This window comes from Peromyscus leucopus, chromosome 20, assembly GCF_004664715.2.
Source record: "Peromyscus leucopus breed LL Stock chromosome 20, UCI_PerLeu_2.1, whole genome shotgun sequence".
Lineage (NCBI taxonomy): Eukaryota > Metazoa > Chordata > Mammalia > Rodentia > Cricetidae > Peromyscus > Peromyscus leucopus.
Window position 1 is genome coordinate 50,769,909 of NC_051080.1, and position 72,089 is coordinate 50,841,997.

At 35.7% G+C, this 72,089-nt stretch overlaps 1 protein-coding gene across 1 annotated transcript; it reads left to right on the top strand.

Moving 5' to 3' along the window:
* The first annotated feature begins 21,060 nt into the window (after positions 1–21,060).
* On the top strand, positions 21,061–54,575 carry Emc2 (ER membrane protein complex subunit 2). The gene is made up of 11 exons (XM_028867955.2): positions 21,061–21,149; positions 27,791–27,904; positions 29,006–29,070; positions 29,458–29,543; positions 31,191–31,248; positions 41,146–41,231; positions 41,372–41,431; positions 44,456–44,537; positions 45,358–45,468; positions 47,633–47,737; positions 54,199–54,575. The coding sequence occupies exons 1-11, from the start codon at positions 21,110–21,112 to the stop codon at positions 54,283–54,285; spliced, it is 894 nt and encodes a 297-aa protein (XP_028723788.1). The 5' UTR covers positions 21,061–21,109; the 3' UTR covers positions 54,286–54,575.
* Positions 54,576–72,089: the final 17,514 nt, after the last annotated feature.

Below are 72,089 nucleotides of genomic sequence, written 5' to 3' on the forward strand. Positions count from 1 at the left end.
AGGCAAGGGAATGGGCTTCAACCTCTCCCTTAGCTAAACTCAGCCTGCCAAGAGTGATCAAATGCACCTCCCTACTCTATACAGCCTTGCCCATGTGTACCAGGGAAAGAGGGTGTCAGATCCCCTGGAAATGGAGTAATAGCTGTTTGTGAGCTGTCATGTTGGTGCTAGGAATAAAACCCAAGCCCTCTGGAAGAAAAATCAATGCTCTTAACTGGTATGCCATCACTCCAGTCCCACTAGCACCATATTAATAAATAAAAAGTATGTTAGTGGATTCAGGGATGGGATAGATATTGTGAGGGTAGGAGAATGTTTGAAGATGAGGTAGAATCATTCTAGTATATATCATGAGCAACAGGCCAGAATGAAGCGGTCACTGGGCCTGGAACACGTAGAAAGAGAGATTAATAGGCAGTGAGAACAGTAAGGCACTAGATAATTAGGTTGTTGTATTGCCACATATTCAGAGTATGATGGAAGCTGTGGGATGAAATTTAATTGAGAAATGTTAAAAGAGTTTGGTAGCACAAACCTTCAGCCTCAGCGTTGAAAGGTAGAGGCAGGAGGATTGCTAAAAATTTGGGGCTAGCCTGGGCCACAAGATGAGTTTGCGGCCAGCTAGGCTACACAGGAGATCCTCTTGCCTTAAAAACAGCAAAACATGGATCACAACTCATTTTTAAAAACATACTGGATTTTATATTAGTCATAAGAGAACAAGGAGTTTTGCACAAACCAGCAAGAAAGTTGTAGTAATCCAGGTGTGAGAGATATGTGATAAGAAGTGGTAAAATTCTGTATATATTTTGAAGATAGAGTCAACAGAATATGCTGACAGATGGCATTTAGGGAGTGAGAGAAAGATGATAAGGTTCTGGCTTGAAACTCTGAAAGGATGGAGTTGTAGTTACTAAGGAAGTGAGACTATTGGGGAAGCTGGCTTAGAATGGATGAAAGATTAGAACATCAGGAACTTAGTTTTAGTCATGATAAGTCTGAAAGGCATATTAGATATTCAGTTGGGGTTATTAAGTAGGCTGAAAGATATGTGACTGAGGTCAGAAAAGAGTACTTCATGCTGAGAAGCCATCAGAAGACGGGTGCCATTTAAAGTTCTGGAAGTGCATGAGATTATAAAGAGTGAGTACAGAGAAGTTAGATGATGTTTGCTTTAATTTTTCCTGGGAAGATGTGAACTAATGCCTATTCATCTGAAATACAGTGCCAACAGCAGATCAAAGACATATTTCTAACCAAGCTTAACTTGCTGAACCAATGAGTTTCACCAGGTTTACTTACATTAGCCTAGATGAGGAGTTACCTACAAAAGCATGGGCAACTTATGGACTGCTACACCACTGAAGAAAATCCCCCCCGCAGCAAGTGTTAATAGAGGGATATGACCTCCTGATCCTTACCTGTGTTGCATCTCAAGTCCTCCCTTGGACCTGCCTAATCTTGTAGGGATCTCATGTGGGTATTCACAGTAGCTCTGTGTTCAAGACCACACCCATCATATCATCCCTGGTGGAATTTCATCGTACTCACTAGGTTTAGAGTCTCTTAATATTTACAGGTCAAAGAGATGTTGGAAGAACAGATAAAGTGCTTTGAGAAGTGGCCTGCAGTACAGGAAGAAAACTAGGAAATAGGGTGCCCTAGAAACCACTGTTTGAATGATTATAAGTGACGTAACAGGAGGACTAAAAATGAACCACTATGTTCAAAAGGGACCAGTTGTTTGTAGCTGTGTTAATGATCTATTTGGAAAATAGGGGAAGATTTATAAAGTTCAAGAGGGAGTAGCAACTGTGTTTTTGCTTTTTGAAGCCAGTGTCGAGTGTTTTTTTTTTTTTTTTTTTTTTTTTTTTTTTTTTTTTTTTTTTTTTTTTTTTTTTTTTTTAAGAAAAGATGAATAGGCTGAGGAGATAGGTCAGTGAGTAAATGGGCCTGCAGGCAGTCCTGATGATCTGACTTCAGTTCCTGGGATCAACACAGCAAAAGGACAGTAGTGACTTCTGCACATGCCCAGCTGCATGCATTCATACAAACGCATACATACACTCATGTAAAATAATAAAAATTAAAAATAAGGAACTGTTCCAACAGAATTTAAGTATGACTGTTATGGGAGAGCGAGACTCTAAGGAACAGACAGGACATACCCAAGACAGAGTTAAGGAGTTTCAAGAGAGTTCTGCTTAAGTGTTGTTTTAGTAATTGCTATATTTGTGATTTTGGTGGCTTCTGAAGTTACATTAGTCAAAGGGTCGTTTTAAAAATTCATTGCTCATACTCATTATACATGGTACTGTGTTACACAAGGGCATTCTCATATATATGTATGTATGTATGTATGTAGTGTACTGAGTATAGTTCCTTTCCCATATCTCTCCTCCTCCCCTGTGCATTTTCCTCCAAGACTTTTGTTCCCATAGATAATTTCACTTATACTTCCATGTCCTCAACATAGGGTAGATCTATGTTCCTTCCCACACAAATAGTAGCAGATGAGGGTTTCCTTTTGTATGTGTTTTTATGCTTATCATTCAGAAGGAAAAAAAAAAACAAAGTAAAGCAGGACAGTGAAGAATTCTGGAACAGTCTCAGTTGATTCTAGGAAAGGAATTGCTTAGCTCGGGAATTTGGTCAAAAACAAATCTTGGGAACGTACTCTTTTTCAGCCATTCTTTGTTTTCACTACTGTGCTTTACAACAGCGCCCCCAAGTACTTGGGCCGTATAAGTCTAAAGCCATTTGAGGTCTCTTAATAGAAATTAAATAAAAACAAGTTATGTATAAGAAAGCAAGGGGGCACACTTCTCATGAATGTCCTCCTATGTAAGCACAATTGATACTGGTTACAGTATCAATTGCTAAGCACCAAGCTTATCTTCTTTCTCTCTTTCAAAGAATTTCATTACATATTTTCAGTGTCTTTATTTCCTTTCACTTTTATTGTACTTTGATATTTTTCCATTCATTTATTCATTTGGCTTATGGGGGCTTTTGGAGGAGGATGAAACAGAAGCATTTTTAACAAGAAGTTTTCTCCCCATCTCGTGAAATGGAAACTCAGACTCCAGCCTACTTTGTTCCTAATATATTCCTGCACACAGTGATGGGTTTCATAAAGATACTTTCACCCAAGTATATAATATATGCTTTCATTGTGATTGCCATCCTACTTTCTCTCTATTCTTTTCACTAATTTCTTTTTCCCAAATAGTTATGCATGAAGGATTCTTTCATTCATGTTATAATATATCAATTATAAATATGATCACATATGAGAAAATACATGAATGTGGCTTATTCCATTTAATAAGATCTATAGATCCATCCATTTCCTTGAAAATTAATTTCATTTTTCTTTAGAATTTAATAAAACCCTGTTATATATATGTACCACATTTTCTTTAGTTATTCATTTGTTGATGGGCACCAAGTTTAACTCTATTACTTAGCTATTATGAATAGTTTTGCAATAAACATGGATGTGTATTTCTTTCTGTAACATGTTAACTTAGATTACTATAGGTAGTATCCTTCCAGGAGTGGTATAGTTAGCTCATATGGTAGTTCTATTGTTAGTTGTTTGGGAACCCTCCATATTGATTTATATAATGACTAGACTAATTTACAGTCCCACCACCTGTGCATAACTATTCTGTTTTTATCTACATTCACACTAACATTTTGTATTGTCTTTTGATGATAGGTATCTTGACTGGGTCGGGATGGAATTCCCAATGTACTTTTGATTTGCATTTCACTGATGGCTAAAGATGTTGAACTTCTTTTCATATACTTACAAGATATCTGAACTTCATAAAGTTGTTCATTTCTTTTGTCCAATTACTTATATTGGATTGTTTGGATATTTGGAATTTACTTTTAAAGTTATTAATATAGTCTATATATTATTCCTCTGTCAAAGGTAGAGCTGGAAAAGCTTTTATCCCATGCTCTAGGCTATCTTTTCACCTGATGAATTGTCTTTGATCCATTTTTTTATCCACTTATTGCATGTGGTGAGAGATAGGGACCAAGTTAGATGGATCCTAATCTTGGTTGTCAACTTGACTATATCCGGAATTCACAAACCCAAGCAGCTAGGTAAAGTTCTGGAGGATTTTCTTGACTGTATCATTTGAGGTGAGAAGACCCGCACTACATCTGGGCTGCACCTTCTGTTGGCAGCCATACAAAATGACACGGAACATGGAAACTTTTGCTTTTTGCCGGCGTATACTTATTCTTGCCAGCAAGTTCATTTTTCCTTTTCCCAAGGCATTGCTTTACTGGTGTTAGATTAACCTCATCTGGAATTCAATATAGACTGAATACTAGCAGCTCTCTAGGCCTTCTTAGAATGTCAGCACCAGATTGGGACTAGTGAGATATTCAGCCTCATGAATTGAAAACTAACTGATCCAATGCTTTTCCACAAGGACACATCCATTGCTGGACTACTCAGACCACAGCGTGTCAGATACTTTAATATAAAAGGAAATGTAAGGTGGTGGTTTGAATGAGAATGTCCCCATAGGCTCATATGTTTGCATTTTTGGTTCCCAGTTGGTAGAACTGTTTGGGAAGGATTAGGAAATATGGCCTTGTTTGTTGGGAGGCTGCTGTTCCAGTGCCACACATTCCTGCCTGTTTTCCATACTTCCTGCCATGATGGTTTCTAGCTCTCAGAAACTGTAAGCCTTATGTAAATGTTCTTTTATAAGCTGCCTTGTTCATGATGTCTTAACAAAGCAAAGACAAGTAACTAAGACACTCGTCATGTGATCACTATGTAAACAATTAGTATTCTACATAAATGTGAAATATTACCTGAGAGTTTTAAAATGGAAAATAGGACCCAATTTATAACAGTTTATTTTTAGTGTGGTGATAAGAATTTTCTTGTTTTCATATCATGTTAATGTTCTGAATCATTTAAGTTCATTCTTCATTTGGCATTTTTAAATTTACACTGCCAATGGCAGTATTATTTAAAAATAGCCATATACTATATTTTACTACGTTAGTGGTAGTAACTATATCTGCAAGTTTTACTTTCAAAATGAGACTAAGGGGCTGCGAAATGGCTTAGCCCATAAAAACTCTTGCTGTCCACACCTGAGGACCTTATTCAATTCCCAGAAATCCCATGCAAGACTGTATTCAGTGAAGTAATACAAATGTAACCCAAGCACTGCTACAAAGGGAAGGACAAGAAGACAGACCTTGGTTCAACAAGGTGGAAGGAGGGAGCCAACTCCTAAAGTTGTTCCCTGACTTCTGTGTGTGTGTGTGTGTGTGTGTGTGTGTGTGTGTGTGTGTGTGTGTGTATGTGTGTGTGTGTGCGCACGCGCGCTGTGGTAAGCTGGTGACAACCCACATGCTTTTACACAAATATAAACAAACAAATTAACAAATACGGGGAAAAAACAAGAAAAAAATAACACAGTTTTCTCTCAGGATCATCAGAAGCTACACCCATATAGTTTCAGCAATGTGACTGCCTCACCATGAGCTGAACAAGGACACCAACAACAGACATGCCGAAGTTGATGGGGGGAGGAACACATGGTCTCAACCTTACACAAAGAACTACAGGGAACCAAGGTCTACTAAGAGAGGGAGAACTATTCTTCTTCAGGAAAGAATACATAATTGGTTATCCAATATCAAATGCTTATTCCTGAAAACATACATACAAGTAACATTATACAGATGGAGCAGATTACATTTAGAAATATGTATGTGTGTAACAACATATATGCGTGCAGTATACATACATACATATATATATATACACATATATATATATATATAACAACAATTAATAAAAAGGTTGTAAACTTGAAAAAGAGCAAGGAGGGACAGATGACAGGTTTGGGAGGGAAGAAAGGGAAAGGAAAATGAGGTAATTATATTATAATCTCAAAAACAAAATAAAACTATTTTTAAATGATAGATGAATCATCTCATATTGTACCTTAGCCAATGGTTGTAAGAAACAGAAACAGACTCCAACCGGTCACACACAAGAGAAAATCTTAAGGAAAGGTTGCATGAGGCTGGACCAAGAAAATAGAGTACTATCAAGATTCAAGATAGTTACTTCCCTTTGCAGTCTCTCTGCAGGAAGAGTTGTTCAACTCTGTACCTGAATCATTACTGTTTCTCTAAGGAGCAGGTTTTACTGTGTGTCATTTACAAAAGTCCAACACAGCCACTCCAAGCTCATTTTTAGGTGATCTCCTAAGATACCCCCAGGTTGTAGAATTTCTGAGTCTTAAATTCATGGTTGGAAAAGAGGATCTAAGTGGCCCATTTTTGAGAGAAGTATCTAGACCTGATCTAATCAACTGTGTGTGTGCATATGTATGTGGATATGTATGTATGTTTGTATGTCCATGTATGTGAGTACACATGTGTGTGACTGTCTGCATGCATATTTGTGTGCATGCATGCGCCTGTGTTCATCTTTGTGTGTGTGTGTGTGTGTGTGTGTGTGTGTGTGTGTGTGTGTGTGTGTGCTGGTGGGGGTAAGGAGAATGCCTGATATGATCTGATATTCTAGTAGTAGAGACTGTGAGGAGAAAAGATTTCATGGGAAAAATAGGACACATTGACTAATGAGTTTGCTGATTAAGCTCCTTTGACACAGACAAAAGTAGTTTCTTTTCATCTCTAGCTCAATTCCTCAACAAAGTGAAGAATAAATAAATACGGAATGATTGACAGAATTCTAAATGAGGTGGCAAAGTATAAAACATATACAACAGAATGCACATCTCTCGTCTCATTCTTGAATTACTTTCTTTATGTGTATGCATTGGGATTTTAAATCAAGGGTGTTACAAGAAACTGCCTAGTCTTGTGTTTTCTTCTACGGACATTACCATAACTGACCAATATTTTATGGCAAAATGAGTCCCTGATGAAGTGAGTTGTTCCTTGTGGATTTTATCTTGGTTGCCATTGGTATGATAAAAGACCCAGTATCCTAGTTCATCTTCTAGAAGCTCACATTCATACCACTACTGCTTTGTTTATTATTACAGGATTAAAATCACATTTGTATTTCCATGTGTGTGAAGCCATTTCTTACATTCCCACTTGTAAGCAACAAGAAGCAAGACTAGGGAGATGCATGATGGAAGAGCAGATCCTAAAATGCAAAATACCTGAACTAGCATGTCTGCTGTCCTGAAGAAATCTTCTGTGCCCACTTATTAATAATTGCCTTTATTTCCTTCTGAAGCTGTAAATAATTAAAAGAATTAAAGTTGTATTATTTGACACTCGTATCATGACTTTTATCACTAAGAACATTAAGAGGAAAATCTAAACATGAAAGACAGAAGAAAAAACTCTTGTATGTTAGTAAGATTTATCACTGGTATTTTTATGGGTTAAAAAGTTAATAGTTTTGGTTACATACAGGAAGAAATGGGAGAGGTAGGTGTGACTAGAGCCTCACTACACTCGATTTTTTCATGGGTTTCCTTGAGGTCTTATAAGTTTATGGAAACATTTGGGCTTCTTTGGTCTCTGGTTAAATATTCAAGACAATTGTCTATATATTTGACAAATTCAAGTATATCAATTGGTAAAGTATAGATGAAAAGGTAGCAAATGAAAATTATCTTTGCTCCTTCTGAGATAATATTTTTAAATCTACACCAGTCATCTTTTTTACTGTCACTAAGCAAATATTACAGAGTTTGGTAGATCACCCTGTACCAGAACAGAATGATGAATGGAAAAGAAAATAGAAATAGTTGGAGAAGTGATGACTTCATTACAGTGATTACTTTAACCACTGAAGACTTATTCATGTGTTAAGTATTGTGCTACATTTTCAGACATTCTCTTATTTAATTTTCTCAAGGATCTTCTAAAGTTAGGAAGATTACCTTCTATTCAATAAGATAGACTCTTATGAGCTTATGTGTTTAAATAGCAGTGATGCCAGGAGTTGAGTCAAAGTTTCAAGATTCTGAGGAAGAGCAGGGCTGGGACATAACAGCTGCAACTGAAAAACCAAACCAACTGAAGAGTTTCTGGCAGACAGTGACTGTGGTAAATACTGTGTACCCACATATCTGCCATGTTCAGTTTCTTATTTTCATGAATATAATTTCATGTGGGGATCTATTTTTAATGGCATTTCTTCAAAACAGCTCTCTTTATATATTTGTCCACTGGTAAGTCAAGAATATACTTCAGAAGATGAGCTATCCAAGTTTTTTAGCCAATATTTTTATTTTGTTTAAATAAATATCTTTTCTCTCAAATGAAAAAAAAGTCTTTTTCTAGTTTCAATAAATTCTCTACTTAAGTTAGTTTCATATAGCTTGATTTTAAATGACTATAATCTGAAAAGGTGAACTACTCTTAAAATAAAATCAGACCAGTGCACTCTAGTTGAACTGCTGTTTTTCATTTAAATATGCTTAGCATGCATCTTATTGTTGATAGTCTTGTCTGTGTTGACACTTCAGTATTTATTCATTGATAATATGCTGCCAATAATAACTATTTTCATAAGTGATAAACCAAATTTAGTTCTCGATAGTTCAAAAATATTTAGCTATTATCATTAACACTTCTCAGAAATGATATCTATATCCTTTCATTTCCTAATATTTTTAGACTGTGAAGACTTATGAGGAATTATTAGTCTATTTATGAACTAAATTAAAACTTGCAAGACTAATTTACATTGTAAAACTACACAGTACAAACTTGATTTCTTATGCCTTTTACTCATATTGAGTTGAGCTATATTTATAAATACCATTTCAGACTATTAAATTATTCCTTAAATATGAATTATGGAGTTTCTTAATTACTACAGTCAATACGTTAAAAAACTTTTCAAAAGTTTGATTGTATATGTTTTCATTTCAATGGAGTCCAATTTATTTTCAAAGAATTCTGATAAAGTAAAACTAACGCCACTATGTAATAAAAACATAATTAATTTTGAGAAATTATAGTATTAATTTTTATAATTTACAGTATTTCCAATTTTTATTCCTATACAAACACATTCCTTGATTTACTATTTTATTTGCATGTAGGAATTTAACTGGCAAATTTACCTACAAAATTGGTTTATAATGGAAAATAACATTTCTTTTTAACACTAGTATTGTAAAATTTGATTAAAAAGAGAATAGTAAGGCATTTTTCCCCCCACAAGGGTAGTATGGAAATTAAAACATTAGCATAAAAATAAGGAGAGAGTATAGAATTGTAATGATAGAACCAGTCAGAAATTTGAATTATTACAACAGGCATCACATGCAGGCAGGATTTACAAGGGAGTTTCCTGTATCATCAAGTGTCTAGCTTAGCTCACATCATTGATTTAATCTTTTCCATCTCCTAATTTTATGGCTCTGCTTTCCCAAAGGCTGCTGTAATTTATCACACAGCTTCTTAAAATTAGTGAAATTTAAAATAGAAACACTGTTGCTGACTTTTATTGTCTTTTCCATTTGCTAATAACACCCCCATTTCTAGAGATAACAGTATTGACTGCTCTTATTCCAATAAAAATGCTTTTTATAGATTCACTATTTTGTTACTGAAGCAGTTTTCATGTTTTGAATAATGTGTAAGACACTTCCTCGGCTTCAGTGTAACATTTAAGAAACTGAATTTTGTTGAATTTATGAGACAAGAGCTATATTCAAATCAAATTTGCTACAAATTTGTGTCATGAGATACTTGACTTTTAATTTTATTTTTCTTCTTAGATCAGCCTGGAGCAATCCTTCTCCAAACATGTTTCTAAAATAAATAAAGTTACAGTAGCTCTTGCTTTCTAATATGTTCACTCTTTCAGAGATTTACTTAGAAAAGAGAGGAAAAAAAATCTTAAATAAGTCCCAGCTGGGAACCATCATGTGCCAAGACACTTAGTGACTTTTTTCTTTAAAGATACAGAAAATAAGAATAAGAATCAAGTCCATTTATTTGGAAGTGTTTTCCAGGAAAAGTTATTCTAGTAATTTCCACCTTGGAAAATAGGTGAATTGCCATTTCATATTGTCCCAATTTCCCTATCAAATATCATTTAGAAATTTTGTCAGCATTACCGAGAGTGTGCTGCAATGCCATTCCAGATGGAAGTTGGCACTGTTTTCTGGTAAAGTTAAATTTACTCCTTTTCAGGAATTGTCTAGTGAATCCTTGGAATCCCCTGGGGTTAAAAATAGCAATTTTCAGATACAATGATGTGAAGGTAAATAGTGACTATTACTTAAAAAAACAAAAAGATGCCATTTTTTTTCATTTTTTTCCTTCTACACCCTATTACTTATAACTCCCGTGTTCAAAAAGCCCCAAATTGGTAAACAATGTTTGAATGGAGCTTCTGATTTTCCACAAATACTCACCGAGTCTCTGAGTGTAAGTATTGAACACAACATACCAATGTCAAGAAGAATTTAAAATTTAGTTAAAAATATAAGTAAGTAATATTTACAAGAGAACAGAATAAGTATGTGTAGGGAGAGGGAATTTATTTAGCCTCTTCTACCTTGTCCTTTAACTACACTGTAGGGTTGGTGAATGCAGCAATCCAGAAAGATGACGTCACAGAAAGTCCTCAACAACTAGTATCCAACATTTAAAATCCTGTCATTGAGCTCAGTGTGGTTGTGCATAATTGTGACCCCAGCATTTGAGAAGCCAGGATGGGAGGACAGAGACTTTGAGGCTAGCCTGGACTATATAATTACACTGTGTCTCAGAAACATCTAAAAATGTAAAACAAAACAGAATATTGCCATATAGAATGAGGAATTTTATGCTTGTTATTTATAATTCTTGTCATAATTACAAAGTATCACCATGACTATTCTACATTTCAAGAAACTAGGGCTCAGCAAACACATTGTTCTATTCACTAAATTTATATAGCTAGAATGTGTGAACTGGGATTAAAATGCACAAGCTCTGCAGAAGACTAGTATATTGATAAACCATTGCTACTACTCAAAATCTAGATAAGCTGTACACATTTGGCATGATATGCAGAGTTGGTAATGAGTTAATATAAACTAAGTCATAAATGCAAGCCTACAATCTTGAGTTCACCAAATATACAACATTAGAATCTATCAACATACTTAAGGCCAACTCCACCTAAAATCTTTGAGGAACAAATGCAACTCCATTGATACCCATGATAACTACTAGCTACTAATTTTTTTTAAGGATGATTCCCTATTTGAGTTTGTTCGGTGCTTTTTCATGATGATATTTAACTTACAGTTCAAATCTTAAAATATTGCCATTACTATAAATTTATATAAATTGAAGTCCTTCCCATATTATGTCCTTTTTGTAGGACAATTGTTCTAGTATATTACATTAAGATTTAAAACAGTAACATATTCCAGAAATACAAAGAACAAAAGAAAACTGCTATCATATAATGTCAAACTAATTTATAGTGAGGTGGTATCAATATGAATTAAGTGGTAACATTTAAAACACATTTATGTTGTCCCTTCATAATTTTATGATAAAGAATATTAAGTAAAAATATGTTGCATTAAAATATCTAAAAATTGAGAATATGTTGTTTTCTCAGGAGAGTAGGTGATGAAGTATCATGGGGTTGATGAATTGAACTTAGAAGGTGGGCACACTTTCTGGAAATATCTGCCAAGACATTGGCCTCTTACCTAAATAAATTTATGGAGTTAGCTAAGTACTGTTCTCTTATGTACAGAATGGCATATGATTTATGAACTGAAACACGAGACTTTCTGCTCAATGTGGCTATTTTGTCTTTAAGCTAATTCTTGGGAAAAGTATGATCAGTGAAAGAAAATGATGACCAGAAAAGTAAGTGGTTTGTGGCTAGTGGCCAGGGTGGACAGCTCACAATTCTAGTTCTTAGTGAACGATTTAGTCACTTGCAGGTATAATGCTCCTATCAACCCACTAATGAAAGGCACTACCCCCAAATGAAAATTACATCTGTAACAGAAGAACACATAATTATTAGCATATGTGTAAACTAATATTTGGTGCTTACTGAAATAAGTACTTTTATGGGCCTTTATCAAGTTATGAAGCTAGGGTTTTATTGTGCTAAAGTAGAGTCTAGTACTGAGGGACTCTTGGATATTTAGTATTCAAAATAGATACTTATGAATATATATTTTTACACAAGGACTGTTACATTTACACAGATGTGTGAATGTCTCTGAACAAAATATGCACTATGGGGAAATTAAACAAAAACTGTTAGAAAAAGAAAACTCAAGTATGGTTATAAATCTCACAGTGAAGAAGCGGCTCTAATTTATGACCCATGTGGGAGAGGTTTCTGGGTGTATTCTTTCTGAATGTACTTTCCTCCTCACTTACAACTGTGGCACAGAGGGCTAATCACCAGTATGAACTCTACTGTGAAAAGACTGAAATGACCTCACTGGAAACAATTCCCAGAGACTCTTCTTTGCTTTCTGAAAGAATTGGATATGAAATCTATGGCTTGTACATTTAAATCTATACACATTGTAAATGACAGAACATGAAAAAGCTAAAAGTGCCCCAAATGTTACAGTTCAGCCAGAAAAGGGAATTGGGCTCTTGTGTTTTAAAGCATCATATTAAATTACAATAATCTTTTAAATGTAATAAAAAATAATGTTCAATATATTTCTCCAACAATTCCATGTTCATTTGACTTTTGGTAAATAAAGCTCTAAGGGAAGTTTCCTTCCAAATGTTATGTGTCAAAGCTATTGACACGAAATGAAGATCAATTAGTAATTGTTCTCTTAAATACAAAATGAATCATGATTTAAAATAAATATGGAGTATGGTTATGATCCACTAATCAAAACTTATATCATGACTATAAAATCTATGGTAAATCTGTATATGGCCATTTTAGTGAGACCAATTTACTTTGACAGATAATTGTCCTGGCAAATATATTGTACTACACAACATGAGGCACTTTAACTCACTATGACTAATAAAGAACATATCAATGAATAGATTCTAAATAAATAATTTGAGGAGGATGCTGAGTATTACAAAATCAATGAACACAGTATTGTGCTCTGTACTATTAAATAATGAACACTAAGTAAATGCCATAAAGACTATTAAGTTTAAGAAGTTGTTTTAATCTTCCACAATGTTTGGAGATAGCAAATTGATAAAATAAACCATAAAACAAGGGCACTCTAAAACTCTTTGGATTCAGTTTGATAAACAATAAAAAAAAGTTTGTCCCATTTCAAAGAATATGAACAGTGATGCCTTAGATTAAAGTCAAGGCATTTAAAAAGCAAATCTGGGGGAATATTTGGGATGAGAAATGCAGAATTTGCCCACAAAATAGATATGGAGGAAATATCCAAGAAAGGAATTAAGCATACTTCCTCTTACTGCCTATTATTTAGCTTTTGCAAGTAAGTGATTAGTTTAATTAATTAAGATGAGGAATACCAAGGTGGGTAAGAGAGGAAGCATTAGGTACCCTAAGTTCTAGTTTGGATATATACCAGTGAGGTACATATTAGCTAATATTTTAAATGAATAAATCAAGTGAGCACAACTGGGTACTGGAAAATTTATGAATTTAAGAGGCATAAGAATGCAATAGTACTTGTAGCAGTAGTCTTAGTACTAAAGACCTGGAGGAGTTCTGGAGAGGTGCTGGTCTTCAGTCCACATGGGAAAGCTGATGGTAGCGAAGGACAGCAGCAACAGTGACAGGCTAGAAGCATTCATAAGTAAGAAGAGAAGGTAGTCAGACCAATTTGTGTCTGTGCTGCTCTGGGAAGGTGCTACTCGTTCTGGGGGAGGGGCTTTTCCCCTGAATTAGTATTTCCAATAAACACACTCACATATAGTTGCAGAACATCGGCTCTTAGCTGATTGCAGACACAACCAATGCTGTGATCCTTAAGCCTAAAAGTATTTTCTTTTAGTTTAGGTAATATTACCTTTTCACATATGAGCATCTTTGATGCTCAACAGAGATATAAATGCTTAAAGTCAACCAGCTATCAAATGGTGGGGCTCAGAATAAGATCTAAATGTTCTTTTTAAAAATAGTTGTCTTCATTAAGAATTTCATACATGTCTACAATGAAACAAGAAAAATAGAAGACACAAAGTTTCCTGGGTAGAGGAGAGGTGGATCTGGGAGGAATTGGGGGAGGGATGAATATGATCAAAATACATTGTATAAACTTTTCAAAGAATAAATAAAGAAACATCATATCTACCTTCCTATCTTGCCCACTTCCCTCTCCAAATCTCCTCTTACTCTCTAATATGTGCCTTCTAACTTCATGTCTTCTTTTCCTGAGTTTTCTTTTTTGTGTGTTTTGTTTTTTCTTTTATAATTCATTTTTATTGTATGTGTATGAGTTTTATGCATTCACGTATGTCTGTGTATTACACATGTGCAATGCCAAAGAGGACACTGGATCCTCTGGGAATTGGAGTCACAGATAGTTGTGAGATGCCATGAGTACTAAGAACTGTACCCAGGTATCCTGGACAAGTGATCAGTGCTCTTAACCCCTGAATCATCTCTCCAGCCCCTTCCTAAGTGTTCTTATTCTTCCCATTATATCTAAACACAAACAAACAAACACGTAATAGCAATATTGGTTTGTCACAGACAATGTTTATTACATTGAGATATGTTCCCTCTATCCCTAGTCTAGTCTATAAAGGGTATATCATGTTGGTGTTGTCATAGGATCATTTTGGAATCAATTGAAATGATCATGATTTTGGTTCTTGAGTCCATTTATGTGGCGAATTATGTTTATTGATTTATGTATGTTGAACCTTCCATCCTCGCTGGAATGAATCCAACTTCATCACCAACTTGAATGATGTTTGGATATGTACTTGAATATAGTGTGCAAGAACTTTGTTGAGAGGTTTTTTTTTTTTTTTTTTTTAATGTTTACCAGTGCAATTAGCCTATCATTCTATTTTCTTTTGGGTCTTTATCTGGTTTTGCTATTAGGGTAATAATGGTTTCATATAAAGAGACTGGAAGTGTTCCTTTCTTTTCTATTTTATAGAATGATTCTAGGAGTGTTAGTGTTATTTCTTTGAAGGTCTAGTATAATTGTATCCTGAATCCATCTGGCTCCAGGCTTTTTAAGTTGGAAGACTTTTGATTATTGTTTTATTTCATTTGTTGCTTAGATTTACTTAAGATATCTACTTCCTATTGGTTTAATTTTGGTAGGTTATATGCATCTCAGAATTAATCCATATTATTTAGAGTTTCCAATTTAGTGAAAAATATATTTTTAAAGTATGTCCACACGATTCTCAGAATTTTCTCAGTATCTGCTGTAATTTTTCTTAATTCTTTTAGTTTTTATTTTTTTACCTGTACTTTTATTAATTTGGATCCTCTCTCTTTTATCTTTTAGATAAAGATTTGTGAATTTCATTTATCCTTTCAGATAGCCAACTGCTGTGGATTGTTCTGTATGTCAAATTGCTCCGATTGGTCAATAAATAAAATACTGATTGGCCAGTGGTTAGGCAGGAAGTATAGGTGCGACTAACAGGAGAAAAGAAGGAACAGGAAGGCAGGAGTCACTGTCAGCCACCACGATGACAAGCAGCATGTAAAGACTCCGGTAAGCCACGAGCCATGTGGCAAGGTAAAGATTTATGGAAATGGATTAATTTAAGCTATAAGAACAGTTAGCAAGAAGCCTGCCACGGACATACAGTTTGTAAAGCAATATAAGTCTCTGGGTTTACTTGGTTGGGTCTGTGCATTTGTGGGACTGCCGGGTGACAAAGATTTGTCCTGACTGTGGGCAAGGCAGGAAAACTCTAGCTACAGCCAACTGTTTCATTGATTCATTTTATTTCTTTTATTATTTATTTTTCATCAAATTGAACCTTGATCTTCGTTATTTCTTTTAGTCTACAACTTTGATGATTGGATTGCTCTTGATTTTCTAGTGCTTTAAGGCTCATCATTGGGTTGTTTATTTCCAACTTTTCTGACTTTTTATTGTATAGATACCTAGAACTATAAATTTTCCTCTCAGAACTTCCTTCACTTTATCATATAGATTTGGGTATACTTTTTTGTTTTCACTTAAAACTAGGATATTTTAATTTCCTTCTTGATTTTTGCATTGCTCCATTCATCATTTGGTAGTTTCTTGTTCTAATTCCATGAATTTGTATATTTTCTGTAGTTTCTCTTTCTGTTGATGTCTAACTTTATTCCATCATGGTCAGATAGAATACAGAATTTTGTTCCAATTTTCCTGCACTTGTTGAGACTTATTTTGTGTCATAATATGTGATCTATTTCAGAGAAGGTTCCCTGGGCTGTTGATAATAATGTGTATTCTTTGGTGTTTGAGTGGAATGTTCTGTAAGTATCTATTAGTTCCATTTGATCCATGACGCTATTTAATTCCATGTTTCTTACTCATTTTTATACAGTTATCTGTCTAATGGTAAGAGTAGGTTGATGAAATAATCCACTATTACTGTGCTGTAGAAATTCTATGATATTAAATCTAATACTATTTTCTTTACAAAATTAGTTAAGTTTATATTTGGTACTTATATATCAGAATTGTAATTTCCTCTTGATGGTTTGGAGCTTTTATCTATATGAAGTAAGCCTGTGTATTGGTTTGAATAAGAATGGTACCCATTGGCTCATGCATTTGAATTCTTAGTCATCTTGGAGTAGCACTACTTGCGAAGGATTTAGAGGTGTGGCCTTGTTGGCTAGTTATGGTCTGTGTGTCACTGGGGTTGGGCTTTGAGATTTCAACAGTCCAAGCCATGCCCAGTGCCTCTCTCTTCCTGCTGCCTGTGGATCTGGATGTAGAACTCCTAGCTCTTTCCAGGGTCATATCTGCCTGTGTGCCACCAGGCTCTCTACCACGATGATAATGGACTAAACCTCTGAAACAGTAAGTGTGCCTCAGTTAAATGCTTTCTTTTATAAGAGTTAACATGGTCATGGTGTCCTTTCACAGGAATAGACATCTTCTTTATCTCTTTTAACAGGGATTGGTTTAAAGTCTATTTTGAAGACATTGGAATAGGAACACCTGTCTGTTTCCTGGTTCTAATTGCTTTCAGTTCTTTGATCGCATCCTTTCAGACTAGGATAGTGTTATATTTAGTGATGTTTTGTTTCTATTTTCTTCTTCTTCTTCTTTTTTTTTTTTTTTTTTGTTTTTCAAGACAGGGTTTCTCTGTGTAACAGCCCTGGCTGTCCTGGAACTCACTTTGTAGACCAGGCTGGCCTCAAACTCACGGAGATCCACCTGCCTCTGCTTCCCAAATGCTGGGATTAAAAGCATGCGACACCACTGCCTGGCCAATGTTTTCTTTCTTTCTTTCTTTCTTTCTTTCTTTCTTTCTTTCTTTCTTTCTTTCTTTCTTTCTTTCTTTCTTTCTTTCTTTCTTTCTTTCTTTCTTTCTTTCTTTCCTTCCTTCCTTCCTTCCTTCCTTCCTTCCTTCCTTCCTTCCTTCCTTCCTTCTTTCTTTCTTTCTTTCTTTTTTTTTTTTTTTTCCGAGACAGGGTTTCTCTGTGTAGCTTTGAGCCTTTCCTGGAACTCACTTTGTAGACCAGGTTGGCCTCAAACTAACAGAGATCCACCTTCCTCTGCCTCCCGAGTGCTGGGATTAAAGGTGTGCGCCACCACCACCTGGCTGTTTTGTTTCTTGAAGGCAGCAAAAAGAAAGATTCTGTCTTCTAAATAGTCTGCTAGTCTGTATTTTTGATGTTTGAATTGAAACACTGAATTTTAGAGTTTCTATTGAAAGGTGTGTATTGTTCCCTGTCATTTTGTTAATCTTTTCATGTTTGAGAATTCTTCATGCTTCTGTTTAATGAATGTTGTAGCATTCATTTTTCTTCTTATAATCTCTTTATTGTGTTTATCTTTCTTTTCAGATTGAAGTATTCCTTCCAATATTCTATGTTTGGCTACTTTAGTAGTCAATAATTCCTTCAGCTTGCTTTTACCATACAAAGTTTTCATTTCACCATAACTTATGGCAGAAATTTGCTGGGTAAATTAGAGTGGGTTTGCAATGATATCTTTCAAAGTTTCAGAGATATCAGTCCTTCTTGAGTTTGAAGTTGAAAGTCAGCAGTTATTCTGACTGGCCTACCTTTGTATGTGACTAGGTTCTTCTCTTTTGCATTTTTCAATATACCTCTTTTGTTCTGTATATTTAGGTTTTTTTTTAATGATATGTAATAAGTTTTTTTTGGTCCTGCTTATTTATTATGTGTGCCTCTTATATCTGGATAGGCTTCCTTTCCCTATATTTGAGAAAATACCCTCTACAATTTCATTAAAATATTTTTATACCATTTGAATGAAATACTTATTCTTGTATATTTAGAGTATGTAGATTCTTGCCATATTCTGTTTATACATTTAAAAAATTATCATCAATTTTGACTGAATCATCCAATATTTCTCTTCTGTCTTCATGTCTTCATGCATGATATAGTCAATAACATTCATTCAATTGGTGAGGATTTCCACTGAACTTTTTATCTGACCTATTTTATTTTTCACTTCCATCATTTTGGTTTTGTTTGTTTCTAGTATTTTTTAATTCTTTATTAAATTCTATTTTGAGAATATTGATTGATTTCCTCATTTCATTTTGCTGTCTGTGTTTTCTTGGATAATATTTGAGTCCTTTGTTAGCTCCCCCCCCCCCATATTTAAAAGTCTTTTCCATTCTGCATCTGAACTTTTATGTAAGTCATTTTAACTGGGGGTCATTTGAATGAGGTTGGTAATTTTTGGAGACATCAAGTTGTCTTAAGTTTTCATGTTGCTTAGGTTTATGTTCTGGGATATGACTATTTGGGGTTTGATTTTTGGTTATGACCTGTTATTTTAATTTAGGTTTCCTCTCTTCTTTCAGTGGACATGTTTACAAAAATAGAAAGATATTAAAGTTTAGCTGTGGTGTTGATTTTGTCTGTGAGATTGGTGTTCCCTGTTTCAAGCTTTATCTCTAGACTGCACCTGAGGGTTGAGTATTTCCTAGTGATAATAGAATAGAAAATGGCTATAAAACAAATGCTTATTAAATAGCAATTAATTCAGGGAGTAGGGGAACCAATGATACTGTGTGTACTGATGTTAGTGTGGGTGGAAAAGAGAGGAAGGTGAGCAATCCCGATGAGACTAGTGATAAGTCAGATGTTTAATGGGAAGTAGAGGGGATGGGCTTACATGAGTGGGAATAACTGAGTCAGTGGAAAAGTGGAAGGGTGTGGGAACCTTGGTTAATGGCAGACTAAAATGTGGAGGTAAATACCTATATATTGTAGAATAGGTCTGCCTTTGAGCTTTGGGAGATGTAAGAGTAACAGGAATGGGTATGAGAAAAGAGAACAGGAGGAAAAAAGGGGGAGAGAGAGAGGAGTAAAAGCATTGGAAGGAGAGCAAAAGGGAGAGGAAGAAGCAGGGGACAGTGTTCTATACTACACTGTCTTTTCAGAACATCAGTATGAATTTGACTGATGGATTTAAATTGAATGAAATCTTTTTTTTTAAGTCTACTTAGTCTGGGGGAGAAGCTCATTCAGAATGTAATTCAAGCTTATAAGTTTCCAAGCCTTTTCTGTCCTTTCATAGCTTGTTGGTGGCAGATAGCAATGAGTTGCTCCCTCCACCAAGGTCTGATAGTGGGGAGATGTTGATCACAGATGTCAATTATTGTTTATAGGAGGAATACCTGTGGGAATGGTAGCATGGAGATTTTAGTCAGCAATAGTATCAGATCATATACTTGGTATTTTTGTAATAGATGTAAAGTGTTCTCCACCTCCCAACATGGTAACTATTAGAGTTGATGAATGATTTAATTAACTTGTAATCATCTCGTCATTAATCTGTACACTGTAAATAAATAGTTTTGTCAAACATATCTCAATAAGGCTGGGGGAACAAAAACACAACCCTCAACAAGCTGGGCTGTGAGCTACAACTTTTTCAGCCTCAACTCTATTGCTAGTTCCTCACTAACCCCTAATTATGGGTGATTTGCAACATATTTCCACCCCCACGCCCCACACACATCTTATATATCCTTTCTACAGTGTAATATCTTCATTGCTTGAAATACTAAATACATGGCTGGGGACCCTCATATTTCTTGCTTGCAGTACACACCATTTCACCTTTGCTATAGGAGACGGAGTCTGTTTCCTGCAAGCAAATTTTTGGTGGTAAATTCTCCCTGGAGGAGTGAACAGAAGCGATGTTTAGGCGCCCAAGGATACTTATTCTTATATTTATTCATTCTTTATAAGTACGTACACATTGGGTGCGCTTACGGAAATTCCAATCTAGAATTGTGGCTGAAAGGATAAAGAAATTAAATACTATGGATGCAGGTCTGCAGCAGGGCCTTCTTATGAACACAGAATTCCTTGGCCCCGAGGACAGAAAATACAAATGAAGAATGCCACATTAGCCGCCTTCAAATCGTTCATAAAACTTTGTTGTTGTTCTGTTTAGTTGAATATTAAAAGCCCATAGGAAGCCAGTCGCATTATGTATGGAGGAAAGTTGGGAGTGGGGCAAATATTTGACTAGAGCGTTGTTTTAGGGGTCTCTGAAGAATAGAATGAATACATCTATGTAAAGGAAAATGATAAAACAGGGAATAGCGAGCACTAAAGAGGTCACATTTGTTTAAATCTCGGCAAAAAAAAAGAAAAAAGAAAAAGAAAAAAAGAAGTTACCTCAGGCCAAACCAGCTCCTCACAGAGTAGGACCTCCTTGGTTCTCCGCAGCTCACGCACCTCCCTGCCGGTACCGCCCTCTGGCCCCTCCTCCCACTTCTCTCCGGCTCCGCCCCTCTAGTCCTGCCACTCTTGCTGTTTTGGCTCCGCCCTCTCCCCCTGAGTGACGTACAAATGCGCGGCAGATCCCGCCCACTCTCATCTGTCGACCAATAAAACATGGCTTCGTCATTTGCTACCGCCCGTTCGCTGGTGACGTCTGTCTCTCCCCGCCCTCTCTCCGGGCCGCCGCTGGGTTCTAGGAAGATGGCGAAGGTTACAGAGCGTTATGATGTGACTTGGGAAGGTAATTTCGGGTGGGGAGGATGCAAGAAGACCCAGTGCTCTGGGAAATGGTTCAGAAGTCCCCAGTTTCCCGGGAGAGATTCGTGCTCCGCTGTGTCCTCCGCAGGGCAGCGCTCCCTGAACGGGCCAAACCGAGTGGAGCCTGAGGCAGGTTCCTTCGTGGGCCCCGGTTCTGCCTGTCATCTTCTGTCCAGGAGGCAAGCGGGACACGAGGCTGAGACTGTCACATTTCATGTGGTTTCTGGGAGGCGTGGAGGAGGCGGAATCGATGTGTTCAAGCTTGAAAGCCAAGAAATAAATAGGTCCAGGGAGGCGAGTGCTAATTATTTGGAAGGGTTGTAGTGTGTGAAAAAGGTGTGTGGAAGAGCCATAAACAGTTACAATCCTTCCACATGCACTTTCTGTTTTTTTTTTTTTTTTTTTTTTCCAGAACTGGATCTCGAACCTACTCAAACCACACACAGCATACCTTCCTACTTTTTTTCTGCCAATAATGCCTTTTTTTTTTTTTCCCCTGAAGTGAAATGTAACTGGTTAATTTGGGGGCATGTGTTCATATGTCATGGTCTTTTCCTATCTGGTTTATCAAGAGTGGAGAATCTTTAAATAAAACATCCAAATCTTGGATCAGTTCAGTATGGGCTGTTACCTCTCTCAAAAACGATGATGGGAGTCATGCTTAAGAGAATGAATGAGTTTTTTTAAAGCATGGAATTTGTGTTCATGGACAGTAAATGTTCCCAGCAGTTAGCACAGTGCAGTGTACTTCAGTAGCTAATTTGCCCATTGAATGCCTTCATGTAATCATTAGCATGTAGAGTGAAATTTACATTTATTGTTTGATCATGAATAAATATCAAAAACTATAAGGGGCAAAAGTTTATTATAGTGAATAAAAATCTTAAGTTTTTGTATTTGTCAAGTAAGACACAGCCCCAATCCTCAAAAAGTTTACAGTTTAATGGAGCAACAAACCTCAGCATGTACGCTTAGCGGTACTGTAGTTTTTTGAGTGGGTGTTTTTTTCCCAATGCTTTTAAAAAGTTTTAAATATTTCATGATTTTTCTAAAGTAGTATTATGAAGGTTTGTGAAGTATAGCTTTTAAAAGCTGTTAGTATGTGTACAACCAAAGGACCAGTAGGTTTGTCACTACCAGCAAACAGAATGATTGTAAGTACCTCAGTACTGTCCTATGGGCATTCTAAAGTTTAGTGCTGTAACTAGATTTGGAATAGTTATTGCTGTACACATTTGTTGAGCAACAAACGAAGAAATTGTGTTAAAGTGATGGGTAAACTCAACATGAGGAAAAGGTTGTGCTGTTGGTTAATAGTATTAAGTCACACTGCTGAAGGATCTGACTTTTGGTGGCGTCTAGCCTGTTCCAGCTCTGTGAGTTGACTCTGTTTGTCTTTACTAAGTTGCCTGATTTGCCATGCTCTTGTGTTAGGGGCAGGACATGCAATTCCTCCCCCAGAGTGTTTTCCCCTCACAGTCTCACGCCTCCTTTCTTTAAACCTTAATTTCTCAGAATTGTGCTCAGATGTTACATCCTGCAAGACCCTTACACACACAGCCTCTCACCACTGCCACCATATTTACACAAGAAAGAAAGAAAAAAACTAGAAAATAAAAAACCCAAGCAACAGAATTGAACACAACCTGCTCTTGAATCATGTGCTTTCTTATTATTAAAGGACTTGTGTTACTTTAAAGCTTGTGTTACTTTAGGATTTTTTTTTTCTCTAATTAGAATATGAGGAACTAGGCCTACTCTGTTCACTGTTAGGTAACTAGTGCTTGACACATGGGAGGAACTTGATTTATTGATTGAACTGTTGAGAGTGTTCATCATCAACACTAGTAAGTTGTCTGCGATTTTTCTAGCTTTCTGGCCATTTATTATCTTAGGTGAACTTAGTCATCCCAGTGGCTAGAATGCAGTTTCCTTATTTTTTAAAGTGAAGGCTTAAATTTCCTGAGAACCTCTATTTTATGAGGGTTTTAAGTAGAAAACTATTTTAGAATCTTATTTCAGAGACTTGTGAGAAAGATTTTTGAGATGTAGGTGGTTGATAGGAACTCTCAGAGATGGTGTTTTGTTTAGATATGGTGCACAGTGTTGACTATATTCTTAGGAACTCCATTAGCATCATAAACTGGTCCAAAGAGCACTATAGAGTTTGTGTGCATGTGCATGTGTGTGTGTGTTATGTTATACATGAGAGTGCGGGTGTGCATAGACATAGAGACGCCAGAAGAGGAAATTATGTGTCTTGATGTATCACTCTCTACCTTATTCATTTGAAGCAGGGTCTCTCACTGAACCTAAAGCTCTGCTAGTGACAGCAAGTCCTGGTGATCTTTCTCTTTGCTCTTCCCAGTGGTGGGATTACAGCCAACCAGGGCTTTTTATGTGGTGTGAGCAAATCAACTCAGGTTCCTGTGCTTGCAAAGGGAAGGCTCTTACCTAGCAAGAACTCCTAGTCACTGAACATCTTCCCGCTCCTGTAATTTGTGTAACAGGAAAATTTATCACCTGTGTATAAAAGATCATAGTAAGTCTAACAGTCTGCTAAGTCTCAAATAGATGCTATAAAAGAATAGAATGGACATTCATTTTGTGAGCCAGTTGAAAGTGTTTGATAGGTAGAATATTATTTAAAATTTGGAAGTAAGAAAGAGAATATAGAGTTGTAAGGAGAGGACTCTAGGTGTGTTGAAGATGTATTTTTATGCAGGGCTAGATAGGATGCCTTGTGCATGCCTAGCATATAGTAGATATGAAATGAGTTTTTAAAAATAAAATGAAAATTTTGTTACTATTCTTCTTTCCCACTTCCTGTTTTTTTCTTCATTTCATTAAGAAACCACAGTTCTGAGATTTTATAGATGTGACTTCCCTGCCATGCTATATCTAGAAGACCTCTGACTCTCAGTCTTTTTGCTCCTTTTTCTGGGATGTAGGTGAGCCTTAGTTGTAGGGACTGCTTTGTAGATGTGTTAACTGGTGTTACAGTTTGATTTCTGTGCCTTATTTTCCTTTAAGGTGCTAGGAAGATCTTGTGCCAGTTCAAGTGTTTGTATGTTATACATCTGTGTTATGCTTGCTATTATAGATTAGTCCCTCTATGGAAGATTTTGATTTCTTTTAATCTTTTTGTATGTATGTATATATGTGATATTGGTGTGCATGTAGATGCCATAAGTTTCTGCCAGGTGTTTTGTCTATTGATTTCTACCCAATTTTTCAAGACAGTTTCTCTCACTACATCTTAAAGTCCCAGATTGGCTAGACTGATTGGCCATTGGACCTCCAGTATCCACCTGTCTCTATATTCCATTACTGAGACTAAGGGAGGGTGTTGCAGTGTCTAGCTTTTCCAAGGGTTCTAGGAGTCGGGACTGAGGTCTTTATTCTTCTGTAACAAGCACTTTACTAGCTGAGTCATCTCTGTCCCAGCCCCTTGCCCTTGTTTCTTAGTAGCTTTCTTCTAGGTTCACCTCACACTTTTCATACTGCTCTTTTGATGGGTCCTCTATGACCATTTGCTTTCAAATGGTGGAACACACCTGATTGATTTCACATCTCACTGTTGCATTGCAGTACATAATGGAAGAACACTTCTACTGAAGTTTAAATACACTGAAATAAATTCTTTTTTTTTTTTTTCTTTAAATTTAGTACCCACACAGTCCCTCAAGTCCCCTGGCAATGGCAATTTTTGTTATCCTGTAACTGACTTTATGATGCAAATTTGTGGGACAGAATAATTTATAAAAGGTATATTCACATAAGTGAACCTGTAAGTGGTATTTCATAATTCACACTGAAGTGGGGGGAATGCAGGGTTGGAAGAAGTTTTATACAAAAGAAGCAAGAGGAGGAAGCGGGCTGTTTCCTCAATTTTCAAGGTCCAGGTGTCTTAGCACACTAAGACCTTAGGGAGAGATGAACAGGCTAGCCCCTTTATAACCTCTCATATTGATATTACCCCCAGTGTATAGACAGTAGTTAATAGCATATGCAGGAAAGGGGTGAGTAGTTTACATATATAGTGTAGAATAAAATGACGTTGGCTTTGAGGAACATGCCATCTTTGGAGGAACTACCTAAAGTGAAAAGTATAATCAAGGAAGGATTACTCCCAAAATTTTATTTCTAGACAGAAGTTTTCCCTATTTTACTTACAGTAAATGTAACTAAACATTTTGTAGAATTTTACATTTAGTAGAATGTTTTATGTAAATTACTTAATATTAGGAGCCCTAAACTTGGACCACATAAATGGGGGCAATGTATATATGAAGTTGGATAAAAGACTATAGTGATGCCTCTGAGGAATTCATGAGTGCATGACCTCTTAACAGTAATCAAATTCAGCTTAAAAGCAAAGCAAGAGCCCCAAACCATAGCACTGTCCAAACATGTGGTCTCTCAGTTTTGCTTTATTTAAGTTGGATGAGAGACCTACAAAGCTTGTAATCCTGTGTATTTAATAACCAAAGTAGTAGAAGTGTTAAATGGTAAGTCCCAAATCACTGTTTTTAGGTTGATGAGGCAGAGTTGACAAGTCCTCTGACTAGACCACTTGTTCTGCTTCTTAGTGCCCAGGTGTTAGTGTGTTTTCTCCAATGAAGAACTAGATAGTAAATATCAGCAACGTTGTGTATTATTTGGCTCATATTGGCTATTCCTATAACATTGCAGCTCAGAAAAAAGCTATAGGTTCTTGGCTTACAAAATACTTGGATGCACATTTTGGCCATGAGGTGGTAGTATCTTGACTCAGGTTTAAATTCTCTGATAAAATGCAAAGTGAAGAGCAAGCCAGAGATGCTGTAATTAGAATGAGATAATAGTGTTTGCAGTTATAAATGAATATGGAATGACTTAGGGGAGAAGCTTTAAAATCTGCTGATTCAGGAACCATAAGAAAATTAGCAGTGTGCATAAAAAAACCGAACAAAACATTAGCTGCTGAAATAGTAATAGCCATTTTTTAAGTTCATATTATGCCAGGTCCTGTTTTCACTACATACAATTAATTAATAATGTTCATTACAATAGTCAAATTATACAAGTATTATTTTTTTTTCACTTGGTAGACAAGAACATTGAAGCGCAAAGTGTACTTAGCTAGTATCACACAAATAGAAAGTGTCAGTGTTGAGACTTGAAGCCTAGCAGTTTGAGTATTGCATTTCCACTCTCGATCTTTGTGTGCAGATTAAAAATAAGACAGTATGAATGTACTTAGCTGGATAGTTAGTCATACCTCAACTATGTGTCTTACTTCAGGCCAATATAACAAATACACCACTGTGGATGTCTTAAACTAGAAATTGTTTCTGTACATTGCTGGAGGTTAGGAAATGGAGAGATAGGTCCTGGCAGATCCAGTGTCTAGTGAGGATTAGACAACTAATGGCAAAAAGCAGAGGAAAGACAAACCTATCATCTTGTGAGGGTACTGATTATCTCCCAAAGACCTGTCACCACTTTGAGTCTTAGGATTTTTAAAAAATTTGAAAAGAGTCATAAACATTTAGCCATAATATTATATAAAAGGAACCAGATTAGATATGCTTCTAAAATATTTTGGTTTTATTTTTATTATAGTCTGTTCTTAGCACTCCAGACTGAGCTTTTACTTTTATTTATTTGTTTTTAATGGGATTTTTGTTTTGTTTTGTTTTAAAGAGAACAGATTTTTTTTTTTTTTTTTTTTTTTATGGGCTCGTGGTTCTGGTGAAGGCTTTCTGGCTCTCCATTACTAGGGGAAGGCCAAAAGTTTGTGAATAGACAAGACTTAAGGGGTGAAATTCCTTTTTCTTTAATAAGTCAGGAACCTCTTCTGTCATAGATAGCCCCCTGTGATAACTAACACTCCTGCCAAATCTCTCCTGTGATAATGATCTTGATCTGTTCATTAGGACAGAGCCCTGAGATCTAATACCCACGTAAAAATGTTCTGCCCCAGTCTGGTTTATTGGGAAGCAGATTTCCAACCCAGAGAGACATTTAAACCACAGCAGAGTTCTGTATTCTAGAATTTCCTGTTGTATTGTAATTTGCGAAGTTGTTCTCCATTTTTTGTTAGTTACTTGATCTTACTGACGTTATAGTATTTCCTAAGTTCAATCAAAGGTTTCTTTTGTTGTAATTGATTTCTTGTTTACTTCCTTGCATGGCAGGATACTATTAAGGAAATTAGATGCAAATATCCCTTTGTTGATAGCCCAATATGATAGTCTTGAAAAAATTTTATATCCATGAGTAAATTGCAAAAATATGTTGAATCTTTTGAGATGTCTATATATAATTTAATGCCCACTGCCTTTCTTTCTTTTTTTAGAAAATAATTGCTGGCTTTTACAAACCCTGCAAGTAGTCTGTATTTCTACTCACCTCTCCAATTAAGACCTACAGTTGCCTAAAGTGATACAGGGCCTTTGTAGCAGGCCCAGGGCACAATGTTCATTATATTTAAAGATAGTTGAGATATCACAGATTTGTCTGTAAGTTAGAGTTCATTTCCTTATGTAAATAGTTGATTTCATTTAGTCAATATTTTGAAATCTATCATATGTTCATATATGTGTATTTATTAAGAACTTCAAGATTCTGTTTTTTCAGAAATGCGAGATAAAATGAGAAAATGGAGAGAAGAAAACTCAAGAAATAGTGAACAAATTATGGAAGTTGGAGAAGAACTAATTAGTGATTATGCTTCTAAGCTTGGGGATGACAGTAAGTTTTCAATTATTATGTGTAGGCCTAGCATGTCTTATTTGTGATTCTTCATATTTAATGTGTTTTTATTAACATTGTACCTATTAGTTATATCACTCTTTTGTCTCAGGAAATGTAATGAATGGTGCTTTAGTTTAAAGAGGATTTGTAATTGTTGATCAGTTACTTTCCTATTTCTGTGACGTAGCAACAAGACTGTGACAACTAATAGAGGAAAGAGTCTATGCTGGGTAGTTTTATGTCATAGGACCTCAGTTGAGAAAATGCCTCCACCACATTGACCTCTTGGTCAGTCCTTGGTGCATTTTCTACAATGTGAATGGGAGGGCCCAGTTCACTAGGGGCAGGTTGTAGAAGAAGGCAGTCTGAGCAGGCCACAGGGAGCAAGCCAATAAGCAGCACTCCTCCATTGCCTCTTCATTGATTCCTGCTCCATGTTCTTATGTTGAGTTCTTGCACCGACTCTCTTGGATGATAGATTTCAAGCTATGAGAAGAAATAAACCCTTTCTTTTGGTGATGGTGTTTCATTACAGCAGCAGAATACTTAAGACAATTTATTTGGAGTTATGGTTCCAGGAGGTTAGAGTCCATAATGATGGCAGGAGTAGGAAGATGAAGACTCATTTCTTGAACTACAGTCATGAAGGAGAGGCTTTGAAAGTTCAAATCCTGCCCCCAGAGATGTACTTCTCTAGCAAGGAGGTCTCTTAGACCTCCCCAAACAACTGGGACCAAATCTTTAAGTTCCAAAGACTGTGGAGGACAGTCTTATTCAAACCACCACAGTATTGAAGCCATTGAATAGGCACTTAGGTTTTAAAGGCTCACAAAACTGGTAAATGTTTAGCTACTGTATATTTCATAATAACATTCTGATCTGGTAAAAATGTACTTCATAGAAAATTTTAGAATTTATTATGTGTTAAATATCAATTTTTTTTGCTTCAGAAGATTTTATATTCAGTCTTAAGTTTAGAAATAATTTTCAGTAAAAAGTCACATTCTTTAAAATTCTTGCAAATAGAAGAATTTAATTAATTTATGTTTAGGAAATTTCTATATTAATTCAGGGTTTTTTTCCATCTCATATTTCTAGTTTGGATCATATATGAGCAGGTGATGATTGCAGCCCTAGACTATGGTCGGGATGACTTGGCATTGGTAAGTATTTAATTATATTTTACTCTATTTAATTTGGTTTATGAGTTATATTAGTGTGTGGCTAAGGCTTATTGTAGGAGATGTATTGAATGCTTTCTATAACAAGTTTTGAATGCTTCTCTAACAGGAAGTACAGGGTTAGGGTTGTAACTGTGTAATCCAGTAGGATTTTTGGCTAGCTTGTAGAAGGTTCTGGATTTGCTCTCTAGCATCATGCACATAAAAGAAAACAATAAAATATTCTACCAATGAAACAGTAAATGAAACTAGATACTTTGGGACATAGTAGAAACTATTTAGACCATTTTTTTTTAAAAAAATAGGACATTTATGTGATGTCATTACACTTGTCTAAGTCTTTCTTTATTTAACCCATTATGTTTTCAGTTTTGTCTTCAGGAATTAAGAAGACAGTTCCCTGGTAGTCACAGAGTTAAGCGGTTAACAGGCATGAGATTTGAAGCTATGGAAAGGTAAATATCCCGTGAACAATGTAATTTCACTTAAACATGGCAGACGTGGAAGCTGTATCTATAGTACATCATTGATACAGAAGGGCTTTGTATTCCTGAGTTCTGTGTAATGTCAGGGTGTTTCCCAATACATATCCCACCTGTACTTCTAGGATGTAGCACTTAACATGAAGTGGAACCCATTTGCCACTTCTGGCTATTGAAATTAGGTCATGCTCTAACAGAAGAACTGACTTTAGACACCAGTTCTAGCATTTTCTAGTTTGGGACTTGACAAATGAATATTAAATCTTTTCAGCTTTATTCCTCTAAAATAAGGGTATTGCCCGCTTCCTAGGGTTTGAGGGAAGCATACACATACTCATGCATACACTATCAAAGTACATGGAAGACATGGTCATCATTTGGATCACGAGTTTCAGTCTTTTAGAAAAACAACTCCTTTTCGAAAAATGCATGTAGCCCAGAAATTGAAGAAAGAGATGATCTGTATCAACTGAAGCATGGGTGGAGACACATTTGGACCTATGTTGACATGTCTAAAGCACATTGTAGGGAAATCCAGAATTCAGAGTTCATTGTGGCTAGAGTGTAAAGTGAGGTGGAGATTTTGGCTAGGACTGAAGCTGGAGATAACAGGCAGTTGTGGTTATGTATCACTAATATGCCCTGCTCAGAGGTGTCAGTGAAGAGAGGAAGAAACCATTTTAGGTTATTTAAGGAAAATGAGAACCTTTGGATTTATCTGTAAAAACATTCTATGCGACTATATAGTCTAATAAAGAACAGTTTTGAGCTTCTTATACTATTATTGTAAGTTATAGCAAAACATATTGGATGGATGAAAGGAATTAAGAGATAGAAAAAAGACCATCAATAATGTTTTAGAAGTAAAGGGAAAAAGTCAAAATGACTTAGTTTTCTGTCTTTTATGCTGAGTTGTTATCAACCTAAGAAAACAAAACAACAAAAATGGGAAATTGTAGGTTTGGGTTGGAATTGAGTTTGGTGTAGCATCATGGATATCAAACTGAGTAAGCAGCAATTTGAATATGCGTTCTTGTGGGCACTTTAAATAATCTGGCCTGGGGTTTCCTAATCTTCAGAAACACAGAAATTAATGTTTGTATCTCTCATTTGTTTTATGCTTTGTCTGCTTTCCACATGGAGCCTTGAATATGTTTGTGTGTGTGGTGCTCACACACATTCAGTCTGCTAATACCGGTGTGTCTGCAGTATCTGCATCTGCTGTTGCTTTTAAATCTTTTCCCTTTACCTCCAAGATGTAACTGATGGCCTATTTGCTACCTTCAGTTTCTCATCCATCCCATTTCCATGTACTCTGCTGCAGTTTATAACTAGTGCCTCAGTAGCAAAACTAAAAGAAAAAAAAAGCTATTTTTTTAACCTTGGTTGCTAGTTCTTACCTTTGTATTTAGATGAAATTAATGTTTTTGTAGAAGGGTTTTCTGTAAAGACTTGATGATTTTTGTTTTCTTAAAAATAGACTAAATGTTCACTGTCAAATGAAAATAGGAAAACTTGCATAGCAGTTATGAATGAAGATGAAGCCCTATTTAATAGTTTTCTGGATTTATGACATTTTAAGGTCATAATGATTCTTGATATATCTTTCTTTTTAAATAGATATGATGATGCTATACAGCTGTATGATCGAATTTTGCAAGAAGATCCAACTAACACTGTAAGTTTGTACATTATCCTGAAAGTGACTTAAAAATTAATGTAAGAATAAAATGAATTAGTTGAGGAAATACTGAAAGAGCTTGTTCCTTTTTCTTTTATACATAGTTTAGGTGAGCAATGTTTTATTTTAAAGATATTTGATACTCTTCAATAAGATTTCACTTTTGTCTTATTTAGAAAATTACTTAAAACTTGGTGAGAGGATAAAAACCCAGCAGGGCTTTTTCCATGTTATGAAGTTTTATAAAGTACCAGTTCATTTAGTGTGTGTGGATATGTTTTAGTTATCCTAATTAAGAATGAAAGGTGTCATCTCAGTGATTGTTATATGGAGTTACTGCAGCTATTTATTTAATTTCATTTTTGCCTTTTTCCTGTTTAATGCTTGAATTAAAATTACATTAAGATGTCAATAATTATTTGTTTTAAAATTCCCTAGTTGTCTTTTTTAATGTGATAATGTTTAATTTAATATGCTGGCATCATAGCTTGCCTCAGTCTTTCACTATATGGAAAGTCTAGGGGGTTATAGACAATAGTCATCTTTATGTCTTTCTATATTGCAGTATACTTATAACTGCAAAAAGAAAACATTTTTAGAATTAAAAAATGTTTTAAAAATTGCTTTACTTTTATGGTATGGGTGTTTTGCCCACATGTAAATCTGTGCACAATTTGTGTTCAGTGCCTGTGGAGGCCAGAAGAGAATGCTATATCCTTGGAACTGGAATTAGAGTTTGTGAGCCTCCATATGGTGCTGGGAATCAAAGCTGGGTCCTCTGGAAGAGAAACCAGTACTGATAAAGGACGACACATTTCTCTAGCCCCATTTTTGAAATTATTAAACAAACACCAGATTTTCTTTTTATAAAAAGAAAGATTGTTATGTTCACACAAGGTAACTTAAGAAAAGTTTTCTCCTTGGCAAGTATATCTTTAAAAGTTGCCATTAAAAAAGATTATGTGATATATTTTTATAGATTTTATGATGCCAAAATATTTAATTGAACAACAGTGGCACTGGGCAGTGGTAGCACAGGCCTTTAATCCCAGCACTTTGGAGGTAAAGGAAGGCAGACCTTTGTGGGTTAGAGGCCAGCTTGGTCTACAGAGTGAGTTCAAGAACAGGCACCAAAACTACACAGAGAAACCCTGCCTTGAAAACCCAAAAAAGGAAAAGAAAAGAACAGTGGCAATTCATCTTAAAGAAATTATTGATGTTAACATTGGAAATTATTTAACAATAAATAATTTAATAATAAATAACAGAAAGTATCTAATGGATTCCTAAAGCACTTTTGTATAAGATTGATCATAAACCCCCATTTCTGCTCACTGCTTTTGTCGTCTGGTGATACAGAGTGTTACAGTAGCTGAAATGCCTAATGGATGCTAGATTCCTACTGTTAGTGTTATCGTAGGGAAATTTCCCATAGAGACTTTTAAGGAGTTTTGCTTTGCTTTTTATTTGTTGTTTGTTTTTTTTTATTATTGTCAATATTTGAGTGGAAACATTTCCTTTCTTGGTAATGGTTTTCAGAATGTAGAAAGCTTTGGGAAAAGTTCAGATCATGATAAGCCTTTCTCTTACAGAAAGCAAATTAAGAAATAATGTCTATCAGTCTGTCTAGATACTAGTAATATAAATGTAACTAGAGTTTTCCTTCCTTGCCCACAGTCAGGACAAATCTCTGTCACCCGCCAGTTCCACAGCTGCTCAGACCCAACCAAGTAAACCCAGAGACTTATATTGCTTACAAACTGTATGGCCGTGGCAGGCTTCTTGCTAACTGTTCTTATAGCTTAAATTGATCAATTTCTATAAATCTATACCTTGCCACGTGGCTCATGGCTTACTGGCAGTTTCACATGCTGTTTGTCATGGTGGCGGCTGGCAGTGACTCCTTCCGCCTTCCTGTTCTTTCTTTTCTCCTCTCTGTTAGTTCTGCCTATACTTCCTGCCTAGCCACTGGCCAATCAGTGTTTTATTTATTGACCAATCAGAGTAATTTGACATACAGACCATCCCACAGCACTTTACTAATTAATTTCAAAATCACTTTCTAATTTTAGCTATCTCAATAGCTTGTCATGTGCCTTAGAAAAAGTTACTTTTAAAAAGTACCTCTTAGGAGGTTGGGGATTTAGCTCAGTGTTAGAGCGCTTGCCTTGCAAGTGTAAGGCCCTGGGTTCGGTCCTCAGCTCTGAAAAAAAAAAAAAAAAAAAAGACAAAAAGTACCACTTAGGATTAGAGAGATGGCTCAGCAGTTAAGTGTACTGGATGCTCTTCCAGAGGACCCAGGTTCAATTCCTAGTACCACATAGTGGCTCACAACCATTTGTAACACCAGTGCCAGGGGATCTGATGCCCTGTTCTGACTTGTGCAGGCACCAAACATATACATGATACGCAGACATGCATGGCACACAGACAAAACACCTATACACATAAAATAAAATAAATTATAAAGTACCACTTTTCTATTTCTATGTATTTTCTCATGTATTTACTCATAAGGATTTACTAGTCTCCTTTGCCATTTAGCCATATATTGAAAAAAGTAAAACCAAGTTTCTGAGTTTCCTATGCTTTTCACATGTAGGTTAATATGAGTAGCTAATAATTTGTTTTCTTGGAGTCAAACATGTTACTTCTGTTTTGGTTTAAGTGGAGATATTTTTAATAAATTACTTCACTTAGTGGTAGAGTACTTGTGACGGCCTTGTTTTCATCAAGACAGCATATGAGAAAGAGTTAGGTAGTTTATACTTTAATGTGACTTTGTCTTGCTTTTCATATGTTATGGATCTTTGTGGTTTTTTAAGACTGGCTAAAAGAGAAATCCACCTTATTTCTTTTAGAGTATGAGTGAGCAGGTAGCAAGTAGATCCCAGTGTTAGACATGTTGAACAAGGTGACTGGATTCAGGTTTCTCAAATGTATTATTGGTTATGAAATATAATCAGATCTTCTCAATCTCCTCCTTTGTTTCCTAAATACTTACTACTGAGTATTTCTCATGAGCCACCAAAATGTTTGTGATATAGCAATAAAGGCCAGCTCTGTTCTTTTACCCTTAGGAAGGAAGCAGTATATTAGGCATTGAGGGGAAAGACACAAAGCCATTCAGAATTTAAAACTGACATATCTAATAGAAGACTTGAGTTTAGTATTAAACAGTTGAGTTACTGTGTTGAAGGCATCTCTGTTTCTTCTTCTAAAGCAAATTCGAGGCATAACCTCAAAGATTAAAGTCCTGCATTGTCTAACAGTGATCATCTGACCCTTTTGTCTTGTGCTTCTGTGTTTAATGAAGAAATGGATCTGTACATCCAGTTTTAAAGACCCTCCTCATTCACACACATTCATTCAGAAACACTGAGTGTTTATACTCGAGACCAGACAGAAGGGTGCCTTAGATAGAGGCTTGCCTTGTCTATGTTTTTTAGGAGGTTCATTATATGACAAGCATCTTTTGGACCTTGAAATTGATTTTTTCAGTTTTGATTCTTTTGTGACTTTCTCTTTGAGTTTTGACCCTCAGAGGCTGTAAGGAATGAGTGAGGTTTACATAAGACAAAGGCAGTGAGATGGAGAAATAAATCCCAAGGAATGGCACAACGTTTCACATTAATGCAAGCCTTCCTTAGGAAGGGAAGAATATGATGCTTAGAATTAAGTTTTCAGAGTTTTGAGGTCGTGAAAAGGAGTAATTTCTCCTTTTCTAATTTTTAAAATTTGTGCAATATTTTTTTAAAAAGTTTTAGATACTCACGTTAAAAATTATAGATAGTAAAAAATGATACATGGGAAAAAAAATAAGTCAAGTCCTCCTTCCCTTGGGCATACTGTTGATTTACTATGGTTTGCTTTCAAAGAATTTTTTTTAATGAACAAACAAGCTGTATACATGTATCTCTCTCCCTCCCCTCTCTGTCTCTGTGTGTGTGTGTGTGTGTGTGTGTGTGTGTGTGTGTGTGTGTTGTTGTTGTTGTTGTTGTTGTTGTTGATGATGATCAAGTACTTTAGGTTTTATTTTGGAAATAGATAGATTGCCTCTGGCCTTGTGGGGATACTTTGAAGTCACACTTTCTTTATGCCTGGCGAACTGGGTACTCCTTTCTCTTTGCTAAGCAACTTTTCTTTCCTTTCTGGGCTCTGAAATCTTGAGTTCAGGGCATCTGAGATTGTGTTTTACTGGGTGGAACACAGTAATCTTTTAATCCATTTCTAGTGGTTATTTCTCTGCAAGCTTGCCAATTGTGTATAAGTTTTTTTAGAGGACTCAGAACTAATTTGATGATTTATTCATAATCTTTTAAAATTTAAAGCAATTTATATGAGCGTGTATGTTGTTTGTTTTTAAATATTTTTTAGATAGAGTCTCTATGTTAAATTGTGCTAGTTAGGGTTACCGTTGCTGTGATGAAGCACCATGACCAAAAACAACTTGGGGAGGAAAGAGTTTATTTGGCTTGTACTTCTACCTCACTGTTCATCACTGAAGGAAGTCAGGACAGGAACTCAAATAAGGCAGCAACCTGGAGGTAGGAGTTGATGCAGAGGCCATGAAGGACTGCTACTTACTGTCTTGCTCCTCATGGCTCCTTCAGCCTTTCTTATAGAACCCAGGACACCAGCCCTGGAGTGGCTCTACCACAGTGGACTGAGACCTCCCATCAATCACTAATTCAGAACTGCCCTTGCAGGCTTGCCGACAGCCAGACTATATGGAGGCATTTTCTCAGTTGAGGCCCCTCCTCTCTGATGACTCTTGTTTGTGTCGAGTTGACACAAAACTAGCCAGGACAGTGATATGGATTGACCTGGTGCTCACTTTGTGGCGCAGGGTGCCTTGAACTTTTCATCTTCCTGTTCCTGTACATAGCTTCTCTGTAGTTTTTATTGGAAAAACTTATAGGAACATTTCTGTTCAAATTGTACTCATCCCAAATTCGACTCTCCTTTGTCCACTTTCCCTTTTATTATGTCAGTAAGAATGAGAATATCTTATATGTCCTATTGAGGATGCAGAACTATGTATATTATATTTGCTAAATAGATTTAGCCCAGAAGAGTCAGTTCTCTGAAACCAGGTGTTAAACCTTTTTTATTTGGTTTCTATTGAAGAAAACAGAATTGGATATAGGATGTGTTGTTGGCCTGTTCATTTTTGAGCAGTAGAGTACATTGTTTGGGATCTGTTGTATTTTTCAGTAGTTTCCACTGTTGCAAATAGTTTCTTCAGAACTATTATTGTACTTTATAATGTGTCCAGATTGTTAATTCAGAATATTGATTGAGGTTAAGGGATAAATTATTGGAGTTAGTACAGGCTAAAATTCTATCTTTTTTAAAGGTTCATTTTTAATTTTTAAGAATTAAAATTACAATTACTGTAGCTGGAGGTACAAGTGGTTGTGAGCCAACTGATGTGGGTGCTGGGAACTGAACTCAAGTCCTCTAGAAGAGCAGCAAGTACACTTAATTACTGAGTCTTCTTTCTAGGCCCTAAAATTCTAATCTTTATGAGGACAAAAAGTTATTATTTATTTAATGTGTTCTGGTTTTGTTATTCTGACGTAAGTGAGGTATGTATGCTTAGAATAGCTTATGTTATATTTTTCTACTCTACCACCAACTTCAAATAAAGCTATAACTTTCTGCCAAGTAAGGTGTGATAGTGAATACAAGTGACAGGAGACTAATATCTGATAATTATCACTGTAATTTTATAATGTGCCAGATCTTCCCATCTTTATTTACAAGGGGACCAGCTCATAGAGAAGTTAAGAGACCTAGCCAGCATCATGCACTAGTAAATCACAAAACTCTGAAATGGCACTTGGAGTCTAGAGACAGCCCTTGATCATGATCAAATAAGCCACGGCGATGAATAGAGTTGGGATTCCACTTTGTCTTTCCTACAGAAATTTCATTCTGCAAATGTCATTCAACTAGACCTCCATTGCTACTGTGGAGTGTATATGAAGGCAGGCCTTTTATCCTTTCCTATTTCTGAGCATGAATTTTATACTAGGAAGTCACGATAGGAAAAGTAAAGATCTTTTCTTTACATACATTTTTATATGCTCTGAATAGCATTCAAAAGCCAAGAGAAGCCTTTCCTTGACCCTTATTCTGGTTGCTTGGTAATCATTCAAAACCCACAGTCTCTGTAGCTCTCTGGAGATGTATTGTTTGACTCTGGGATAGAATTTGTGAATTGCAATTGGACAGCTGAGTGCTAAGTGTCCAGAGAACAAGACACTGCAGAAAAGCAGAGTGAAAGTGTGCAGGAGCCTTAAGCTTTGCTGTGTAAGTTGAGACTGGCTCTTGTTTATATAAAATGAAGAGATTTAATTATCACTGCCTATTTCTCAGGTTCTTTCCAGTTGTAAAATATGTGAGGCAGCTGCTTTCTGTCTTCCTTGTGTATCTTCATGCTCTGTCAGTGTCCAGTACTGTTCAGTGTGAATGAGGACACTGACATGTACTTCAGTTCCCCTCTTAGCTGTGAAACACTCTTGTTAGTACAGCTCATGGAATATTTTATATATGATAGAATGTATATTCGATTTTAAGACTTGAATAGCTTTCTCTTTATGATTCTACAGCAAAAAAGAGTATGTTTTGAAGTTTCCTTTTTTATATTAGAAATTTTAATCTGGATATTGAAATCACTTAGAAGATATAGAACACATTCTAAGACTTAAATTGACTTCTGCCAAGATTTATCCAAATAAACAGTTTAGGAAAATTCAGAAAATTGTTACGTATTACTAGATGAGAAAAGGTACGTGCAAGAAATACAAACTGACAGTGGATGAACATTTTATACCAGGATTTAGTCTGATAGTGTGCTAATCTACTCTTTACCCTGTGCCTTCCTCCTGGTTGTCTGCCTGGCTGTGCTTTTTGTGACCACTGGTGTGAACTAACGTGCTAAGCTAAGTGCTTACAGGGTGCCTCTGCAGCCGCTCATGCCTGTCCTTGTTTTCCCTCTGCAGTTCTCTCTCATGGACTCCACCATGTTTGCTCTTTGTGGAGTCTTAGCTCCTTCCTTTGAACCTGTGCATTCCTCTGGTCCCTCTGATTTTTCATCTATATTCAGCAGCCTTTAAAAACTCTCTCAGAATAGTTAGGGAGGATAATAAATGTAACACCTATCTTGTTTCCCACTTCAGTGGGAAATCAGTCTTTAGTACCTGATGTCCTTCTGTATATTAAAAATACTTATTCCATGTATTTAGTCCAGTTCTTTGGCTGTTTTCAGGCAGGAAATTAAATCTTGTACCTTCTACTCCATTTTGACCAGAAATGAATCACCTACTTCATACTTATCCATGAGATGGTTTGGAGGGATGAAAAGGTGTGTGTGTGTTGTGGTGTGTGTGTGTGTGTGTGTGTGTGTGTGTGTGTGTGTGTGTGTGTGATTATATTATAATCCCAACAAATAAATAATTTTATATATTGAAATTAATTCTCTTTGGATCATTCTAGAGTAGAACTTTACAAATTATTCTGTACATGATGAAAGGTGTTAAGTGTTCTCAACAGTAGAGTAATGGTTCTGTAGTCAAATAACTGAGAACAAGTTACAACATCATTAGGTGTTTTCAGAACACCTTTCCTGAGACTCATGCCACATCACTGTGTTTATGCCTGTATATACAACACCTGTTCCTATAAGCCTAAGTGTATTATTTGCCATTCTTATTTGTTCTTGGACTATCTAATTTGTAGCTTTTGACTCCAGTATTTTCAGTAAGTTTTCACTCTATTTGTGTAGTAGTGTTGTACCTTCTTTGATACCTGTCCTGTATGGATTGGGTCAAGGTTTAAATGAGCAAAGCAAATCTGTGCCAGTCCTTAAAGATCTTAATAGAGGTTGTGGTCAGGCTTGAAACATAGATACTACTCATTGACAAGGGTTTGGGGAAAGTAGCAGTTATCCCTTGATATTCTCATACTCTGTTAGTCACTTTATATTGGCGTTTGGAGGGAAGTGGAGGTAGCAAAAAAGTGTTGTGAAAAAATGAAAAAAGGGCTAAATTTTATTTCAAATTTAATTGTGTTTCAGATAATGCTAGGTTTTTTATTTAAAGGTATTTTGTCTCCTTGAAGAAATCAGTTTCTTATCCAGGCGTGGTAGTGTAGTCCTATAATGTCAAGATTTGGGAGACTGAAGAAGGAGGATGAATTCAGGGCTAACCTGGGCTAGATAATGAGACTCTTGTCTCAAAAAAACAGGCAGAGAGAGATAGGGAGCAGAGATGAGAGAAAGACAACACGTTAGGTTATGTTCCCTTTCAGTACCTGAGTTAAGATTCCCACGTTAAGTGTGATATTTTTCTAATGACTTTAGAATTTGATTTACTTTCAAAGCTTTAACTTTAACTTGTGAATTCTTGAGATTTTCTAAATTTTAAACTTATTTTGATGCCTTTGTTTTACGTAATAAAGCAAATCTCTTCAAACCCCAAGAAAAACTAAGCAATTGAATGTGTGTACTGTGTGGCTTTGTGTGCTGGTCCTTTAGCATAAGCTGAATAACCAAGGATCTGTTTTCTTATTTTTATTTTAGTCATTACTAAAATATTGTTATCATCATTATATTTTTCTTAGGTTTGATATTGAGTTTCCTCTAATTAAACCCTATCTTTTTCAGAGCCAAACCAATGAGTGCCCATCCCACTATTAGTAACTCCTAGTAAAGAGGCTTCATCCATTTTCCCTTTCTGTCTGTATCTTGTGGGAAATGTATTCTATAAAGCAATAAATCATGTTCATAGTAAATAAGGTCTACTTGTCCCTAGTCATATTTTATTTTGTTTATCCTGTATTTGAATTTAGCAGAGTTAGAGGTGATACACATGTAATCCTTTAAACAGTGCTGTCTGTTCCTGGCAGCTTACTGTGGTCTTGAACTTACAGTGGTACTCTTTCTCCTGCCTTTGCTTATGTGTTCCTGCCAGGGTGCAGTGTCCCACGCAAAGCTCCCTGGCTTGCTTTCTTTTGGCTGCCTATCCTCTGTATTTCAGTGTGGGTGTCTACACTAGATTCTTTTTGCTTCCTTCCTTGTCACCTCTCCCACTGTACCATAGTTCATTGGGATCTCCTCTCTTTTGCCATGACATCCTAGAGATCTCTGTCATCACTCTTAACTGCATTAAAATGATACTAAATGCATATTTCTCATGAGATAACTTCAAAAGAAATGATTTATTTCCTCGTTATTTTTATCACTTCATTGTCTGGCACAATACCTAGCAAACAATAGTTATTTAATAGTTGTTTGAAGAATGCATATATTAGTAACATTTATTTCTATACTTACCATTTTTTAAATGTAAGTTTTAAATAATTTTTATTATAAAGTATTTTTATCAAGGCATATTTTATTCTTTTTAAAGATTCATAAGTAATTTGCTTTTCTCTTAGAATAGTGAAAAAGTTGTCATAAGCCAGTTTTGTATAATGACATTCAAGTGTCAATTGTGTGATTTCCCCCCCCCAACCCCCACCACTTCCAATCTCCACTGCCTCTTAAGATAGCGATCCTACGAATGAGACAGAGTAAAGAACATTAAGTTGGGTAGAGATTAAGATTCCCTGCTGGCTTGTAATTACAGGACTCTGGATGGTTATTTATTTGGATGAAATGATGCATATGTTTTTGCATGCATCAAAAGTAAAGCATGTGGGATTGTTGGAGGAATGTCTGAATTCCCCAGTGGGATGTCATGGGGATGTTTATAAACTCTCACCAAGCAGTTCTTCCACAATGGAATTTCACTGGCATTGAGATAATAATTTGCACAGTCAAATTACTTTCTTTACAAAGCCCAGAGACTCATGAGGACTTAATCCTTTATTAATGTCAACCCATAGGCTGCAAGAAAGCGTAAGATTGCCATTCGAAAAGCCCAGGGGAAAAATGTGGAGGCCATTCGAGAGCTGAATGAGTATCTGGAACAGTGAGTGTTTTACAAGAGGATTGTGTTTTGTTATTCTGATAAATCTTTTTTAATTAAAATGGAATTTGCATTTGATTTTCTAGTTTGTTCATTTACAGAACATTTACACATTTACTTTTGTCCTTATTTCTTCCTATCAGATTTGTTGGAGACCAAGAAGCCTGGCATGAACTTGCAGAACTTTATATCAATGAACATGAGTAAGTTGTTAAAAACACATAAAATTTTAAGAATGAAATTGTAAAGTTCATTAGACTCATTTCCAGAAGATTGGAATGAAGTCAATCACCTGTTGTTGTAGATGAGGAGAAACTAATTAAATGAGCAAATAAGTGAAAAATAATAAATGAAATTGCTAGTTATAATATGTGAGTAGCTTGTAGCTGGGTCATTTGGTTTTACTGAATTATTTTTGTTCAGAAAACAAACTTTTATTTCAAATACAAATGGGCTCCTTTGGAATCTGAAAGGCGTTTTACTAAGCTATTACTTTTAGGGAATCAAAATTGTGAATTTTAGAGTTCAAATTGTTCTCATATACAAAGAGTATTATGCTCCCTGCTGTTTAAAAATTCAGTCAATTGTATGCATTTATTAGTCTCAGGCCCAAGAAAATCAACTCTCCAGAGCAGAAGTGTTCTGTTGCCTGGGTTAAAAACTAAGTTTAATCAAGAATGTTGAATGCTGTAGGAACTTGGTTATTGGATATTTAATGTTTTTGTTAGCTTTTTTATTGCTGTCGTGACAAGAGGAAATCCCAGTGCGAAAGGATTACTGCCGAGTCCTGCTGGAGGTTTACAAATATCACAGCATTACATCCTCCATATAGGGTGTGAGGGTCTACTTCTTTTTTTCTTTTTAGCTCTGAGTCTGAAGACTATCACATTGTATCTGTCCTTCCTTTTGAAAGAATAGAATTAGATTCCTATGCACATTTTCTTAATTTTGTGAATAGTTAACTTTGTTCTCAATACTACATGCAGATGACACCAGAAATGAAACAGAATGAGTGAGGCATTTGTATGTTGCCTTTGCCCATGTCTGTACAAAGGACTGTGGGAATCATGTTCATGATGTTAGTGAATGTGACATCTAGAATCTAAGTCATAGCTGTCATGTAGCATGCATATTACATCCAAGAGCCATTCTTCCATCCTGTGTTGTGCTAGAATCTCTTTCCAGGGTAAAGGAATTGTGTTCAGAGTAAATGTATATAGGCCTACATATGCTCAGAATAAGACCACATGCAATATTTCTTTTCTTTCTTTCTTATTTTACTCATTAAGAAATTTTTCATTCATTTTACATACCAACCACAGATCCCCCATCTCCCCTCCCCTCCCCCCAGCCTTTGCCCCACATCCCACCCCCCATTTCCTCTTCCAGAAAGATAAGGCCTCTCATGGGGAGTCAGCAGAGCCTGGTACATTCAGTTGAGGGAGGACCAAGCCCCTTCCCCTGCATCAAGGCTGAGCAAGTCTTCCCACCATAGGTGGTGGTCTCCAGAAAGCCATCTCATGCACCAGGGATAGATCCTGATCCTATATACAATATTTCAAAAGAAAACTTGATGTCTAGTGTTTATTATAAATACTAACATTAGATTTTATTTTAAAAGGGGGAGGGGAGTCATTTACAATTTCTTTGTACCTTTTGAAAATTCCTAACTAAAAGTGCTTTTTAAATTTCAAATTATCAAGGAAATCTTATTTTTTCAAGGTAAAGATATACCTAATGCCGAAAACTTAGAAACTCCATAAAACATAAGTCACCATTAAATTTGCTGAAAATTCCACCCACTTAACTTCAGTTGTTCCCTGTTTTACCTTGTTATAGGCTGCATCAAAACCCACTTAAATCTTGTAAAGACAGTTTATCTTAACCTTAGTTTGAATTTTTGGTGACATCTTAGATAAAGGAACATTTTTAGATATTGAATGTCTGAGATAGAGACTTCATTCTCCTTAATTTTTTAGTTAAGTAGATATTAGATGAGTCATCTGTGGTTTTGTTTTAGATTCATATTTAGTCATTTATTCAACTACTTATTTAATGGATACCTTTTCAAAAATGAATGCTAAGTTTTAGTTATAAAGATAAGAAGAGCTGAAAAGCTGCAGACGTTGGGTAGGAACCTGTATGTAAGACCCTCCAGAAATCTAAACTGTGATTGTTGGGAGTTTCCAGGATTAATTTAGTTCCCTGGTCCCTTTGTGTTTGACTGCTGTGCCCACTGACAATTTCATTGCTGTTATCAACACAGTTCTTCACAGTGGTGTGTGGAGCTGTACAGGCAAGACGGGCACTGGTGTGTCGTGGCTCTCTGCAGTGGTGCAGCCTGGGGTAGAGTTGACCTTCTCACTCTCTTCTCTGCTAGAGAATCATAACATTAATTCTCGACTTTTTTGGGTTTTGGTAAGATAAAATGGGTTAATAAATACACTTACATATTTTGAGTAGTGCAGGGCACAATGACACTTAATGACATTACTTATTCCTATCTGTGTAGGTGTGGATTTCGACTATGTATATTTCAGAAAAGATCCCACGTGTTAATATTCAATATTGATAACAAACACTAAGAATAACTTTGTTCTGTTGAATAGGGTAACCTTCTCACTGGGAATAAATCTAGCAACAGCTAAGTGGTCTTTAGGATTTTCCATAAATAGAGAGGATGGTTACATAGCTTTAAACACATGAAATTATTAAGGTGGATTATAATCACATGGTCTAAAAGCTTTAGAAACACTAATTTTATTTTGATTTGATATTTGAATATACACTTATGAAAAGTCTTTGTTATGGGATATATTGAAGGCTGTGTAGCAGTTAGACAGTATTTTGTAAAATGCTATATTTTCTTCTGCTGCTTTAGCTGTTTAAACATCAATAGTGAATGGTCACTGGATTTACAGAAGTTGTGCTGTGTAGAACTCTAAGGGTGGGAGCCTGTGTTACTGGTGTGTAGGTACCACAGTAATGATTCAACTTTTAGAAAAGTAGTAGCCATTGATGATTCATATATTACTTTCAGATTTAAACATAGCTTTGTTTATTCATTTCAATAAAAGTCTAGATATTTTGAATTAATAAATGCTTTAAATCTGTTTAAATAGTTTTAAAAATAAATATCTACTGTCACTAAGGTTTTAAAATTATTTTAAGGTATGTGTAAGGAAATTTTTGACTTAAAATTGCTGTATGCCATTACTATTTTTCAGCTATGCCAAGGCAGCCTTCTGCTTAGAGGAGCTAATGATGACTAACCCGCACAACCACTTATACTGTCAGCAGTACGCGGAAGTAAGTGTTGGGGGACAGCACTGAGCTGACCTTTGCTGCCTTTGCCTGTCATTAGGTTCTGGTACTAAGTCTTTTTCCTCATGATAGACGAGCTAATCAACATTTTATAACATCTAATGAGTGGTGAGGGAATACAGGTTAAAAAATTTAAATAATGAATTGAAATACTAACTTTTCAATTAAAAATTCCAGATAAACTGAAATTCTTCATAGTTTAATACAGTATTTATGTTGTTCTTTCCTAACTATGAATCAGTTACATCACAGTTGTCAATATTTAATTGCTTCTAAGACATTTATAAAGAGGATGGCTTTTAAATATGTATTCTAGAAAATTCATGAGATATAGGAACTATGTATTTAATTTGCACAGTATTAGGAATCACAGTATAACTGAATGCTGTAGGGTTATAAAGAACTCAATATAAAAGAATGTAAAAGACTTGCTTTTATTATTAAAGTACAGATGTGAAATAGAGAATTCATATTTGGAGTCTAGATTTATAATACAGGTAATAGAAAATACAGTTGTGCAGTAGCAAGGCCATTGAAACGAAAATTGTGCTATGCATTTTAGTGTGGCAACCTTTTGGTTTTAAGAGCTACTCTGTGATCTTAATGTTCATAGCAGAGAATAGTTTGGCAAGGGCAAGGGTGTGTTTTAAATTTTAGATTAACTATCTTAAGGTGAATTCTTTGAGCATGTTGCATTTGTTTACAGAATATCTGTTCTCATTACTTAATGCCTAGGTATGATGGAACATGCTACATTTCAAAGTAGTAAAATAAACAGGTTTCAGCAATCTGCAACTTTTAACAGGTCAAATACACCCAAGGTGGACTTGAAAACCTCGAGCTTTCAAGAAAGTATTTTGCACAGGCACTGAAACTCAACAATCGGAACATGAGAGCTCTGTTTGGGCTGTACATGGTGAGTTGATGTGCGTGTTCAACGTAACTCTGCCGAGCCTGGCATTGAGACATCTGAATCTCTCCCTGCTTGCTTTCTGTACTCTGTTGATGAGCATAGTTAATTATGAACAAGAAGTGCAAAGCAGCTCTAACTGTGATTGTCCGTACATCTTTGCTCTTTGATATTTCATTTGAGATGGATTTGGCATATCAGAATTGAGCAGTATTGTTAAAGTGTAATATGTATTGTGCATTTGTTTCTTATTCTTGGGCATGTACCCAGTGTTATTATACTTCTTTCCTAATTATAAATATAAAAGGTATTCTAAGCTATGCTAATAAAAAGTATTAGGAATTAAAATCTATAGTATATCAAATTTTAAATATTTTAAAAGTGTGAGAAAACAGTTTGAGAATTATTTGTTGGATTATATAGTTATCATTTATGCATGCCCAATGAAGAGCTTAAAAACTATGGGAAGCAGGAAGATTTGCCAAGCTTTAGAATATTTTTAAAACAATCACCTTACTGCAATCAGAAAGGCTAGGGAAATTAACTGGTCTCTTAATTCTTTAAATTGTGATTTACCTCTTGTTTTCCTTCTTTTGGAAAATTTCTCATTTGAGAATTTCAAACATGAATATAATGTTTTGATAAAATTCTCCTTCTACTCCCTCCCAATTCCTTGTATATCCTTCCCCTCATTTTCCCCTCTCAAATTCATGTACTCTTTTAAAATATCCGCTGAGCCCAATTAGTGTTTCAACGTTGTTATACTAGTCTTTTTTATTGACTCTTTGATGAACATCTTGTTGAAGCCAGTGAAAGAGAATTGATTGAAAATAGAGTGCTAAGAAGAAGCAAATGAAATAATTTTTAGGAAAGAAATATGATTAAAATATGCCTCAAAATTATTTGAAGAAAATTCTTCGAGTCTTCCATAAACAATTAGAGTGGCTTGGAGATGCACAATTGTTAGCAGTATCTAATAAATCAAATGGCCATCTTTAAAGCTCCATGATGGCTTTTCCTAAGAATTATTTGGTCATATAGAGCATCTTGTGTGCTGGACATTGCTCTGAGTTCTAGTTTTTATTTTAAATCAATAGACAGTCACATCAGCTATTTAAATACCTACTCTAATTGCTACCTGAAATTCACAAATAGTGCAACTGAAATACAAACATAATTAATTTACTCAAAGCTGACCGTAAAGTTCCTGTGTTAAGCTGGCATTCCAGGCCCCGCATTTGATTAGTTAGTCTTTCAACCACTGCATTACCTGGTTTCATACCAAAAATGTGGTAATAATTGATACAAGAATATAGATAATCCACTGACTGCAGAGGAGTGAGTAGAAAAACTGTGAAGGAGACCAGCTATAGAAGAAATCTTCACCTTTCCTGAGTCTCAAAGACAGATCCTTATAAAGAACAAGGTATATTTAAGAATAGGACCAAAGTTCAGCCTTCCTCTTCTCAGAAATACAGAGATATATTTAAATCCAGTCTGTTATTTTAGAGGTTTATTGGTTGTTTTGTAGATATTACACTAAGAATCCCTAATTAAACTACATTGTTTTTAAAGGTAGATCAAGCTGTAGTGACTTTTCAGTTCTGTAGAATATAATTTGAAAGGTCTCTAGTGTAATGACAAAGCGATTAGTGATAAGTATCCTCTTACGTCAGAGACCTCCATTAACTTGTTTTGGTCAAGTTGGATTATTTCTATTGGCCTGAATACATTTTCTCCTATTAATATAGGAAGTTGTGCTAAATTGTTTTTGAGGTTCTTTCTGTTAATATTTGATAATGTGATATTGGAGATTTCATATTTTTCAGTAGCAAGAAATAACAACATCCTAAGTAAAATGCTGTCGTTTATAAAGTACGTTTCTATGGTGACAGAAATTTTACCTTTAAGAGCAGATGTAGCTATATAATTAAATAATTTTAGATATACTTTAAAATGTGCTTTGTCTCATTATTTTGGATTCTGCTGTATTTTAAATTATATTTTAATTTTGAGCATTAATTTCATTCAACATTATTTTTATTTTAAAATTGTTTTGCTTCAGTATTTTAAAACTTGTTATCAGCTCTCTGCAGCTATGACTCTTACATGTTTTTTATTATCTTAACTAGAAAGGAACTTTGTTTCTGAGTTTCTTTTTTGTTTTCAGTCTGCCAGTCATATTGCTTCGAATCCAAAAGCCAGTGCGAAAATGAAAAAGGACAACATCAAATATGCCAGTTGGGCCGCCAGTCAAATAAACAGGGCTTACCAGGTTAGTGGCGACAGTTTGTTATGTAGATTACTTGATAGAGTTCTTTGTCACTTTGCTCTCTGGAAACTACAAAGCCAAATATCTATTATTGGAAGTTTTTATTAATGTCTTGGGCCTTTATCAGATGCTTCCTTTATAACCTTTTCCCCACAAAGTAATCTATTAGTTCTGTGATATAATTAACCTTTAATTTGTAAATCTCATTTGTGAAATATGAAGGAATTATAAAACCCAGAAGTGAAACTAGAGGATGCAGCTTAGAGCCATACTGGATGTGAGAATGCATTTTGATTGGTAGTGCCTCAGGAAGTAAAGAGAGGCAAAAGAAAGGCCTGCTGGTGAACGAGCCAGCCCTCCCAGCTTGCACTGCCTGTGCCACCTTCAGAGCTTGTGTCACACAGCTCTGGTTGTTGGTGTTCTAGGGGACTTTGTTCATCAGAGAACTGCCTGCCTTTTTTTTTTTAAACAGGACAGTTTGGCAGTTTATACACTTTTAAGCTTATATTTACTTATGTGTTTTAACCATATCTTTCCAGTGGCTTATGATAGAATGTTGTCCAGAAATCTAATGTCATCCCAACTTTCTCTCATAAATGAATTAGACTTTTGCTTGGTTGCACAAAGGAAACTTTTCTTTATCTTTAACTTCAGTGGTCTGTGATATATTTTGTTGATTGTTTTTGGATCAGTATTTTTAAATGCACAGAACACTTGTTTACAGGATTCAGTCCTGTTTTTGAGAAAAGATACTTTTTGAATTTTCAGGACTCCAGTAATAAATACATCACTTTTTCTTTCCCTGCCTCTTATTTATTTTTTTCTTCTTTTTCTGTCATTCTGTAGTTTTTAACAGAGTTTGTTCACATTCTTGTTTTCCACATTGGAAGGAGGTCCTAGGCTGTTAGGAAATGTATGTGGGATGGAGTTGGGGTTGTGATGGGGGTGGCTGTCCTGACTTGTCTCTTCTGTCTTCCCTCCTTGTTGCAGAGAACTCCTCTGTAACACTCTGTGTCTGGTCTTTGTCACGGTTGGACCTGGCTTGGATCTGCTGCCTGCAGTCCTGTTAGTCTCCACAGAACTCCGTGGGGCTGCAATGCTCAGGTCTCTGCTGTTCACAGAGCCTAAATGTTCTGTGCTGTCAACTTGGGTTTGCTTTTGCAGTTCGACCCACCTTAGTTTCTTTCTGCCATTTCTTTCTCTACTTCCATGTTTCTGTCCTATTGAGTTTGATTTTGGATTTTGGTATTTTTCTTTGTACTTTGAAATGTTTATGCTTCAGGAAGCAGAGGTATTGGCTGAATGTTTGAAGTCATATATTGTTAAATTTCTTTAATCACATTTACATGCAACTTTCTTACATGCCTATGATTTGGAGGTTGTGAAGACGCTTTCCAGCTTCTTTTGGTATCTGCAGATTCATCAGCTCCAGTCTTACTCTTTGGGGGACTAATGTTTGTAATTTTTTTCATTTTTGATTTATTGTAAGTTCTTAGATTCTCTTCTCTTCATCTTATTCCAAGATAGAGCTGGTTCTCTTTTACAGATCCTGCCGCCATTGGCCACATGATCACATTGGAATGTTTAGAAAACTGCTTATGAATGAGGTTTTTGAAACATGTCATTTGATTTTCTCTTGTGTTTATTTGTTCTTAGTGTTGTTTTAGCATTCCTTAGTTGGAGAAGATTGGAAGTATTAAAAAAGTTCAGTGCCCCCTAATTATACCATTAAAGATAACCTTTATTTATGTATATTATGTACTATAGAAAATCTTAGTTCTGTTAGCATATTATGACCCAGAATACTTATAGCTAGTCTGTGTTTCTTTAAATGTAGTTGGCATAGCCCAGATCTCTTCTCTCTGTGTGTGTGTGTGTATGTATGTATATGTGTGTGTGTATGCTTGTGTGTATGTGTGTATTATAAAGATAGGAGCAATATAAGAGCACAAGCTAATGGTGTGCACAATGTATGATTATTTAGATTTTTATTAGAAACAACTAGCTACCCAGAAATTGATCTTTTGACGTGGCATGAATACATTTTTTAAATCAGCTGTTATTAAATTATTCCATTTGTGGAACAAGAACACAAGTTATAAATAGGCATTTCATTGGACAATACAGAATGAGAATGTTAGGCTAGTAAGTGCACACATTATGTCATAGTAGGTCCTCCCAGTTTTCATTCCTTTTGTCTTTTTCAAGAGGACTGACTCATCCCTCCTAGGTTCTGGAGTTATATATTTTATTCATTTGCCTTTTCTATTTTACTCACTGCTAGGTTTGAGGTTACCTTTATGTATGTCTGCAGTTTATTTATTTTTATTGTGCTGGAGTCTCTTACTTTCGATGATTGTTATGTGTAGTTTATTGTTTGGGTGCTATTAATAATTCTACACTTAATTTCTTGTACATATTTGCTGTTCTATGCACATGTGTATATCTGGTGCACCTATATATTTGGTAACACTGACTTAGAATACATGTATTTTTTTTAGGGGAGACAATTTTCTAAATTATTATTTACTCCCATCCATACTTTTAGAGCATTGTCATCTTACCAACAGCGTATTCTGGTGTGTACATGGTGTTAGTTCATGTTTTTAATGCTTTATTTCCCTTATGTGCAATGAGTTTGAACATTTTCATATGTTTCTTGTCTACTTGGATATCTTCTTTCATAAGCTCTGTCTTTTTATCTGTTAATATGACTTAATTTTTATGTCCCCTTTTGGATGTATGTATGGCAAATATTTGTAACTGCTTATTGCAAATATTTCTAACAGCTTATTTTCTCTTTCAAATGACAAATTGATGTTCTGAAGTTAAATGTGTTCAAATTCACTAATCATTTCCTTTTTGCTTTTTGCTCTGTGTGTTCTGTGGATACTTATCCACACACAGATAAAAACTTTGTAGATACTACAAGGTCAAGGGAGATACCCTTGTATCTTTTACTTCCCATTTAAGTCACCAGCCACTGGGAAGGTTTTACTTAGATAGGAAGTAGGAGTCAGTTTTTACCCATGTGGGTGTCTAGTATTTTTTGTTCATGTCTGTATTATGTGTCATGAGTCCTGTTCCATAAAATTAGTTTGATATAGTAAAAAGAAAAACCACAGGTGGTAGATCCATATTTTCTGGGTTCAGAATCTGACTCAGACGTATACTGCCTACACAGTGTTGATGAATTACATACCATTTAGCTGTATCCCCAGCTCTCCTGATTTACAAATGAGAAAGTTCCAGTACAGAAAGACTAAGTAATCTCCTCAGGTGACGCATTGGTTAAATGACATCTGTTGTCAACCCAGGAACTCTGATACCTTCCAGTTTGCTGTTCTTAAATCACATATGATGCCTCTGACAAAGATAGGTGCTGTCATAGTTTTTAACACCCTCTTCAATTATAGTCTCATGTAAGTAATGGATATCACATTTATCCTCTCTTGTTTCTTCATTTTACATGTAAAATAGTCTATACTCATTAAACTAAAGAATCTGATTTCTTTGGACTCCCCTGCCTTATCTTTTCAGTGACAAAAAGCCTCCTGGATTTTAAGCAAACATGTTTCCCCTACTTTAGGAGAGCCACTTTACCAACTGACATGATTTTGGTGTTGTAAGCCATTGTTCATAGACCTAATCCCTGTTCTTGGTAACATCTGCCCTTTCTTCTATATTCATTTCCCCCTTTCTCTTCTGTCCTCACTCCTTCCTTCCTCTGTTAGCTCACTATCTCCTTTCCTCATTTACAATGTTACTAGATCCATTTTATTTTTATAAAGTCTTGTAATTCTCACTGTTCCTTAGAAAGAGCTCTGAGAGAGTTGCTTATGTGCTTGAGTCTTTGGGTTTGGAACTATAAATTCCATAGTATCTAATGAGATGTGTTTTTGTTTTGTTTTTTATCGGGAATGGGAGATCTGGATTTTCCTGTGTAGCTCCGACTGGCCTGGTGAAACCCAGGCTGTGGCCTTGACTGTGTGACAGTCCTCCTGATTCAGCCTCCACAGTGCTAGGAGTACAGATATACATCCCCATGTCTGGCTCAGTGTCTCCCTCTTACTGGGTAACACACCAGGACAGTGTGTCACTGGTATTACAATGGATACATCACTGGCTGTGCATTTGAGAATGAAGTGTTTTATTGTTTGGTTGTTTCTGTGTTCTTTCTGCTAAGTTTTGTTGTTATTGTTTTAAGATCCACAAGACAGGCATGAATAGTTTGCTCAAGCAAGTATAACTGGAAGTATAACTTCTGGACTCACATTCTTATAAGTAGATAAATCTTTAAAATCCATTTGAGAATTTAGGGACTTGTATCAAGACATAAAACAGTGTAAAGCATTAAGTATATATTTGTTACTGCAGTGTTTTTCTACATATTTATAAATTTGATACAATGGGATTTTATCAGCAGTTTTTGTTTGTTTACCCCTAACGAAACAAAATGTGGCCACTGTGTGCTCTTTAACTAGGTAATTGGTCTAGCATGTTGAGTAGACCAGGCACTGGTTTAGTGTTCAGGAAGTTTATTGTAAGCCTGCTGGCAATTTTCCAGATCAACGCTTCTTCCATACACTGTTAAATTTGTCTGTCAGCAATCCATATGCTGTTATGACTGTACAAATGGATCTATGACTGTCCTTTTGGAAAATGGAAAATTAAATCATGATTTGAGGAAAAAATGAGATCCTGGCTTAATTGGTTCAATTGCAATATAATTCTGGAATAGACTAAATAATTGCATGTCAGGAAGAACTTGAAATGATGGATTTATATTTGTACTTTTGAGATATCTTTTGACACAAATAAGGTAGCTTGGTTTTTCCTACGTTGTAGTGGTTGTCAGTGGTGACACTGTCTTATGTGTGTATTTTTTATTAGCTGACTTTGAAAAACTATACTTTTACTTTTAAAATTATATTTATATATAAATTTAAAAAATCCTATTTTGAAAAATAGGTTTTAAGGCATCACAAAATTTTTATTTTCACTTTGCTCTTAAGAAATTTGAATAATTGTAGAATAATAAATGAGAACAATTGTTTTATACCCTTTCCGCCACCCCATCAAGGCTTTTTCTCAAAATTAGTCCATAAATTTTGTGACTAGAGCCATTCCTGTTTACACGGAGTAAGCAGTAAAAGAAAAGCCTTCCTGTGCTTGCTAAACCCCACCAAGTTCAATCTAAGGACTGGACAATAGAGGGAGAGGCATGCCTTCCCTTTAATCTTCAATTGCTAAGAGAAATTATTTTCAGAAATATAATGTTACCATAATTCATAAACATAACTGCTATTTTTAACATTTCCCTCCCTTAAGCTGACCTCTTATGGAAGGCAAGGTGTCTTGCTTCCTGTACCATGTCTAAGATGCTCTTTTATTGTCTCCTCTGTCAAATAGACACTGGGCTGCAGCACTACTGCTGTAGGAGTTCCTTGTGTGAGCATAGTCAAGTCAGAGGGGACCAGTCATGAAGCCTGTGCCCCTGTCACCTGTGCTGCTAAGTCCATCTTTCTGGACAGGTCATGGGTAGTTTACCAAATTCAGTTAATTACAGAAGAAATAAACAAATAGTAAATCATAAGATAGTTGCTGGAAAATGTGGTAGAAATCAGTACTTTCATCATGGGAAAATAAGTACTATAGATAGAATAAACTTTCCCCCACCCTCACAGGTAACACTCATTTATCTGATAAATCTATTATGTTAAATCAGGCTGATGTAAATGATGGTGATTGTCAGCACAGTTAGAAACTCATTTTGAAATCAGCATGGGGTATTCGGCAGTGATTCCTCAGTGATTTAAGTGCACGAGTTTTGGATTTAATATATTATGAATTTGCTTTTGTATACATGAACCTAAAACTTGATATACTATTTTTGGCTTTTATGATAAAATCTAATCTCAATAAACAAGAAGTGTATCATCCAGTTAACTAACAAATCTCAGATTAAAAATATGACCTATTCTAAATAATGCTAAAGTATGTACACCTTTACCTTTAAATGTTTAATTAAAGTCCTTTCATTTATATAACACTTGCTTGAAATTCCACACTTCTGTTTGTGTGGTAGACAAGTAGATATCAACTTTTTTCCTCTATATGTGTATGCTTAAACTTCATTTAAGTTGTGCAGTGGTTCATAAATGCTTTCGAGTCTGACTCTAGGGTAGTTTTCAAATCCAGTCTAAGCTTTTATAGGTTATCATACTAATTAAAATCAGCTTAAACTGCCCAAGTATATAGTGAAATATTTGTACACTTCAACTGAAGAGAAACCCTAATGCAAATGTCTATAAAACTCTTGAATTTGTTATATTGAAAAACACATGTGATTGCACACAAATGATACAATAATATTTTTATTAGCAGTATGAAGATGAATGTGATGTTTGAACTTTCCAGTGATATTGATACTAACTGAACTGTTTTTTTTTCTCTTTAATTAGTTTGCAGGTCGAAGTAAGAAGGAAACCAAATACTCTCTTAAGGCAGTTGAAGACATGTTGGAAACATTGCAGATCACTCAGTCTTAAGGTTTCAGAAACTCTTTGACATTAGATTTCAAAACTGTACAGTTGAACTTCTTGGCTTGTGACTTATTTACTAAATGCCTAGTGCTATTTGCATTCTAATTTCTCTGAAGATTTCAGTTATAATGAATGTGTTCAAATAAACCTCTGTTTGCCTTGTACTTTTAAGCAGGGAGATGGAGGGCATCCATGGAAAAGAGATTTAAGACTTATTGATTGTATATCAGTCTTCTTATCACTCCTCCATACACCTTATTAAATAAACCATGATTTATTAAACTCATGAATGAAAATTCAGGCTTCTTTTGTTATATTGTAATTAGTATGTTGTAGAGCTCGTATGTCAGCTAAATTCTTATCATTCGTGATGAGAAATTTACAAAATTTATAGCTTGCAGAAACAAGTTACTTTCAATGTTTTATAGTGACAGACTAGAATTTGTGGCCTGTTTTATTCTTTCAAATTGTTCAAATATAAGTCTTGCTTAAATTATGTCATTCTCTAAAGTTGCTGATGTCTCTATGAAATTTTTGGTTGTTGTATACATTTTTATCCATAAAATGTTTTGAAGGTAATATGGGCTGAACATTTAGAGTTAACCTTTTTACACATTACGTTTATTAAGACTTTTAGTTGTAAATTGTGTGTGTGTATATATATTTTTTTTTTTTTTTTTTTGAGACAGGGTTTCTCTGTGTAGTTTTGGTGCCTGTCCTGGATCTCGCTCTGTAGACCAGGGCTGGCCTCAAACTCACAGAGATCCACCTGCCTCTGCCTCCCAAGTGCTGGGCTTAAAGGCATACACCACCATTGCCCAGCCACATAAAATATCTTTAGGATCATGGAAATATCAATGAAAGATACTATTTTCACTGGGATCTACTTAGTTTTGGGGATGAAAGGAAAATCTAAGCTATCCTTAGGAATAAAATGATTACAGTTCTCATGCCGTCACCTCCTCAGTACACTTTCTTCTTCTTCTTTGTGTGGTACACAGCTATTATTCTGCCTTCGACAGCATTTTGTATATCTAAATAGGTTAGGAAAGACTGAACACTAAGTACTAGGCAGCTGTCTAGTCAGGGCTGTTTATTCACCATCTGTCGGGGGTTGTGGTGAAAACTGACAACTGTCCTCATTATCAGCCACTTTGAACTGTTTTAATAATCCTTTGTACCAGTAAATTATTTTTGATGGTTCATCTAATCTTCCATGTTATAGGTATTTTCATTTTATTCTCTCCTGAGTCATTAACAGAAATTTGTATCTTTTGTGAACTAACTCTGTCCATGAAGATCTGTGAGCATGAAGATAGACTTTTTGTGTATACAAACCTACTAACTGCATTTCCAGCTTTATGAAACATTTATGTTTGCCATAAAGAACCTAGTGCCTGCACATTGTCCCATTACCTTTTCTCCCTCTGATGTCCTCCTCACAGTGACTAGATAAGAATTTACTTCTGCAATTGTATTTATGTAATAAGTAATTTAGGTCTTCCTGTAGGTACTTACCTTGGTTCCCTTTTATTTTTTAAAATAACTTCCTGCCAAGAATTTTAAGTACGTTGTTAATAGTAGTAATTTATAAATTTCCACTTAGGAACACTGAGGATTTCTGTTCTTTATTTACAGTGAGTTATTTTGTTTAGATGTTAACAAAATTTTCTTTCCTTGGGATTAGAAGAGAATCCAGAGGATGCTTCGTAATTCATAGGAAACAGAAATTGTTTGCTTCTTATGGTCTGCAGTCAGTTAAGACAGCTTTTCCTAGATGTAGAGCATTTGCTGTCTGGTCTGGCACTATTCGACTTGTGGTTATTGAGCACTGGACATGATCCTGGACTCTTAATACAACTAAGAAACTTAAGTTTGAATGGTTTTAACATTTATGTAGGCACAGATGATGTGGTAACAGTCATGGGTGTGAGATGGGACAGGGTTAGGCCAGTGAAACAAACGGAAGCTTGCTGAAAAGGCCCTTCCTTCAGATTGAAAAGTTGAGGCTTTGTGAAGTGATGCCTTTTGTCTCTTTTTCCTGATCTTGAATGTCAGAAAAATGCCTCGAGTTACAACAGCTGTTTAGAACCACCCACAAAATGGTGAGTGTGAGAATAACAGTTCCAGTTCAGAGAGGGTGTACAAGCTAGTCATTGATGGGTGGCACTGCCACACTCCTGACCAGCATGGGCAGCTGCGACTGCTGTACTTACTACTGCGTGAAAAAAATAAACTTGTTTGTTTAAAAGTCTGACCATGGGTGTTCCTGACATGGCCACTGCTCATGGACACTTCGGTTTGACACATCAGAAATGCTGCTTTACAGTAGTGTCTTAAAACAAGAAGACGATCCCATATAACAAGAGTATCTCATTGCCGGGCAGCACCTTGCATTTGGATCCAGCAGACAGGATCTCTTTTAAGGGCATATTTCCTGAACTTTAATCATAAGAACATCAGTTTCAGGGCACAGGAGGAATAGGAGGAAACAGAAATGTGAGGTCATTGTTGCTGTATGCTAAAAACATATTATTAAACTGCTGATTAGTAAATATTTCAAGGACTGTTTTAGTTTATTAACAGTAGCCCATTTGTTCTCAAATTCACTTCTTTTCATAAAATTAGGATTTTAGAAGTGATTTAGTTACACTCCATTTTAAGAAAGAAATTTGAGGTCTGGAGAGTTGGCTCTATAGTTAAGAGCTTTCACTGCTCTTGAGGAGAATTTGAGAGGTTCGGTTCCCAGTACCACATGGCAGCTCACAACCCTAACTGTAGTGCCATGGGATCTGGCATCCTCTTCAGGCTCCTCTGGGCACCAGCGATGTGCATACATACATACCTGCAAAAACACCCATACACATAAAATATTAGATAGAAATTTGAAGCTCAGGGAAACTGATGTAATCTGTGATAGAACAGGATGTCATAAGTTCTCAGATCACAGCTGTTTGTGATATCCCATGTATGTGTCTGCCTGGTAATGCATTATCGTATTGTAGGGTGACAAGAAACAGAATTTGTGTGTGTGTGTGTGTGTGTGTGTGTGTGTGTGTGTTCGATGTAATTAAGATTATTTAAACTTGTAAAACAATTTTTAGTTGAATAATTTAATTCAACTAAATTGGAGAATTCCAGTTTAAAGTTAATTTAAACTGAATTGCCAATAAACTATTTCATTAGTAGTCAATGTGAACTGTTTCCGGATAGAACTGTTTTCATCCTTCTTCCCTTTGAGCCTCTGACCTCCCTATTTTCCTGCTCACCCTTGACAGGCAACCTCCTTGTAGGCAGAATCGTCTTCCCCCAAATTCATATTCATTCTGTATTCATTTTTGTCTGCCTACTTGTAGTTTTCTTTAGTAGCATTTCAAGAAACTTGAAGATTTATAAGAAATTGTGAAAAATAGGGCAGAGATTCTCCCTACTATGGAACCACAGTGAATTGTCAGCAAGAAATTGATATTATAGCAGAACTGTTAGTTCAGATGCAGACTTTACATTTTACAATTCAAGTACTTTCTTCCTCCTTATAAAAAAAATTACATAGAGCTTTATCTTACTATTATTGCAGTTAGGATCCAGAACTTTAATATAAGCTGCTTGTTGCTCTGTAATAGTTGTACCCCTATACACTTCTGATGTTCAGTATCTCTGGAATGTTAAATTTTATCATTTTAATGTGGAGTCATAAAATATGTAACCTTTTGAAACTGACTTTTTTTCACTCATATTATCTTTTTAAATATCCACCTTTTTCTCCCCCTTTCGCTCTCCTGGCAATATTGCTTTTTATGCATGTGTCACACCTGTCTGTCTCGTCACCATGGAAGAACAGTTGCATTATTTCCAGTTTTTGTCTCTAACAAAGTTCCTATGAATATATATTTAGCAGTTGTGGAATGGACATAGATTTTTCTTTCTGTAGAATAAATACCTGAAGTGTGATTGCTGGTTATATGTGTGCTTAGTCCTGCTGGAGACTGCAGATCCCTGAAGAATTACACCAGGTTAAATGATCTTTTTCCCCCAAAACTGGTAGTGAGTACCTCTTAATTGTTATAGAAAGCCAGTAGCGTTTTCCTGATACCAAAATAAGAAAACAAAAGATACTGCCATAGGGAAAGTAGAGACTAATGATTTATAAGTGCAGATACAGAACATTAGCACAGCTGTATCAGAACTGTAAGTCTGATTTCGTATTTGAAAATCATATTTTATACTAGAAAAAATAATATAGAAAAAGCATTTGACAAGCTTCAGTTCCCATTTATGATTCAGAACAAAACCTCAGAAATTAAAGGAAACTTGCCCAACTTGATGAATATAGTCTGCAGCAACTTAATGATGACAAACTAAATACATTCTCTGTAAGATTGGGAGCAAAGACTACTCACTCACAGATTTTCTTCAATGAGGTACTTTATGTTTAAAATACTGTAATATCATAGGGAAAGGAAATACAAGGCTTATAAATTGAAAAAGAAGAAAGAAAATTGCATGTATTTCCAAGTAATAAGTTTGTTCATGAAAAAAATTCCAGACAATCTCCAAGAATTTACTGAACTCACCCATGAATTCAGTAAGATCACAGATCAGAGGTCAGTCCCCCAAACTGAATCTTTTCAAAATGACTAGTGCCAATAAAATGTAGATAGGAAAACATTTTTATGGATTGAAAACCTCAACATACTAACAGTTTTCCCAAAGTGGATCTCTAGACTTAACATAATTTCTGTCAAGAGTGTACATTTACTGCAGGTTAACAAGGCGGTTCTAAAGTGTATGGAACAGCCACTGAAGTAGAGGAGGAAAAGCACTTGAAACCAAAACCTAGAGATCGTGATAATATACATTAACATACAGAGTTAACAGAGAACAGGACTCTTTCTTTCGGGTGATAAGCATGGAGATCAGTGGGATAAGATAGCCAAGAAATAGGCCCATATGTATGGAAATTTGATTGTAATAGTGTCCAAAACAATTGAATTGTGTTGGGACAATTTAAAAAAGCACATTGGAACAATTAGACAATCAACAAAATCAACAGCAAAAACCTCTGTGCTACACCTACTTTATTATAACAATTTAACTCAAAATGGACCATATAAAAATGCAAGACTGTAAAACTTGTAGGAATAAATGAAGAAGGAAATCTTGAGCTAAGATACTTACAAGTGACAGCAAAGTTCTTTTTCTAAATTGAATATTGTCAGAATTGAAAACTTATTCTGTAAAAGACCCTATCAAATAGAATGATAAAAGAAGCTATAAACCAAAACTTTTAAGCATAAAGTCAAAATGCTCCCTGCCTGAACTGAATCTACCAAGTTGAACTCAATCCCCAGGGGAGTTTTTTTGCACTGGAGGAAATGGGAATGGGGAGTGGGCTGGGGGGGAGGGGGAGGGGGGCGGACAAGGGAATCCGTGGCTGATATGTAAAATTAAATTATAAAATAAAATTAAAAATAAAAAATGCTTATGTCCACAATATATAAAGAACTCTCACAACTCATGGAGAAATAATCCAATGAGAAAATGTGCAGAAGAGTTCAAACAGACACTTCACAGAAAACGACACACACGTTAAATATGCACATGGAAAAAATGTACCTATTACTGGTTATGTGCAGCTTAAAGGTGTGTTATGAGATACTGCTGGACACCTATTAGGATACATAAAATGTAACTGAAAGGACTGTGCTGACAGTGACACAGAGTAACTGGCTTTCACAGATGCTAATAGAAATATAAAATGGTTAGCTCTTAAGGAGCTGAGTCACTCATAGATCGTGTACCTTCCACTGGAGCATTTACAGACAACTTCATGTTTTTGCATGACTATCTTTCACACAGTACATTATCTGATTCCATGAATGGGAGATAATCTTCATTTTTGTTCATGATATCCTCCCTGCCTGGTGCCTGCATATAGTACACATGTGAGTGAATTAGGAAAGTAACATTCTGGAAGTAGAAGTGGGAGAACCTTGTGATCTAGGCCAGTTGAGCAACATAGTAAGACCTTCTCTCACAAAACAAAGGATGGGGATGTAGCTCTGGTGTGTTGTTTGCATAGCATGTGCAAATTCCTGCATTCAATCCCCATCACACACAATAAAATGCATTATTCACATTTAGGTATAGCTTAATAAAATATACTTCCAGAATGAGTCTCCTCACATCTTCACTTTGTTTCTTAGTAAAAACTTTGCAAGGCGGGGGGGGGGGGTTACTTCCAAAACATAATCTGTGGTGGTTCTTTAGTACATATGGTTGGATTGCAGAAAGAACGCTACTACTTGGATCTACTAGATGGGAAATACAGTCCAATAGTTTATATGTGATTTTACTTGGGGGAGTTTGTTGGGGATCAAATCCAGGGTCTTGGCCTTAAACACACTAGAGTTATGCCCTACAATTTGTGTTTTAATCCCAGCTATTTGTGTTTTAATATATCTGTAAAATAATCCTGAAAGCCAGTAGAGTTGGAAAAGCATTGTTGAACTTGACTCTTCTTGGGCAAAGGAGACTGGAGGAAGCATGGTGCTGTGGAGATCTGTATGTTATGGTCTTTGCTTCCTAAATTTTCTTTATTGTATTATACTTTCTTTTTCTATTTTATTTTCTTCTTTCTTCAGCTCAAACTTTTTTTCAGACAAACCTTTCCACCCTAGTTAGTATCATAAAGAAATGATGTATATGTATTTTTTATTTTGGATTTTTCTTTTTAATTTTGAAATAGTATACAAACAATTTTATTACTATTTAATTTCTGAGAAGTTGGGCTTAATTATTTTGATTCATGTTAATTGTCCTTAACAGCATCATTAACCTTAGATATTAATAAAGCAGGCGTTGGTGTTCATATGTAAACATCTGTCTGGATGTATATAAGTACACATCAATATACTTTAATATGTGCAGTTTTTTGCACTCAGCTGTAATCATCCCCATGATGTACAGAAGATGCCAGCTTTGTATTACAGTAAGCACAGCAGAAAGCAAGAACATTGAGTTCTTTAGTCATGTTCTTCTATGATTTATAATAGATTTCGATATCCAAAAAACTAAATTAGAAGCACATTGCAAGAAATCACTTTTCAAGTACCTTTTAGGCAAATGGGTGAAAATTATATGAAAAGGTAACATCTTGTGAAACCACTTGGTAACAGTGTCTGCTGTCCACATCGATTTGAAATCAAATTGAAGGTCTCCAGAGTGGGAATGAGGAACCACTGATTTCAAATGTTGGGCTCAAATGACAGCTGAATTTGGATCTAATTTCAGTTTATTGGCCTACCTGTCATTCTCAGTAGGTCAGAGAGGATCAGAGACAATACAGCCCCATTGTTTGGTAAGTCCTCAGTGCTTAGAGCAAACCACTGGAATACAAAAGCCTATAATTTTTTTAATTAAAACTTTTAGTTGGGGAGTCAGGGTGGTGACAAAAATGTTGAAGAAATACATACATATATGTAATATGTGGGTATACACATAGACATATATAAATGTCTTACTAAACGGAACTTCAAGTAGTACCTTCTATACGGTAACAAACAGTTGATCACCAGTGGCAGCCTAGAGTATGGACTGCTAACCTACCCTGCAGTGTCAGGAGCCCCAGTTAGTGTATTTGACAGCCTCCTGGCAGCTATAATTTTGTTTTTATGAATATGTAGGATAATTTTAAAATAGAACAATTCATGATGTATACCCTATATGATGTATACCCTAATGTCTGCATAAAAGCATTATTATGGGGATTAGAAAGAGAAAAACTTTAAGATAGGACAGTTAAAGATGTTGAAATAGTTACTTTTTTTTTCATTTTGAGGCAGAAACTGCAATAGGCTTCTTGATCATATTCTTTAATTTCCCACAAGGAAATATTGACTATTCTATAGCATATTTTGTGTTATTAACTTAGGTTAATAGCATTGTATTTGTAATTAATGTATTAATGAATCTCAAATTTAGTTGATTAGTTTAAATTCAAAATTTAACAGTCGTTGATTTGAAATAAAAATGAAATCTTCATGTTCAGTTCTAGACTTTTCCTTTCACAAGCCTGTAGAAGTACGCCACCTAGAGTTTTAAATTTTTTTGAGTTATAGAACCTGCAAGCTAGGTTGGTGTTATTTTCAACTTTAAAATTTTATTCAAAATCATGCCAGATGTTAGAATCATTGTGGAACATTGTTATAGATGTATTCTTGCTTTTTGACATGAAACTTCCTTAAAATTATTGTGTATGTGACGAATATTTTTATTTAATTATTCCAGATTCAGTGTTTCACTTCATTTGTCCATTTGAGATAAATAACAGGTCAAGTTCAAGAGTTACAAGTTTTAAAGCCTGATTCAATAAACTTAGTACTAATTTTAACATATGATTATTAGTTAAATAATTTTTATAAAACAGTGCATATGTGTATGTCTAACAAATGCAGCATCCTTTATCCTTAGTGTGTTTAATGGGTTTATAAGTGTAATTGTATTAATTGAGGGCATAGCCATTGAATAATCTTTGATGCTGGAAATTTGCATATTGGATACAGATCAGCCTGTATTCCACTAGGAAACATTTTCAGATGCTCATACAATATAAATTTAAGAACCCTTTTATTTGGTCCCTATGGCCTTTCAAATAGTATTGTGGTTTAATTTTGGAATAAACTCCATAGGCTCATGTGTTTGAACACTTGGTGTTCAGCTGGGGTGCTATTTCAGAAGTTTATGGAACCTGTAGTAGGGAGCTTTCCTGGAGGAAGGAGGTCACTGGGGGTAGAACTTGAGGTCCCATAAACAGAATCCTGTCCAAACTCGGCTTAGGCAGTGTGGCCTCGTATTCCTGCTGGCATGCCTTTGCCATGATGGGCTATATTTCTCTTTAAAGCATGAATGTAAGACAAACAAACAGACAAACAAAACCCTTCTTTGAATTTGCTTTCCTCACAGCAATGAGAAAAGTAAGCAGTATACAGGCAGACGTGATACATGCATTTATTGGAACAAAATATTAAGGAGACTGGTTTTAAAATTTATTCATAGGAGTAAAGGTCTTCAATAGAGACACTATTGCTTAAGATGTTGAGTCTTCTCGGCTGTCCACGTAGACAGTGCTAAAATGCATTCATGTGTACTAGTGAGTGTGATCAAGATTTCATAAACACCAGTTAAAAAAAAGTCTTTACAAATCTGAAACCTAAGCAATTTACAACAGTCAAGAGCCTCTGTCCTATTTTTGAAAAACAATCCCTGTTCCTCATAGTTCTTGCAAATGGCACCATGTAACAAGTGGGATTTTTATTTGAGATTGGAACATTTGAGGGCAAATGGTATTTCTTACTAGATGATCCACATGAGTCCAGATTGCTTGCTGAACCGGTGCTTCCCTTCACTGGCATTTTGTATTCATGCCTTCTATAAACTGGAGCAAATGCCCCTGTAAAATGCCTCTCCTGTCAATTTCCCTGCTCTAACATGCACTGGCCCTAAAGTGAATGCTGAGGAAAGTGTGCTGAGTTCATACTTTGTCTCCATGCCAACTGATGTCCGTGAGGAATATCCAAGAAGTGCTAAACTTCTCAACACTCAAAATGAGGTTATCAGACTGTGAATTTAATTAGCAACATTTGAAAGTTGTATGTTGGGTTTATTTTTAATTGAGTATGACAAATTTTGTTTAAAGCACAGCAGGAACGCCTTGATAGCAGCTACATTTTGCAGAAATTCAGAGTGAAAGATTTATGAAATTTCCCAATCTGCTAGGAATATGAACCAGACAGAAAAATTATCCACCAAGTTACAGTAAATGTCAGTGGTTAAAAAAAAAAAAAACTAAACCCAAACTTACTTTTCAGTTCTAAAGGATATATACGTTTTATTTATAATATAGCCTAGAGGTTTTATGCTACCCAGAGTATCTCGCAGTTGCCATGGGGAGCTCTGTTGTTCGTCAATGCAGGGTTTCCTGCTTGGCGTGATATATATTTATGATGGCATCTGTGTTTGCTGGTTGTTGCGTTTGCAGTGGAACTTGTGTTTTGGCCAGTTGAAGAGAGGGAAAAGAAAGCAAATTAAACTTGACTTCTTGGCAGTGGCGCCGAGGCTTCTTGTTACTTGCAGCTATTCATTCCAAGAACACAAAACGTAACTGCAGTCGTGTTCTCTTGTTCTGTACACATGGCAGGCTTTTCTAATAATATAAAAGCTCAGCAGATAGCGTTGCACTGTCAGTTGACAGGGTACTCTTAATTGGAATTTTAATACGGGAAATTTGCCTGTGTAGAATGCCTGAATTTTATAGGTTTTTATCAAAGAGGAATCATCGATATCATGTAATGTGTCATTTACTTAAAACAAGTGGAATTTTTTTTTCAGATTTCTGAGACAGGATTTCCCTATCACCGAGACTGACTTTTAGCTCTTGATCCTTTTGTCCCCCTGTACCTTCCAAGTGCTAGGATTACAGGCATGTGCTGCCTCATCCAACCACAACTGAAATTCTAAATGAACTAATTAAAAAATTCTGCCCTCAGCTTTAATAAAAGAAGCAAGATAGGAAATAATAGTTAATTTATTAGTGTCTGGTATTTCTTAAAAACAAATTCTAGTGTATAGTTTAGATTTTTCATATAGTGTAGTTCAATACAGTTTTACAAATCTGTCTATGTCTACTACATAATCCTGTTTGATGTTTATAGGATTACCATGCATCTAAAGAACTATCAAGAAAATAGAAACACCTTAATATAGGCCTTTAATATTAGGAACTACTGTATAAATATATAAATTAAGTTCATTGTAATTTATGTATTTTTTATTTTAATGTTTGTAGTATTGGAGGCAGCATTTGATTAAACATGTACTTAGAATGTTGTATGTCCCAGTTATGTATGTACATATGTGTAAAGAATGTGATTGATCTTGCCCTCAAGGAGCTTTCATTTAGTTTGAACCATAGTTATATAGAAAATTCTTTATTATCACTAACCAGCTTTCCAGGATGTCATTGTAAGAATAAAGTACAATGTCTCATAAATTAACATGTTTTTGATGTGTAATGAGTACCTTCAGTTGAAGATGAAACTAAAGGTTTGATTTTCTGATCAAACCTTTAGGTGGAAAGTTATTTTGTTTGTTTGTTTTAACTCAGGGTCTCTATGTAGCCCTGGCCATCCAAAAACTTGCTATGTAGACCAGGCTGTACTGGAAACTCAGAGATCCTTCAACTTCTGCCTCCCAAGTGCTAGGATTGAAGGCATATGCCACCATGGTCAGCATACTCCACCATTGCATAGCATACCCCAGTCATAAGGATGAGAAAACAAAATGTCTTTTCAGGCACTGGTTTTATGTCTTTCTTGCTAGGATAAAGCATTTAGAAAACCGATGGAAAAGATGAGGCACAGCATTTGTATATTAAAACAGATATTTCCAATTCAATTTAAAACTTATAAGGATTGAAACTTCATCTTGGTGGATCTTTCCTATGATGAGTATGTAATGCCCTTCTTGATCTCTTTTGATTGATTTTAGTTTGAAGTCTATTTTGCTGGATATTAGGATAGCTACTCCTGCTTGCTTCTTAATACCATTTGATCGGAAAGTGTTTTCCCAGCCTTTTATTAATTAGTGTCTATCTTTGAATTTGAGGTGTGTTTCTTGTATGCAGCAAAAAGATGGGTCCTGCTTTGATATCCATTCTGTAAACCTGTGTCTTTTTATAGGTGAATTAAGTCCATTGATATTGAGGGATATTAATGACCAGTGATTGTTCATTCCTGTTATTTTTTGGTGGTAGTGTGTGTGTACTTCTCTTCTTTGGGGGTTTACTGCTGTGGCATTATCTATTGCCTGTGTTTTCGAGGATACTAGGTGTAAAACAAAGATGACTAGACTGCTACTCACAACTCCAGGGAGGCTACCTAGAAAACAGGACCCCAAGAAAGACACAGGTATTGCCCAATGACAGAGAAATGGATGAGATCTACATGAACAACCTAGACGTAAGTGGGGTAATGAAGGGAGAAAGAGAGCTTAGGGGAGCAGCAGATCCCAGCTGGATCAAGAACAGAGAGGGAGAGCAAGGAGTAAGAGACCATGATAAATGAAGACCACATGCGAATAGAAAGAAGCAAAGTGCTAGAGAGGTCCACAGAAATCCACAAAGATACTTCCACAATAGACTACTGGCAATGGTTGAGAGAAAGTCCTAACTGACCTACTCTGGTGATAGGATGGCCAAATACCCTAATTGTTGTTCTAGAAACCTCATCCAATGATCGAGGGAACTGGATGCAGAGATCCACGGCCAGGCCCCAGGTGGAGCTCCAGGAGTCCAACTGGCAAGAAAGAGGAGGGTTTGTATGAGCAAGAATTGTTGAGACCAAGATTGGAAAAAGCACAGGGACAAATAGCCAAACTAGTGGAAACACATGAACTATGAACCAATAGCTGAGGAGCCCCCAACAGGATCAGGCCCTCTGGATAAGTGAGATAATTGATTAGCTTGAACTGTTTGGGAGGCACCCAGGCAGTGGGACTGGGACCTGTCCTTAGTGCATGAGCTGGCTGTTTGGAACCAGGGACACTTTGCTCAGCCTGGGAGCAAATCTACCTGGACTGAATCTACCAGGTTGAGCTGAATCCCCAGGGGAGTCCTTGCCCTGAAGGAGATGGGAATGGGGGGTGAGCTGAGGGGAAGGCAGGGAGCAGGAGGAGGGAGAACATGGGAATCCGTGGCTGATATGTAAAATTAAATTAAATTATAAAATTAAAAAAAAAACTTATAAAGAGTATCTGTAATTTTCAATTAATCTAAAATGCCTCTGGGAAAGCATCTTTATTACTACTATTTTTTTTAACTATATAACTAACACGACTGGGGATTTTTGTTGTAGACTGTAACAGTTATGCCTTGATCTAGAGAAAGTTAAGAGTGATTAGCTTTCATTTAAAAGTAAAATACATGATTTCAAAAATGATATCAATTCTTATGTTTTTCACTTATCTTAGAAGAATGTTTTGCTAACCATATTTTTATGTAAGAGCTTTGGTTTAAATTTCAATGTAGTTTTCCTATTTTTTATTTTTTATTTATTTTTTGCTTTCCTATTTTTTAAACAATCATGATTATTATTAAAAATATTTTTCTCTGCTCATTTGAAGTACACTTAAAATTTCATGACAGTGTTAAATAAAAACTACTAGTAGTTATCTCGGGTGAAAGAACACTAAACTGCATATTTTTTTTTGGAACAATAAAAGCCTTCAAATTAAAGAGTTCCATGCAATTGCTTTTATTTTCTACTGACTAGATGCTTATTTGTGAACCTTTTGAATGAATAACCTCTTTCATAATAATGAATGACTTTGACCCTTCAAGAATTTATTTTCCAGTTTCCATGCCATGATATAAAGATGACTTTAGCAAAAACAAAGTTTCAGAATTATTCTATTTTATTCTCATATTATGATATAATGATTAATTTTGACTATTTGATGGGATCTGAAATACACTAAGAGGTATTCCTATGGGTACGTCTCTGAGGCAATTTCCAGGAAGGATTACCCAAGGAAGAAGATGCTCTGAAAGAAGATGGGTAGAACCTTCTAGCATCAGCTCAAATACAAAGAGATAGGTTGCAGGAGAAAATCAGAGTTTCCTTCCTTGCCCCTCATTGATAAGTACAACTGTCCCATTGTTGCTACTGCTGCCTCCCAAGGATTGAAGAACTTTGACTCTGCAGGAATCTCCCAGGTCTTCTGGACTATACTGGGACTGCTGAGATGCTCTGTGCATTGAGCTGCTGCTGTTTTATCAACCTGCCCAGTGTGCAGCCATTCTTGGATTGCCTAGTCCATGTAAGCCATTCTAGTAAATCATATTTTCTAATGCATGCACTCTGTTCTATTACTCTACATAACCCTGATCAGTAGAGATGGTGTTGCTACTTAGTGTATTTCCACATATATACTACATATAGTAGCTTTTACTCCCATCTAAAGTCAAATTAAATAGAATCATCACTATGTTTAATCAGCATCATTTTTTGACATAAAGAAGTAGTGATGCATGTTTAAAATGATCAGAAAAGCAAATGGTTCCAAGGTAGGTCAATTTGAGGTAAATTTACACATTTAGCATATTTCAGCATTTTCTTATGTTATCTTTCATCAGCCACTGATTATGGATATAAATTTCATTTTAAGGCAACCGAAGTAGCTTTTTTAAAACTAAGTAATAACCAATGCCTTCGTGATCTTTTAGTTCTCAGGCAGGACTGTGATGACACTTGGGGCAATTGTCACTGATCCTTGATGATCTTTCTCATTCTTGTTCTGCTGTACTTACAAGTTACTCAAGTGCTTATTTGTAAGTGAGAATTTAAGAAATAGTTTTCATGCTTATTTTTAAGACAAATGCTACTGTCCTTTTGTGAGATCATTATCCTCTAGAATCTGGTAAGTGGAAAATGCCCAAATAGTAACTTACAGGAAATTTAATGCAGAGAGAGGAGAGCAGGGGGTTAAGGACTAGAGTGTAAGGCTTGTTGTAATTTTGAGAGTTGAAAAAAATAATTGTAAAGGAAAGAGAATATTGGAAATATAATTTGCAGAGTTCTGTGTGTAATAATGAACAGGAAGAACAGAACTCAGAAGATGATAGAGTTGTCAGAGGCCTCAAAACAGGTTTCAGTGTATAGAAGAGGCAAATCGCATTCTGTGGTATGCAGAATATGCATTTCTTGCTTTCATGTTAGAATTGGGCTTTATGCTTTGAGTGTGATATGTTACTCATTCTTACCTTGTATGCCCAAGGCTTAATAGAGTCTTAACCAAGATGGATACCAAACTCTGATCTTGGTAGTACATACCTAATGTTGACTTCAAGTTAGAAAGATCTAAGATGATCATTTTTAAGGACTTCATGAATATTGATTTTCACAAATGATAGCACTCATCAAGGTAGTTCATAGTATTGATAATTGAAGGCTGGAAAAGGAAGACAGAATGGTGGTTAAATGTTAGTTAAATAATGAAGAGGAAAAGGATGGTTAGTAATTAAATTACTTGGATTTTTATCTATAATCCAAGAAGATTATGGATTCTACTTCTACCTTACTTGGGTCTTACTTGGAGTCATTGTGAGTAAATACCACTGCAAAGCATACTTTTTGATTTTGTAGGATCATAGATATTTTGTCTTTTTAAAGTAGATGCCAACTTAAATTTTAAAGAACATTTATGGAAATATGCTAATGCTTGTATTTTGTCAACAGATGAAGAAAAAACAAGTGGTACAATCAAATACACATTTGTAATTTTTTTTAAAAAAAGAGCAGCTAATGAGGGAAATATATGAATACAATCCTCAGAAGTTTCTAGACAAAATTTAGTTCAGGAGCTATCAAATAAAAAGCAGGATGTTGTAGGAATCTAAAAGGAGAAACAGAAAAATAGTCACATTATCAAAGAGTCACATTATAGTTCTTGTATGTCATGCTATGAAAGGTATACTTTATCAGCACATAATTGAAATTTACTGAAGTGTTGCAAATAACATTGTCTTATTGTCATGAATGTAAAGCAGACCTGAACTGATGGAGAAAGGAGTGCACAGAATATTTTACCCGAGGAGGCAAAACAAAAATAAAAACAAAAACAAACAAACAAAAAACCTTCAGAAATTAAGAGGAGGGAAATGAGCAGATGTTAGAAATATTAAAACATAAGATCTAGATGTGGTGAGAAACACCACAGTCTAGTAAAAACTGTTTTTCATTCACTTATGTGACTGCCTTAATAATACACCATTTAATAGGAAATAAAGTATAGACAACATACATATTTATTGCAAGGCACTTTAAAATAAGAATATGGTTTTTAAAAGTTGAGCCACATGGCCTGCTATCCATCTTTGCAACTGGAATCATAAATAAGATAAAATTTGAATAATTAAAAAATACCTTGGAAAACTAAAAATTAATAAAACACATATAGAAAAATTACATTTTACTAACATACAGTTAGAGTATTAAGGTTCTGGACATTAGATTGTTTTGGTTAGAGTTTAAAATAGGTTACTTACTCACTACAAGCATTTTCTCTTGGCTTTTGTTTTAGTTAGAGTTTTCTGTTGCATGATGGAACACTTTGATCTAAAGCAACTTGGAGAGGAAAGGATTTATTTATTTACAGCTCTCAGGTAACAGTCCATCACTGAGGGAATTCAGAGCAGAAACTCAAGGCAGGAACCTGGAGTCAGGAACTGAAGCAGAAGTCATGGAGGATCACTGCTTACTGGCTTGTCCCTTGTGACCTGCTTAGCCTACCTCTTAAGCAAGCCAAGACTTGCCCAGGGATGACACCACACACAGTGAGCCAGGCTTTGCCATGTCAATCTCTAAGAAAATGCCCCACAGGCCTGCCTACTGGCATTCTTATGGATGCAAATTTTCAGTTGAGGTTCCTCTTCCCAGATAACTCTATTTGTCTCAAGTTAACAGGAAATACCAACCAGGACAGATTCCTAGCTGTCATGATCTAAAAAGCTGTCCTCCAGCACAGTGTGTACATCACTGAGTTCCAGAAACACAGAGGGAAGTGACCATAGACTGAAATCTTTGAAGAAATAAACCACGACAAACCCTTCCTTGAGCTGTGTCTGTCAGATATTTTTTTAATTGAGTCTCCTGAGTGCAGACAACTGGTACAAGAATCGAGGTCATTGTTGTGCCTACATAACCATGTAGTTCAGAGCCTTTGGAAGTGGCATATGGGAACAATTTGGAAAAATGTAGATATGTGAGTAAAGAAGTCCTTAAATGATGTAAGTAGAGTGTAATACAGGAGCTCCAAGGACCAAATACTGACAGAAATGTTGAGATAAAAGCTGAATTGAGGAAATGGCTGTCAAAAATGTATGAGGATCTCAGTTTGGATGCCGAGCATACATGTTTAATAAGCTACACATGATGGTACACACACGTAATTCCAGTGCTTGGACACGTGGAATATCTGCCAAGGAGAGCAGCAAGCAACAGAAGTCAACACAAGAGAGAGGCTACACAGACTGCTGGTAGAAGTCTACACCATCCTACCACATGCTCCAGTCAGTACTGGACAAGAAGGCACAAGATGTGTGTGTGTGTGTGTGTGTGTGTGTGTGTTTATTATCTTTATTTTGTGTATAGGGAGATAGATATGGATGTGGAAATCAGAGGACAACTGCAAGAATTACTTCTTTTCTCCTGCCATGTGTGTTCTGTGGATTGGACTCAGGTTGTGATCTCTGGTGACAGATGCCTTTACCCACTGAACCACTTGTCAGCCTGAAGCTATGGCATTTAATAGTTTACCTCTGTCACGGTCTTGATTTGGTTCAATCTGCCTTCCTGTTCTCCTAGTTTTCCTTCTTGGAGTAGGAATATTTACCCAGTGCTATTGTATTCTAGAAACATATAATTGTCTTTTTAAATTTTACAGGGTTTACAGTTATAGTAGTTTGCCTTGATTTTCAGAGGAGGCTTTGAACTTGCACGTCTGAGTAACACTGAAATGGTTTTGACTATTGGTATTCTTGAAGATTAACCTAATCCATTATGATATAGACATAGGACTTTTGGCAGCCCAGAACAGAACATGGGTTTTGATGTCAAGTTGACTTGTGATGCTTGGCCTTGGTGTCAAGAGGATTGTATTGAGAGATGCATCGATTAGTAAAGGTCACTTCTGTGTGTCTGCAAATCCGTTTCCAGAGAGGGGGTCACCGTCAGTGTGAATGACATGTATTTAAT

Coding starts and splice junctions, on each gene's coding strand:
- Emc2 (XM_028867955.2), top strand. CDS start 21,110: ATGGCGAAGGTTACAGAGCGTTATGATGTGACTTGGGAAG. Junction 21,150..27,790: donor TTATGATGTGACTTGGGAAG/GTAATTTCGGGT, acceptor CTGTTTTTTCAG/AAATGCGAGATAAAATGAGA. Junction 44,538..45,357: donor ACTGTCAGCAGTACGCGGAA/GTAAGTGTTGGG, acceptor AACTTTTAACAG/GTCAAATACACCCAAGGTGG.